The 50,626-nt window shown below is 36.6% G+C and overlaps 2 protein-coding genes and 1 pseudogene across 2 annotated transcripts; all 3 read right to left on the bottom strand.

Moving 5' to 3' along the window:
* Positions 1–5,910: 5,910 nt before the first annotated feature.
* On the bottom strand, positions 5,911–6,968 carry LOC100992838 (olfactory receptor 4C3D-like). The gene has a single exon (XM_003811932.2). The coding sequence runs from the start codon at positions 6,844–6,846 to the stop codon at positions 5,911–5,913; it is 936 nt and encodes a 311-aa protein (XP_003811980.2). The 5' UTR covers positions 6,847–6,968.
* Positions 6,969–24,931: 17,963 nt separating this feature from the next.
* Positions 24,932–25,966, bottom strand: LOC100992482 (olfactory receptor 4A15-like; annotated as a pseudogene).
* An 18,141-nt stretch (positions 25,967–44,107) lies between these two features.
* On the bottom strand, positions 44,108–45,094 carry LOC100982053 (olfactory receptor 4A16-like). Its single transcript, XM_003811918.2, has one exon. It carries the CDS (start codon positions 45,092–45,094, stop codon positions 44,108–44,110), a length of 987 nt encoding a protein of 328 aa, XP_003811966.2.
* Positions 45,095–50,626: the final 5,532 nt, after the last annotated feature.

Here is a 50,626-nt window from a genome sequence, read left to right as displayed (position 1 = left end):
ACAGTAACCAAAACAGCATGGTACTGGTACCAAAACAGAGATATAGATCAATGGAACAGAACAGAGCCCTCAGAAATAACGCTGCATATCTACAACTATCTGATCTTTGACAAACCTGAGAAAAACAAGCAATGGGGAAAGATTCCCTATTTAATAAATGGTGCTGGAAAACTGGCTAGCCATATGTGGAAAGCTGAAACTGGACCCCATCCTTACACCTTATACAAAATTTATTCAAGATGGATTAAAGACTTAAACGTTAAACCTAAAACCATAAAAACCCTAGAAGAAAACCTAGGCATTACCATTCAGGACATAGGCATGGGCAAGGACTTCATGTCTAAAACACCAAAAACAATGGCAACAAAAGACAAAATGGATGAATGGGATCTGATTAAACTAAAGAGCTTCTGCACAGCAAAAGAAACTACCATCAGAGTGAACAGGCAACCTACAAAATGGGAGAAAATTTTCACAACCTACTCATCTGACAAAGGGCTAATATCCAGAATCTACAATGAATTCAAGCAAATTTACAAGAAAAAAACAAACAACCCCATCAAAAAGTGGACAAAGGACATGAACAGACACTTCTCAAAAGAAGACATTTATGTAGCCAAAACACACATGAAAAAATGCTCATCATCACTGGCCATCAGAGAAATGCAAATCAAAACCACAATGAGATACCATCTCACACCAGTTAGAATGGCAATCATTAAAAAGTCAGGAAACAACAGGTGCTGGAGAGGATGTGGAGAAATAGGAACACTTTTACACTGTTGGTGGGACTGTAAACTAGTTCAACCATTGTGGAAGTCAGTGTGGCGATTCCTCAGGGATCTGGAACTAGAAATACCATTTGACCCAGCCATCCCATTACTGTGTATATACCCAAAGGACTATAAATCATGCTGCTATAAAGACACATGCACACATATGTTTATTGCAGCATTATTCACAATAGCAAAGACTTGGAACCAACACAAATGTCCACAACGATAGACTGGATTAAGAAAATGTGGCACATATACACCATGGAATACTATGCAGCCATAAAAAATGATGAGTTCATGTCCTTTGTAGGGACATGGATGAAATTGGAAATCATCATTCTCAGTAAACTATAGCAAGAACAAAAAACCAAATACTGCATATTCTCACTCATAGGTGGGAATTGAACAATGAGATCACATGGACACAGGAAGGGGAACATCTCACTCTGGGGACTGTTGTGGGGTGGGGGGAGGGGGGAGGGATAGCACTGGGAGATATACCTAATGCTAGATGACGAGTTAGTGGGTGCAGCGCACCAGCATGGCACATGTGTTCATATGTAACTAACCTGCACAATGTGCACGTGTACCCTAAAACTTAAAGTATGATAATAAAAAAAAGAAAAAAAAAGAAAGAAATATTTAAAATAGTTGTTTTAAGTGTCCAAGAACTTAAATGAAAAACAACTCTTGTGGTTGGCAGAGAAGCTTAAATTTTATCTAAATAGGAAAAGTTACCAACAAAGGTAACCAGCTAAGCTGTCCACAAAATCATTCATGGGACTACGCTTGCCATTTGGCTGCACTTTGAGCTTAATTTTAAACAGCTTCCAATCCACATTTCAGAAGAAACATTATTAATAAGATGTCCACCTTTGGATACTGGGCCTGGGGTACAAGAGGGCAGAGTGCCACTTTGAAATAGCACAGAATTCCACAAGGTGCATACTTGCCTCATTCCAACTGTTTCACTTTGAGGCTGTGTCGCTACTGACTGAGAAGCTAATCACAGTACATTCGACCCTGCAGTGATTGAGTTTTTTCCGTGTGGGAGCTTCACTGGAGCCAAGCCAAGCTGATGCTTCACAAGCACAAAACTAGATCACGGTATTCCCCATTCAATGATTTGCTCCTCAGCTACGTTCTGTCTTTCAGTAACAGAATGGCCACACAGTTACCCTTCTGCCTGACAATACAGATGAAGAAACGCAAGTACTACTTCTCTAGGCCACCTAGCAAGTATCAGGACAGAATTTTTTAATACCTAGTCTGATACTCTCTTCATGTTTTCAGACTTTTCTTGAAATTGTGTTACATCTAACTTCAGGACAGCTGCCATTATTAAGAATTTGAAAATGAATCTCAGCCAGAAAAAAAAAATGGACTAAATTCCTTCTCACTCCATAACAGTTAGTATTCTTAAATAATATGGATTTAATTTTTAAAATATTTGGATTTATAGCCTTCATTCTTTTTGTTTTTCTTTTTTGAGGCAGAGTCCCACTCTGTCACCCAGGCTGAAGCATAGTGGCAGGATCATGGCTCACTGGAGCCTCGACCTCCTGAAGCTCAAGCGATCCTCCTGCCTCAGCCTTCAGAGTAGCTGGGACTACAGGCAGGCACCAACATGCCCGGCTAATTTTTGTGTTTTTAGTAGAGACAGGGTTTTACCGTGTTGCCAGGCTGGTTTAAAACTCTTGGGTTCAAGTGATCTACTCACCTTGGCCTCCCAAAGTGCTGGAATTACACGTGTAAGCCCCACCATGTCTGGCCTATGGCCTTCATTCTTTTTCAACCTTCAATAGTAATAAAATTATTATTCTACATTTGCAATATATTTCACAGGTTACAACTGGTTCACTAACATATTTGACTGAATACCCTAGAAGTATCCTGTGAAGGGAGAGTCTCTCAATTTAACTAGATCTGAGCTCACAGGTGATGGGCCGACCTCTGCACTTGAATTATCTTTTCAGTGCACCACAGTTACTCTGTGTTCTTACCTAACCATGTAGACATGGATAAAAGTAATGATCTTCAACTTTTTTTTCTTCCTTATTTTCCTTCTGAGGAGGCTTTTTAGATGTTTTGTTCTCCTAATGACCCTGCCTCTGAAATTTTAACACCATAGATATACTATCTACCAATTTATGTATTTTATTTTATCAGTATTAGTCCATTCTCACACTACTGTGAAGAAATACCTGAGACTGGGTAATTTATAAAGAAAAGAGACTTACTTGCCTCACAGTTCTGAAGGCTGTACAGGAAGCATAGCAGCTTCTGCTTCTGGGGGAGGGGGTCGGTCTCAGGAAGCTTCCAATCATGGCAGGAGGCAAAGTATGTAAAAAACCTAACTATGTATGCTTCATAATTGGTCTTAACAATAGTAAGCTCACTCCCCTTACCTAAATAATGCATAGTATTTTTACTGAATTGAATGTTTAGATTAAGCCAAAGCATCCTTATACGTGAGAACCAAATATTATTTTTCCGTTTAATTTATAGGGGGAAATGTACATACTTGTTTTTAGATCATTTTATTTTTAAGCACCAGAAATAATCAGATTGAAGTTGGTCCTCATGAGAGACTCTTGATGATGGGTGCAAAGGGATATCTTAATATTCTTCAAAATTCTTTACAAACCAGCAGGATTTCATCCACTGAGAATGCCAGGTTTATTTACATTTCTTCTTTTAGTTTTATACCTTCCAAGTTTGTTGTTGACAATTTATAATTTGTGTCTCACTAATCTTCTTACCCCACCACTGGGAACTTGGTGTAGCCCCTAAGACACAATCATTGGCCCTAGTTTCCATCTTCAAACCTTTCTTTTTGTGTTAGAATAGAAATAACATTTTCTCAACACTTTTCCAATCCCTATCCCTGGCTTACACTCAGCCACTATCTAACAATCATGATACAAAGTGAACCACAAATTATTTCATCTAGATTCTGTTGAAATATTTAAATCTCACCAGCAATTGCAAATTTAATTATTTTTATTAGATTAAGTGCTTATTATATCATCTTTTGGGCCTACATTTTATGAAAAAAAGTTTTATTTCTTATGAATTTTAAACATTCATGCATAAGCTAAAATACACAGTCATCTCCCCACCCAAAAGAACAGAAATTCCATGCTCTGGCATTACTGTGTGCTCAAATTATGGAAGAAATAGGTCAAGATGACCAGTGAGCTTGAGAAAGATAACATTTGTGAAAAGTAACTGTGTTACAGTCAGAGAAACTTTGATTCATGAAAGGTTTTACAGTAACATAGAATGATCTGGTATTTTCCATGCATAAATAGGAACATTACTGATGAAATATATTTCAGTAGTAATATATACTACATGTGATAAAAGGCTACAACAAATTTGGCATCATCTTTCTTGAAGGACAAAGTGAAACATATAAATTTCTTATCTATGGACATAAACTTACCATGAACAACTGTTTTATTTGAAGTACGACTGAGATTTGGAAGACCTAGATTCAAATTTTGTTGCTGAAACTCAGATGTGTGATCTGAAACAAGCAAATTTGTGTACCTGTCCTAGCTTTAATTTGCTTCTCTATAAAATGGGGGCAGTAATCTTGAAACTGGCAATTTAGTGTATGGTTTAAGTCACTTAACTAAAGTGAATGCATTTGATAAATAATAAGACATGCATTTAATATAAATATATATAGCATATTTAATGAGCAATAACTTTGGAAACTTAGCATATGCCTTTTGTTGAGAATAAATAAAAGAATGTTTAATCTTGCTGCTTCAAATTGCTTCTCAAATCTTGGTGAGGAAAACAAAACAAAGTCCTTTATATTCAAGAAAAACTGTGAGCTATGAGGAGATTTAAGAAAATCAGAACAAGTTAAGTGCAATCTCAGCTTATTTTTCACACCGAGGAAAACAATTTTAAGATAGGTTATTAATTATGTCTTTCTTTTTTGTGGGTATCTCTTTGCTTTCAGTAGATTGATGATGAGAAAGAGAGAGAGAAGAAAGAAGCAGGAAGGAAGGGGAGGGGAGGGGAGAAGTGGGGAGGGGAGGGAAGGGAAAGGGAAGGGAAGGGAGAGGAAAGAAAGAAGGAAAGAAAGAAAGGGAGGAAGGAAGAAAAGAAGGGAGGGAGAGAGAGAGACAAAGAGGGAGGGAGGGAGGGAAAGGAAGAAAGAAAGAAAGAAAGAGAGAGAAGAAAGAGAGAGAGAAAGAAAGAAGAAAGAGAGAGAGAAAGAAAAAGAAAGAAAGAATAAAAATAAGAAAAGAGAGGAAGAAGGGAAAGAACAAGAGAAAGAAAGAAGAAAGAAAGGGATAACATTTTATCATGTAGATTACTATAGTACTAAATCCATTATTAGACATTTAAATTGTTTCCAAGTTGAAACCAATAAAAATGCTGTGGTTAAAATCTTAAAAAAAAAAAAGAAGAAGAAGAAAGAAAGAAGAAAAAAAGAAAGAAAAGAAAGAAAGAAGAAAGAGAAAAAGAAAGAAAGAAAGAGAAAGGAAGAAAGGAAGGAAGAAAAGAAAGAAAGAAAGAAAAAGAAAGAGAAATGAAACAGAAAGAAAGAAGGAAAGAGAAAGGAAAGAAAGAAAGAGAGAGAAAGGGAGGGAAGGAACAAATGAACAAAGGAAGTAAATCACCAGTGGTTCTTTCACTCAATTGTCACCCTCCATCTACACATGTCTAAAGATTTCTAGCCTCTTTTTTGCTTTACCATGAGCCAAGCAAAATTTTAAAAGTTCTGAGATCAAGATTCTACTCAAAAGTCAATTTCACGTATGTAACATATGTATGAAGAATTTAGCAAAGTAACAGTGAGACTAGAAAAAAACATACTCTAGAATTATCAAGCTAGGGATTTATGGTTGTTCTTTCCATTGCATATCCAGAATCAATGCACATGAACATAAAATGTTGGTAAAGTATGTTAAAAGCCATCAAAATACCTAGCAAAAAGACCTAGCCAATACTAAGTACTCAATAAATGTTAGTTTCTGGGGACCTTTTTAAATTGTTTGCTTGTTTGTTTAGTTTTTGTCAATGATCTGTAAAATTTGTGAATTCTCTTGCACAATTTACCACAGATATAATCCTCCATGTTTATATATATATCATCACTTTCTTGCCATTATGCACAAACTGTTACTCTTTTCCTCAACAAACTCCTCATGGCATTTTTTACCTCTGTGTTTCTCACAGTGTAAATTATAGGATTTAACATGGGAGTGAGGATTGCAAAGAACACAGTCACCAACTTGTCCACAGAGTAGGTGACCACAGGACGCATGTAGGTGAATATGCAAGGCACAAAAAAGAGTACAACGACAGTAAAGTGGGAGCCACAGGTGGAGAGGGCTTTGCGCTGTCCTTCAGAGCTATAGGATTTCAGGGAGCTCAGGATGACTATGTAGGAGATGAGGAGCAGGGAAAAGATGAGCAAGCACATGGCTCCACTGTTGGCTGCCACCACCATCCCAAGTCTGTAGGTGTCTCTGCAGGCAAGTTTCAACAATGGGAAGAGAACACACATAAAGTGGTCAATGACATTGGGACCACAGAAGGGCAAGTCGGTCATGAAAAGAATCTGCACAGTGGCATGCAGGATGCCTCCAATCCAGGCTATCACCACCAGAAGGTGGCAGATCCCTTGTCGCATAATGGTTGTGTAGTGCAGGGGCTTGCAGATGGCCACGTAGCGGTCATAGGCCATGACAATAAGGAGGATGATCTCTGAGCCTCCCAGCAAGTGCTCCACAAAGAGCTGAGTCAGGCAGCCAGCCAAGGAAATAGTTCTCCTCTGGTAGAGCAGGTCGGTGATCATTTTGGGGGTTGTGACAGAGGTGTAGGAGGCATCTATAAAGGATAAGTAAGTGAGAAAGAAGTACATGGGTGATGAAAGTGTGGGGCTACAGGAGATGGTGATGACAATGAACAGATTGACCAGCACGGTAAATAGAAAAATAAATAAAAATACAATAAAGAGTATTTTCTGCAAGTGTGGATTCTGTGTGAGCCCCAAGAGAATGAATTCAGTCACATTGTTGGGAGGCATGAGGTGATCCATTCAGAGAGTAATACCTTCCAGGTATTAGGGTCTGAATTACCTACAAGAGATAGATAAAGAAAGATTATTATTAATCATTAAAGGATTACAGTCTGAATTTCACAGTATAGAGATAGGGTAGTTAACTGTGGAGCATGTCTTTGGCTTCCCTCACCCCATTAATTATTTAAATTATTCATTTCCACTTCCTCCATGATGCTTTCAGTCTCTTCACGTAAATACATCTAGTATTATCACCTGTAAAACATATATAAGGCAACAGTTTCTGTGTTATTTGCTGAGAACATACTTGACTATATACATGAGATCTGGATTCTTCCTCTTGTTCCAACTCCATTTGACTTTGCTAAGTTACTACAGTGTCCCATGCTTTTGAGCCTTCCTCTACATCTGTGAGTTTACAAACTGTAGTTGTGAGACTGATTTTGTAAACTATAAAGTGCTGTACACAGGTAAGGATTATTCTCTCTTCCCACAGAATTTACATTTGAACCCACAGCTCTAACTGGGAGAAAGACATGGTCAAGAAATATCGATCGTAAGCAGGCAGATTAGGGAAACATAAGTTGTCAGAGACACACTTTCCCTAGAACCCACCATAACAAATATGCTATTCATGTTGCTTTCCTCACTGTAACTATGCAGTGGTTGACAGAGTATTTTCAGTGTCTGGCACCTACCAGGCAATGAATACATGCTTGGTGAATTCCCCTACATCTTCCCTTCCTACATCTCCATGTGTAAGGATGCATGTGTTTCCCCAGCCCATAAACCTAGGAATTTAAGTACTCTTATCCTCCCACTCTGTTTATCCATGCTGTCTACCTTATGAGAACATAAACAAACTTTTGAAAGGAAGATGCATTCCAGTTTAATAGTTTCTAGCATATATCATAGGATGAGGATGGAAGTATCAATTGCCTGCAGGAAAGACTATGTTACTGGGTAATTTGGATCTCAATATAATTATAATGTTCTTTTCTTTTTTTTGACAAAGTCTCACTCTGTTGCCCAGGCTGGAGTGCAGTGGTACAATCTCGGATCACTGCAACCTTCACCTCCCCAGTTCAAGCAATTCTTCTGCCTCGGACTCCTGAGTATCTGGGATTACAGGTGCACACCACAATGCCCAGCTAATTTTTTGTATTTTTAGTAGAGACAGGGTTTCACCATGTTGCCAAGGCTGGTCTCAAACTCCTGACCTCAGGTGATCCACCCACCTCGGCCTCCCAAAGTGTTGGGATTATAGGTGTGAGCCACCATGCCCAGTCATGTTCTTTAATTAATATTGTTTATTCTTCAAAATTACATTCTACATACAATTTAACACAGTCTCAACTCAGTAAATTTAAAACTTCTATAGACAGGTATATATACGTAAAAAAACTCTTGGAGAAGTTTTTCAGTCCATAATCTGTCAAAGCCAAAGAATCCCTTATTTTCAAAGTTTTAAAAATAGAAAATCAATGTATAGAACAGAAATAGACTGCTAGATAAGACAAAGTACTATACAAATATATACACACACGTACACAAACACTAACATATAAAATCTACTAGTTACTATAAGTAAGTATCTATGACTTGCATATTCACTCATTCAGTGAATACTTATTGGACACTACTTATTCATGTATGTTTGCCCATATGAAATCATAAACTTGTTCCTGACAGAGCCCTTTTGTCAGCTCTCCCCTGACATTTTATTACCACATAACAACAATTCACCTACTCACAAGATGAATAATCCCTTCTACTACTTTATTTCTGCTACATACATTCTCATGCCTTTTTCTCCCACTCTTCCCTAACATCCATCGTACATCACTCTTGCTTTGAGAAAACTGCATTATTAATAGAAAAGGAAAAATCATCCCAGTTTGGAGACAAACATTTCCCAAAAATATGAAAACAAGGCTGAGCACAGTGGCTCACATCTGTAATCCCAACACTTTGAGAAGCCGAGGCGGGTGGCTCATGAGGTTAAGAGCTTGAGACCAGCCTGGCCAACATGGTGAAAACCGATCTTTACCAAAATTACAAAAATTAGTCAGGCATGGTGGCGGACGCCTATAATCCCAGCTCGTTGAGGCTGAGTCAGGAGAATCGCTTAAACCTGGGAAGCAGAGGTTGCAGTGAGCCAAGATCACGCCATTGCACTCCAGCCTCGGCAAGAGTGCGAGACTCCATCTCAAAAAAAAAAAAAAAAGAATACAGAAAACATAAATATAACAAAATGTATTCTGTGAAAAGTATTTTTCTTTTGAAAAATAAGTCTATAAAGGGGTTTATTTTTTAATTGTCCAGGATAAAAATTGTGTATATATGTGAAAACAAGGTGCAGCCGCTTCATTGTTTTCTCTTATTCTGAGGTCAACCAAGCAGATCTGATAGAGTATGGTGTGCATAAAGTAAGAGAAGACATAATAAACGTGATCTAAAAATAAACATGGATAAATTAAAGTCAGCTTGTCTTTTTACTTGGACTTCACAATATTTTTTTCTAAGAATAAATCCTAAAAGAAAATACTTTAAAAAGAGAAAAATCATTCAGTACTAATATGTTCAACAAAATTATTGAAAGCTGCAGAAAATTAGAAACTACACGGAATGTCTCACATTAGAGAAGCAGGGAAGTAAAATATAGTAAGCCTCTCAGAATTATGTGTAGTTTTTAACAATGTTCTTAAAATTTGCGTAATATCAAATGAAAATTTTTATGTTGTAGTGTTAAGTGGGGAAAATGTGGAAACAAATTTGAATACATAATATGATCCTAATTAATTTAAATATATATCAATAGAAAAAAAGACCTTAAAATATTTTTACTTCTAAAGTGGTGGGATTATATTACAGTTGATTCTATCTTTCTTGATATTTTAAATGCAGAAGAAGAGAATTAAACCTTAGATTGATGGGGAAGAAGGGTGATTTTTAAGGTCCATTTAATCCTGAGGTTCTATGTTTATATGATTTCTTAAAAAACAAATCTCACCTATTAACTTGTCTGGCATAGCTCCATGGCCAGAGCCCCAGGCAGCTGTTAGTTTATCAAGAAGTGCAGCTGTAAGATAAAAAATGCCAACTAGCTCAGCTCCAGTAGGTCTTTGTGGATTTATAAATGGCATCTTTGGATGGTACCTTTCTCTTGAGTATTAGAAGTGCTACCACATATCCTCTTTGCAGGCAAATTCTGCAAAGTTTCTTAGTTGTGGTTAATTAGACCTCACGGGTATTTCACTATTATTAGCAGACCTTGCCTACAGCCCAATTAGTTTCACGTTACTTAACTGAACATGAGAAGAGAATGTTTGCAGCATTTATCTTTAATTTTAACTGCTTGCTTAGGTCTGCATGAAGATTAATCATTGTGTCAAAAATAAAGTTGACTACTTATAAATTTGGACATTTGATAATGTATCAAATAAACTTAGTAGGGAGTCTGGATATTTGGTATTGTATAAATTAAACATTTGGGTGGTTAACTGACTTTTAAATTTTTCATTATAATATTTACTTATTAACCTATATTTCATAATTTTAATCTGTTATAATTTTAATTTCAGATGTAAATTAAGTGATAGTAATGACTCCTATTATAATAGCGGCACTTCACTTCAGTTGTAGCTTACAGTACTTCAAAGCAGTTGTTTCTCATGCTAATTCTGGAATTAGATTAACATGACAATGATGAAAATAATTACATTCTTAAATTATATTCAGAGTAGTAAAATTCATTTATTTCAGTCATTTAAATTTAATCTAACAATATCCCTATGGCTTGGGAAAGATATAGGCATCAGTATTCCTTCTTTACTACATGGAAAACCAAATCAAGGAATTAGAACCTCATCTGGCAAGGCAAAATTAGAAGCCAAGCCTTCTAAATTCTGGGCCAGGATTCTTATTCTTAAATTATTGCTTTACAACTAATGTGTCATGAAATTGTTATGTTGTTGCCAATTGTGAAGCATGTTAGAATTATCATCTACTAGTAGAAACATTTACCTAGTGTAGTGCCATGATAATATTTACGATGGTAGGTGACAAAGTTTGAATGAGGGTTTCAAACTATCTAAAGAACTATAATAAACATGGATTTTGCTAAGTTGTCATCTGTGAAAATGTCTTGAACTGTCTTTCAAGTCTGGAGTGAAAGCACAGAGCCAGATGAGAGAATTTGCATGTACTTGCAAGGTCATCATGCCCAATCTAATAAAATATTAAACTCCATTCATGATGGCCCATTAGGTAGCCATCCAGTCTCTACTTGAATAGCTAAGAGTGGTGATAGATAGAGTTCTTTGGAATCCCTACACCTGTCTAGTCAAGCTCCCAGGATCCCGGAGTAGAGTAGCATGGAGTGAAGAAAGGACAGTCTACAGAGTTAGGTCCCAGTCAAAGAGGGTTGAACATAAAGGTAACTTTTCAAAAGAGGAGTTCCTGGAGCTATAAGAAAAAGTCTGTTTCCAGAATACAAATCCAAAAAGTGAGTGGGAAAAACGGAAGAGAAAGCAACACAGATTTTTCCAACTAAAAAGGTAAGCCAGAATAAGCAAAAAAATTACCTGTGGATCAGATCACAGTTGGTAAGAAACCAGTGGAGTGTACATTTAACATTTGACAGAACCAAGTCAGGAGCTAATTAAACAAAAATAAGGTGTCTGACAGTGTTCTTATGGGCAGTTTAATGCACTTCAATAGACTCAAGAACACATTCTCAAAGTAACAAAACACTCAAGAGCAGAGCTCATATTTTCTTAGTCCAATATATAATCCCTTTTATTCCAGGAGGACATCTCATAAGTTGTTTATTAAAAATTGAAAAGTTTAGAGTTGTATTCAGCTGCTGGCCTCCAGAGACACAATCACTAAAAACCCTTCCAACTTTCCCTCTTCTAGTTGTAGAATAAAATATAGCAATATTTATCGTAATAAATATCTTAGTATGGACATAATCACAGAACTTGTAAACACCTTCTAAATGTTCTAAGTAAACTACTTGTAGAAATAGGGAGAGCTATTTAAGGTCATGGAATGAATACAGTGGAACAGTAAGAAATAAACCCATGTCTTCTGATCCTGAAGCTAGTGTTTCCATCTTGTTTCCACAATCATGATATGCTTGCTAAATATTGTCATATAAAAGAGTCTACTGATTTTTTAAATAAAACATATAACCATCAGTTAGAAGGCTGGATCTTTCTGTCAAAAGAGGTAGCTATAAACATATCTATGAGATATGTATTTGTATTTGGTAATAGGCTACATTTTTTAAAAGATCCAAAAGTTATTCATAACAAAATCTTGTAAGTAAGGTAAGCTGTTTAACTGAGAAATATTTTTCTTGGTCAACCATGAATGACTCCTGTTTTCTTTCCATATAATTCACGAATCGTCTCCTAAAGCATTTTTTCAGAAAGGATTTCCTATTCTAGGAACTAAGCTGAAGGCCAGCTTTTTAATAGTGAAATTGTTTTATGGTTATATTTTACTATGTACTGCTGAAAAAAAATTTATTGACACTAATAATTTTTAATCTAATAATTTTTCACTTTTTATGATATGTATCAAAAAATACTTTTATATACCACACCATAATCAAATAGTAGTCCCGAGGAATTCTGCCTAATGAAAATATCACAGGATACAGAGTAAGAATATTTGGGCTCAAAGACAATGTGTATGTTCTATAATTTAGTTTTTTAATCTTGCTGATCCTCTATTTCTTCCGTAAAATAAGAAAATTAGATTTCAATTTTACATGGCTATTGTGACCAAGTAGGGACACTAAAAAGTTTTCAGAGGTTTAAATGCAATTCATTTTTTGTTGAATTTTATTTAGTTTCTAGAATTGGACAGCCAACAATGTCCTCTTTGCTGCATTAAGGTGACTACAGCGTGTGGCACCCGAACTATTAACTTCTGACTTAGGGCTAGCTTGTTGGCGTCTTCCATGAGCATTGTGGTAGCTGCCAATGCCCTGAGGCAGCGGGGCCAACCTAAGGCCACCAAGTCCAGTCTTTTGGATAAGTATGCTACTGGCCGATGCCAAGAGGCCAACAATTGAGTTAAGACACCGACTGCCATTTTGTTTATCCACATACAAAAAGAAGAGCTTTTTTATATCTGGCAACCCTAGTGACAGGGCCTGGATGAGAACTTCCTTTATATCCTTGAAGGCCTTTTCCTGTTCCTTTTCCCATAGGAGGGGCTCTCTTTTCCCACCTTTGGTAGACTCATGTAAGGGCCTTGCTATAGGGTAGAAGTTTGGAATCCAGATTCGGCAGAATCCCGCCGCGCCTAGAAATTCCCGGACCTGCTGCCTTTAACTGGGGTGGGCAATGCACATACAGCCTCCTAGCGTGCACTATCAAGCCTGCCCTGGCCTTGGGATACCATGAATCCTAGATATCTAACTTCCCGAAAACAGACTTGTTTTGCCTTGTCCTTGGACACTTTGTAACCAGCTTCACACAGCAGGTGACGAAGCCTCTTTCTTCCTTGGAGGCATTCCTCCCTCCTGAGGGCAGCGAATAACAAAATCAGCAATGTATTGTAATAGCACACAATTGTCACTAGGTTGCGCAAAGCCTCAAGATCTGTAGCCAAAGCCTCCTCAAAAATGATAGGAGAATTCTTAAACCCTTGTGGCAGCCTTGTCCAGGTATATTGTGATTGCCCCCACTGGAAGGCAAATATAGGCTGACTTTGGGGAGAAAGCCTCAAACAAAAGAAGGCATTCTTTAAGTCCAGACATGTGAACCAAGTGTCATCAGCAGGAATCTGTCCCAGCATTTTGTATGGGTTGGTTACTATGGCATGGATAGTGACAGTGGCCTTGTTTACCACCCGGAGGTCCTGCCTTGGCCTGTATTCCCCATTTGGTTTGCACACAGACAGCAGAGGAGTATTCCATGAGGACTTGCATTTTACTATAATCTCATGCATATAAAGCCAATTTATGTGCTTTGTTATTCCATCAATTGCCTCTCTGGGTAGTGGGTATTGACAGACTCACACTGGGGCAGCATGAGGGTTAAACTCTACTACCACCGGGGGTCTATTTGCAGCAAGTCCAGGGGGGTTGTCCTCGGCGCATACACCCAGTACCTTGAAAAGCATCCCCCACATATTGTGTAGGTCTGGCTCTGGTGGCCTTCTGGCACACATTCATATAGCCGCCATTCCTCAACTCTTGGGACAGTCAGGGTCAATACCATCGCCTTAGATTTTCCAAACTCCAGAGTCATATTCCCTTTAGGTGTAAAGGAAATTTGTGCCTGCAGTTTCTGGAGTAAGTCTCTCCCCAACAAGGGCATTGAACAACGTGGCATATATAGAAACTCATGCTGCACTTCTTGTCCCCCGATAACACAACTCCTGGATTTTCAAAAAGGTCTCTTTTCTTTGGCCCCAGGAGCCCCTATGATAGTAGCACAGTTTTTTGTAGGGGGGCTAATTGCGTGAGTTACCACAGAGAAATCAGCACCAGTATTGACCAAAAAATCCATTAATCGCCCCCCTACTTCCATAGAGACCATAGGCTCCCCGGGCCTAAAAAGATGGAGCCCGGTCTATCTCAGTCCTCAAAATTCTCAGCCCCTGCTAAGCCAATCAAATCAGGATCTGCCTTTGAGGCGCCATGACTAGCAACCAAACATCTCACTCAGGTGTCAGACCATTGACCATCATTTTCATCCTTTTCCTTTTCAGAGCACTCATCTTTCCAGTAGCCCATTTGCCTGCACCTTGCACATTGGTTTCTGTCCAATCAGGACTGGCTTTCCTCTCCCGGTCTTGTCTGCCCCCTTCCTCAGCCTCTGACTCGGCCACGCCTTCTAGCAAATCCAGGATTACTTTCTGCTAGTGTAGCAGCTATAAATTGAGCCATCTTTTTGTTCCTATTTCTGTTTTTTCTTTCTTCCTTTGATTGGGCTGCCTGAGCCACTAATGCCTTGTAAAATCCCTCTAGGCAGGCCTGTAGCCACTTGGGGCGAGTTTGTGCCACATTGAGCCTAGAGTCTATATAGGAGAACTGGTCTGGGTATCCTGGTTGTCCTCCAGCTCCAGTGACCACATTAAACACACGGCCAATTATTTCCATGTCTATTGTACCTTCAGAGGGCCAACCCACATTGAAAGCAGGCCAATCTATCTCACAGTATGTCCTTAACTTTTGAGCATCCAGTTTCATCCCATAATCACCTCTAAATCCTTTTTTAAAATTCTTTATCACGCACTCCAAAGGAGTTGGTTTCGATGCTTTCCCTCCCATTTCCTCCCTTGCGGCACACTTTCACTCTCATTTTCACTCTCGGGTCCACCAGAATGGGTCCTATTACAGGAGTTTCGGATGCTGCTTAGGCAGGAACGTGCCTTCCCCATCACAGCCTGCTGCAGCTGCGAAGGTGGTCCTAAGGTCAGCCATATGCAGTGTCCTAGGTCTGATTTCTCCCTCAGTCGCCTCGGAGCACACAGCCCGTGCTAAGGGATCTGTGCCTCCCCATCTCATTCCCTGCATTGGCCTCTCCTGAGACTGTCTCTCTTTCACACACTTTCATACTCCTTCTCTGCCCCAGCACTCCTCATCACACAAAATGAGCCTCTCTCATGTCCCCGGTGGGCCTAGTTAGGCTCCCACATTCACACACATACACACACCACTCGTACCCCAGGGCACCTCATCAGACTAAACGAGCCTCTCTCATGTCCTGGGCAGGTTCATATGCACCGACACACTACTAGTTCCTGTCTCCAGATCCAGTGAACCACTTTCACTTTATTAGTGGGGACATGAGGTTCATCCAAGTTGACAAGCCCCTCCTGCCACCCCCAGCCGCGTCTGGGTTGGATTAGTGGCTGTTCCCCAGGAGGTGATCAAGCTCCCCTTCATCCTTATGGGACGGGCTTCCTTGCCTTGGGCCCTTGCTCCTTACCATGGTTCCTGAAGTGCTGGTATCATCCTGCAACCCCAGCCCCAGTTCCATTACGCTGCTGGGCCGGCCACTGGGACGCGGGAAGAGCCGGTCTCCATTCAGGCGAATCTTCCCCGCAGTGTGCCTTGGATGCTGGGTCTCCCCCCGCCCCGGGGCTGTATTCTCACAGGCAAAGGAGACAGCAAATCTGTCGTCTCCAATCCCAGGCAAGCTCCCAGAAATGTTGCGGGATTTTTAAGGAATCAGAGAGACCAGTGGGGTTCAGATGGATATTTATTATTTAGGTGCACTGGTCCAATTGGATTAACATCCAAAGGACTGAGCCCTGAACAAAGAGTTAAGTTACCTTTTAAGTATTTTGTGGGGTTGGGGGAGATCTGTCTAGGGGGAAGCATACTACAGAAGCGAGAAACAAAGGCAGTTATTCAATCAATTGAGACATGCATTACATCTTTTCTTACTTTTCAAGGAAAAACATGTTTTGTGACTTGAGTTTATCTGTGACCTTGCAGCTTCACATCTAGGGAAATAGGGTCTTCACAATACCTGGGAAAGGAGGAGAGATAAGGCTCACTAGCCACAGAAAAACAGGCAGTTAAATTTTGAAGGACTCCAGCTCTTTCTCTTCTCAGGGGAATTGGTTTTTTTTACATACAGCTGAGTTTCTGCTTACACACTCTTTAATTTCTTTATTTTATTTTATTATTATTATGCTTTAAGTTTTAAGGTACATGTGCACAATGTGCAGGTTAGTTACATATGTATACATGTGCCATGCTGGTGTGCTGCAACAATTAACTCGTCATTTAGCATTAGGTATATCTCCTAATGTTTTCCCTCCCCCCTACCCCACCCCACAACAGTCCCTGGAGTGTGATGTTCCCCTTCCTGTGTCCATGTGTTCTCATTGTTCAATTCCCACCTATGAGTGAGAACATGCAGTGTTTGTTTTTTTGTCCTTGTGATAGTTTGCTGAGAATGATGGTTTCCAGTTTCATCCATGTCCCTACAAAGGACATGAATTCTTCATTTTTTATGGCTGCATAGTATTCCATGGTGTATATGTGCCACATTTTCTTAATCCAGTCTATCATTGTTGGACATTTGGGTTGCTTCCAAGTCTTTGCTATTGTGAATAGTGCTGCAATAAACATACGTGTGCATGCGTCTTTATAGCAGCATGATTTATAATCCTTTGGGTATATACCCAGTAATGGTATGGCTGGGTCAAATGGTATTTCTAGTTCTAGATCCCTGAGGAATCGCCACCCTGACTTCCACAATGGTTGAACTAGTTTACAGTCCCACCAACAGTGTAAAAGTGTTCCTATTTCTCCACATCCTCTCCAGCACCTGTTGTTTCCTGACTTTTTAATGATTGCCATTCTAACTGGTGTGAGATGTTATCTCATTGTGGTTTTTATTAATTCCTGTTCCAATAAGAAATAAAATAAATCATTGTATTAAAGAGACATCTACATCCCCATTTTTATTGCAGCACTATTCACAATAGCCAAGATATGGAATCAACCTAATTTTCCAACAACAGATTGATGGATAAAGGAAATGTATATATACAACATGGAATGCTATTCAGCCATTAAAAAAAAAAGAAATTTTGTCATTCATTACAACATAGATGGAACTGGAGGAAATTAAGTGAAATAAGCCAGGAACAGAAAGTTAAACTCCACATATTCTCACTCATAGGTACAAGCTAAAAAGAGCTGATCTCATAGGTGTCAAAGGTAGAACAGAGAATACTAGAGGCTGGGAAGCGTAGGGGGAAGGGAGGGATAGCAAGAGATTCATTAAAGGCTATAAAATTACAGATGGACAGGAGGAATAAATTCTAGTGTTCTATGCCACTGTAGGATGACTATAGTTAACAACAGTATATTATAGTTAACAACAGTATATATATTATATATTAATATGTATTATATAGTACAATATATATTATACTACATAGTTCAAAATAGCTAGAAGGAGAATATTGACTGTTCCCAATACAAAGAAATGATAAATGTTTGAGATGATGGATATGTTAATTACCCTGATCTAATCACCATACATTATATGTATGGAAATGATACTTTGTACCCCATGAATATGTACAATTATTATTTGACAATTAAAAAAATAAATTTTTAAAAAAAGAATTAGTTTCCTGAGTTCCAATCTGTTAGAATAATTCAAACCACCCAAAGGATTATAAATTATCGTGCTATAAAGACACATGCACACATATGTTTATTGTGGCACTATTCACAATAGCAAAGACTTGGAACCAACACAAATGTCCAACAATGATAGACTGGATTAAGAAAATGTGGCACATATACACCACGGAATACTATGCAGCCATAAAAAATGATGCATTCATGTCCTTTGTAGGGACATGGATGAAGCTGGAAACCATCATTCTCAGCAAACTATCACAAAGACAAAAAAACAGACACTGCATGTTCTCACTCATAGGTGGGAATTGAACAATGAGAACACATGGACACAGGAGGGGGAACATCACACACCGGGGACTGTTGTGGGGTAGGGGGAAGAGGGAGGGATAGCATTAGGAGATATACCTAATGCTAAATGATGAGTTAATGGGTGCAGCACACCAACATGGCACATGTATACATATGTAACAAACCTGCACGTTGTGCACATATACCCTAAAACTTAAAGTATAATAACAATAAAATTTAAAAAAAAGAATAATTCAAACCAAAGGTATTGTTCTGTTTGCTTAATTGATCTGTATAATTGCTTCAATTAGCCCCATTGCTTTTCAAGTGAGAGATGCCATTTTGGAAATGAAGATGCTGAGAGATTATAACCAAATACATCCTTTGACTCTGTCCTCTAGCTTCTTAATATATACAGTAGACCTCTCTTATCTGAGGTTTTTGTTTTGGTTTCTTTGATTTGTTTTAGTTTTTTAGGTTAGGTTTTGCTTTTTGATTTTGTGTTGTTTTGAGACAGTGTCTCACTCTGTCTCCTGAGCTGGAGTGCAATGGCATGATCTCAGCTCACTGCAGTCTCTACCAACCAGGCTCAGGTAATCCTCCCATCTCAGCCTCCCAAGTAGCTGAGACTACAGGCATGCACCACCATGCCTGGCTAATTTTTGTATTTTTTGTAGAGATGAGATTTTGCCATGTTGCCCAGGCTGATCTTCTGGGCTGAAGCAATCCACCTGCCTTGGCCTCCCAAAGTGCCACAATTACAGGCATGAGCCACTGTGCCCAGACTTATCTGAGGATTTGCTTTCCACAGTTTCAGTTATCTGTGGTCAACCATGGTCCAAAATATTAAATGAAATATTCCAGAAATTAACAATTTGTAAGTTTTAAATTGCAGGCCAATCTGAGTATTATGTTACGATCATAAGCCACCCTGCTCTCTCCTGCCCATGAAGTGAATCATCCCTTTGTCCAGCGCTGTAGATGCCCCCTGCAGATTAGTCCTGTAGTAGCCATCTGAGTTATTAGATTGACAGTTGCAAAATCACACTGCTTTTGTTCAAGTAACTCTTATTTTACTTAATAATGGGCACAAATAGTGCAAGAGTATGATGCTGGCAATTTGGATATGCCAAAGAGAAGACATAAAGTGCTTCCTTTAAGTGAAAAGAAGTTCTCAACTTAATAATAAAAGAAAAAAAATACTCTGCTGAAGTTGCTAAGATCTATGGTAAAAACAAATCTTATGTTTGTAAAATTGTGATAGAGGAAAAAGAAATTCATGCTAGTTTTGCTGTCACACATCATATTACAAAAGTTATGGCCATAGTGTGTGATAATGAGATGGGATAGTTCCCTTGACCTCCTTCATGTGCAGGAACTGGAGTGGCTCATTTCACTCAGTTCACTGCTAGCCATTCGTGGGAGGGAGCATGCAAGTGAGCAAGTGTGGGAACCAGAGGGAACAAACACTGGAACTGGCTGGTCACTCCTCTCTGGCAGGAGCAGGCTCTTTGTGGGCCCCGCAGCAGCATCCAAGTGTGTTACAACCAATGCTCTTTCAGCTCTGCCACCCAGGGATGGCCAAGTGCCAACCAGCTCAGTGGAAGGTCAGGGTGGTAGCCCCTGCCATCTTGGCACCTAGGTTCCTGTCCAATCCAGGAAGAATCAGGTCACATGAACTGTTTGAAAGGAGATGCATAAGGACGACTTTATTGAGTGGTGGGTGGCTTTCATCAGAAAGAGAGGCTGGAAAGGGGATGGGAAGGTGATCTTTCCCTGAAGCCATACTGTCTGAAGTTAGCCACAACTATCCATAGTCTCTGATGCTCAGTTGCTTCTCTGCTCTCCACTCAGCCTCTTGTATCTTCCACACTCAGCTGCTTGTGTTGCCCTGTCAGCTGAAGTCTTTTATGGGCACAGGATAGGGGTGGGGCAATCCAAAAAGGCAATGTTTGGGTGGAAAACCAGGGTCAGTTGTTTTCACTTAGGGCTGCAGATCCAGGTTTAAAGGTGGAGTTTACTCAGGAGCCCAGCTCTTCTGTATGTATAAGTGCTTAGTTAAGATGGAAAAGACATTAAATTTGTAGGTAAAAGACGTGAACATTATCATATTCTGATTTACAGCAATCGAGTTCATTACTATCCTCAGTTTCAGGTATCCACTGGGGGTCTTGGAATGTATCCCCTGCTTATAACAGGGGACTACTATAAAGGCAAATCACAAAAATTAAAGATTAATGATACAAGGTTTTTAAACTTCCACTTCCACACAGATTAAGCCTGTCTCTCCATCTTATTCCTAAGATAAACAAGTAAATTAAATGGAAATGTGGTAAGAATCACTATCTGCATCTATCAAATTTCTTGTTAGCACTAATTTTTCCAAGTATCCCAAGGATGTGGTGCTGCTTTTTGCTTACTATTTGGGTAAAATAAAGGTTCATTCCAAATAGCTCTACTTGGTCCCTCATACCAAAGTAACTTTACTTCAGATATCAGGTACCCTATATAGGTACCCTTTATAGACATTTATACATCCATCAAGAATTACGGTTTGAAAACCTCCACCTAGATTTCAGAGGATGTCCAAGCAGAAGTTTGCTACATGGGTGGAGCCCTCATGGAGAACATCTGCTAGGGCAGTGTCGAATGGAAATATGAGGTGGGAGCCCCCACACAGAGTTCCCACTTGGGCAGGGCCTAGTGGAGCTGTGAGAAGAGTGCCACCATCCTCCAGACCCTAGAATGGTAGATCCACTAACAGCTTGCACTATGCACCTCGAAAAGCCACAGACACTCAATGCCAGCCATGAAAGCAGCTTGGAGGGAGCTGTACCATTCAAAGCCAAGGGGGAAGATCTGCTCAAGGCTGTGGTAGCCCACCTCTTGCATCAGTGTGACCTGGATGTGAGACGTGAAGTCAAATGAGGACATTTTGGAACTTTAAGCTTTAATGACTGCCCTATTGGATTTTGGAGTTGCATGGGTCCTGTAGCCCCTTTGTTTTGACCAATTTCCCCCATTTGGAATGGGTGTATTTACCCAATGCCTGTACTCCCATTGTATCTAGGAAGTAACTAACTATGTTTTTGATTTTGCAGGCTAATAGATGGAAGGGACTTGCCTTGTCTTAGATAAGACTTTGGACTTGGACATTTGGGTTAATGTTGGAATGAGTTAAGGCTTTAGGGAACTGTTGGGAAGGCATGATTGTGTTTTAAACTGTGAGGACATGAGATTTTGGAGGGGCCAGAGGAGGAATGATATGGTTTGGCTGTGTTCTCACCCAAATCTCATCTTTAATTGTAGTTCCTATAATCCCCATGTGTTGTGGAAGGAGCCTGGTGGGAGATAATTGAATCATGGGGACAGTTACCCCCATGCTGCTGTTCTCATGATAGTGAGTGAGTTCCACAAGATCTGATGGTTTTATAAGGGGCTTTTCCCCGTTTTGCTCCTGCCACCATGTGAAGAAGGGTATGCTTACTTTCCCTTCTGCCATGATTGTAAGTGTCCTGAGGCCTCCTCAACCATGTTGAATGGTGAGTCAATTAAACCTCTTTCCTTTATGAATTACCTAGTCTCAGGCATGTATTTATTAGCAGTGTGGACAAAGAGGGACAGTTTACAATGAAGTGATAAAATAACTTTGGACCTCCGAACTTCTATGGATACGAAGCAGGAGGAGAAAACTACTAATCTACAAACAAAGGTTTTTTATGGAACACAGGTTTATTATGGAAAAGAACAGATAGCTGAGAAGACCGAATCCAAAGCCCAAGAGAAGAAATAAGAGTCATGTAAAGTCACTGCCCTAAGTAGGCTGGACAATAATCAAAGAACTGAAAAGATATGTAACTAGATGAGTTTCAGAATTGCTATGGAACAGCCACTGTATTTTTTTTCCTCTCCTTTCTGAATGTATCTATAGGAGTTATGTCTTACCTGTCATACCATCGTACGTTGGCAGGGTGGGAAGGGGCAGATAACCTGTTTCTTTAGTTCAAAGGTCTTCCAATTGAAAATTTCAATGGAAAGGAATAATACTCAAGGAACCACACTGCAGGAGGAACAACACCACAGGAGCCTCCTCAGCCACAGCTGGACATGATTTAGATGATGAGGTCCTGGATCTCAAACTGAGCCTGATGCTGTGAGTGAATGAAACTTGGGAAGGGGGCCTGGAGAAAAGGAAGGGGAGTGTACAATGTTTATTGGAGGATGTGTGCTTTGTAAGCAGGGGCATACTGTGGCAGATTGTATTTCTGCAACTGTATGTCTTGTTGCATATGGTCTTCCAAAGCATTGCCATTTTCCCATCAGGAAGTGGACTCTATCCTCTTTGCTTGCATGTGGGAGTTTATGGTGTCTTGACTAATAGAATATGGCAGAATCATTCTACGTGACTTTTAAGGTTAGGTCAAAGAAACACCACCGCTTCCACCTGGCTCACTCTCTTGGGACACATGGTTTTTAGAGCTCTGAGCTACCATGTGAAATACCTGCAGTATCCTCAATCCAGCATGCTTGAGAGCCCATATGGGAAAATTACATACACAAAAGGGAAGATGCCCAAGAAGCAACAACTATTTTAGCCCTCACCGTTCAAGACTTTCAAGCTTACATACCAGACATGTGACTGAAGAAACGTTTTATATGACTTAAGCACCAGCCAATTTCTGACTGCAATCTCGAGATACCCTGAGCTAGAAGTATCTAGCTGAGCTGCTGCTCGCAAGTTCCTGACCCACAGAACTATCTGACATAATTAAGTGATGGTCAGTGTTTCAAACCACTAAATGTTGAGGTAATTCATCATACAGCAATAGTATCTGAAACACTCAGTAAATTACATACTGTAGTACTGGCTTCTTGAATAAATGATTAGACTAATTGAACAAAATTGAAAAGTAGGAAATGGAACAATTTTTATATTTGCATTTTATATATAAAAGTACTTGTATTGCAAGGTAGTAGACAATTACATGATTATTCAATAATGCGATGGGAAAATTATTTTCATGATAAGAAAGTGAAGTGCATTTCCACCTCACACTATTCCTGAAAATTCAAACCTTATGTGGTGTAAAGAGACCAGACAAGTTAGTGTGAAAGGCAAAACTTTAAACTTTCAGAGAAAATTATCTTGATATAAAACTCAGGGCAAGAGAGGACTTTGAGAAGCATGTGCAGAAGACAAGAGAACTTTCTTCCTGAGTTTAGCTTCCTCATCTCTGCATCATGGTTTGGGTGGAAAATCCCTGATCCTAACTATGCTCACTCCAGTAACCAGATGCCAGAGTCCCCAATTCCAATGATTATGAAGTTCTAATTCCTGCTATTAGATTCCTTTCTTACTAAATAATCTACATCAATTTTTATTTTCTTCACTAAAGAATAAATAAGATTTCATGGCTTATTTTTTGTTCAATATGTGTTGAAAAACTGGAAGCATTAATATTGCAAAGTGCATTAAGTAAATCTATTATAAACTGAGGAAAGGAAAATGAAAAAAAGATACCAACTTTTTACCTTAACATGGATGCTGTAGGTTGACTTCATCAAGGAAATATGTAATGCCAGAGCCCTTAAAAATTATCTTTGTAATACAGTATTAGCTCTCTAAACCTACTCTAGAGCAACTCTAAACAGAGAAGACACCTTCGATGTATCACTTCAGTCAGTGAGAACATATAGTTCACAGAGATTCTGAAAGCCATTTATTGTGTAAAACAAAGCAATCCGTAACAAAAATGTTTAATATTCATTGTGTTTTTTTTAAGCCCACCCAGAGAGTTTAATGTAGGTAGATTCTGTGGGCTCTACTGTTACACGAGTGACTTAAGCATGTATTTCAACTATTGGAGGAGGCCAATTGATCTAGAGATACAGAATGGGATTGAACAATTTTCCTATTCAAAAGTTAATTGAAATATACAAAAACAACTATATGCTATCTGGACATCTTAACTCCATCACAGTATAAAATTAACAAAGTTTACTTCTTTATAACAAAGTAGATTTGGCCTCAGCTATGAACATATCTATGAAACTTTGAATTCATTGATTTGACATTTATTTTTACTGTTAGATTAATAATCTTCTAACAATCTGAATTTTCGAGTTTAAAATATCAGTCCCTCGGACTAGAGTTAACAAATTTTTTAGGTCACATTTACATGTGCCAGAAAGATATCATAGCCCATAAACAAGAATAGATTTCTGATGTTTTCACCACAAAAAAAATTCAAAAAACGATGTTGGGGAGGTGATAGATATATTCATTAGATTGAGTAAATATTTCTATAATGTATACATAAATCAGAACATCACATTGTACTCCATAAATATACCAAATTATTGTCAATTTAAACTAAATACAAAAGAAAAATAAATGATTTTTAAAATTAAAAAGAGCTTGAAATAAAACTAACTATTGTTATCTACTAAAGAATCTTAACACAGTAAGATTAAAAAAACACTATACACTGTTAAACCTATGCAATTATCTTGGTCTGTAATGGGCTTAACATATTGTACTTAGATAAATATTAATGTATATGATTGCTTCAGAATAAGTAAGCTAAATAACTAAAGGCGAATGATAACAGAAACGTAATCCGATAGGATAGTGAAATTATTCCTTGCTTCTGTGAAAGAATGAATGTCATATTCTCATGAGGGATACAGCCCTTTTCCAGCTAAGCTTACTTTTTTGCTCCAAAGTTTCCTCATGGCACTTTTCATTTCTGCATTCCTCAGGGTATAGATTAGTGGGTTCAACATGGGAGTTATACAAGTTAAAACCACAGTCATGGATTTATCAATGGGAAAGGTGGAGTTGGGCCTTGCAAACAGGAAGATGCAGGGGACAAAGAATAAAGTGATCACAGTGATGTGGGACACACAGGTGTAGAAAGCTTTGCATTTCCCTTCCAAACTCTGAGTCTTAAGAGAGGGTAATATGACCCCATAGGAAAGCAGGAGAGGGAAGAAGGTGACAGTACAAATCGCTCCTCCATTAGCTATCATAGAAAGTCCAATGACATAGGTATTGGTGCAAGCAAGTTTCAATAAGGGATACAAATCACACAGGAAGTTGTCAATGACATTGGGGCCACAGAAAGGGAGCTGATAAATAAAGAGAAATTGAACCAATGAGTGAAGAAAGCCTCCAATCCAGGCCACCAACAGCATGAGAACACAGACTCGACGATTCATGATGATCAAATAATGAAGAGGCTTACAGATGGCCACATATTGATCATAGGCCATTACCACCAGAAGAATGACTTCAGCACCAGCAAATAAATGATCCATAAAAAGTTGAGCTATACAACCCTGAAAGGAAATGGTCTTTTTCTCAGGGAGCAGGTCAACAATCATTTTGGGAGCAATGGCAGTAGAGTAGACGGTATCTATAAATGATAAAGAAGCCAGAAAAAAGTACATGGGGGAACCCGGGACTGGCTGGCCATGATGGTCACCATGATAAGGAGGTTGCCCATTATCATCACAATGTAGATGAGTAAGAATGTGACAAATAAAACTTTTTGGCCCTCAGGGTTCTGTGTGAGCCCCAAGAGGATGAATTCAGTCACATTTTTCCTATTTTCCATGTGTTCTTCTGAAGGTATTGGACTAAGGTGTCAGAACCTGTAAAACAAAAGGGTCAATGATAAATTTGAGATTATTTGTCAGAAGCTCCATGTCAAAAATGTGATGCCTTACTCAACCATGTTTCCCCTGGCGACACAGAGCAGCTCATTGGAAAAGGAGTGTTTAGAATCTCCTCCCACAATTATCCTTTTCATTTTTACAAAATTTATTGCTTTAATTACAATGATGAGGCTTCAGTGTTCTAACTGGAAGGTATGTGTGAGTGGATATATATGTGAGATAATCTTCTACACCTCAAAATAGAGATATTTCTAGAGAATGTCTCTTAAAAAGACTGGATTTTTGACCTTTATATAGTATTTCCCTTTTTTTTCCCTGAATGGATTTTTCCTTCCATGATCTATCAAGAAAACAATCTCATATGTGTTGACTTTACTTATATGTTTACGTAAATTAGTACCCAGTATATGGAGCATAAAATTACAGGCTAATGTTTAGATATTTGCCATTCTGAAACACTCTACTGTGAGCTCCTAGAATCCAGGAATAACTCACTCAAAGAACAAGACACATTGTGAGTGCTCACTAAATGTTTATTAAATTTTATTTAATTAAACTGAATTTCAAAGCTGAGATCAAGTGCATGGAAATAAATGTATTAAAATCTTCCCAGCCATGAAAGTCCAATGAAAGCAATGTTTTATTTGAAAACACACCACACACACACACACACACACACACACACACACACACTGAATTTTGATCTATTGCAACCTAGGTCATTAGAGGAAAAAATAAACAGGTAATACAAATCAAAGTGCAGGGGCACTGCATTGACATTTTCCCCACTTTTCACATTTGTTTAAGACTGATGATGCCTAATTATGGATTAATTCACAATGTAAAAATAAAGACTCCAGGCAAATTCATGGTGTAGTAGAAATAATTCTATATGAAAAATCTGAAAATTTTAGTTGATTTTTAGTTTAGTCATCTCGGGAAAATCACATCCCACCGTATAATTCCTTATTGCAAATCTAATGATCCTTCCAGATAAATGAGTTTCTGGATTCTTATCATTGACACATGTATCCCAAACAACATGATGACATTTTTGCTGGTAGACCATTTTTATATAAATCAGGCTTAGTATGTGCTAAAGATTATTTGATGATTAAAGTAATCAATACATAAGGGTTTTTTCATATTATTAGTTTGTGGCTATTTGAAATTATGCCAAATATAAAATATTCATTCTCACTTGAGTAAAATAAATCAAATCATCTGTTGGGCCTTTCAGATGTGATCCAGGCCCAATTTTATGTGTCATACACACAAGTTTGTATTAGCAGTATTATTTTAAATATGCTCTGTGTTAGTGATGATCATTTGTGATGGTCAGGAGATTATTCTATCCTTTATGCATCAAGGCAAGCCAAGACATACTCAAACATCAGAGAAAGAGTAAAAGCGCAGACATAAATAAAATAAGAGATAACTTAGCCAAGGCAGATGGAAATAAGTAAAGGCCATAAGCTGAATGAAATATTGGTAAGCATTTTGATTGAGGGACCTGAATGAGTTGAGAATAGAAGAATATCAGATTCCAAGATTCCTGTCACTCAGGAGGTGTCAGCATCAGTGTCAGCACTTGCTTCTAGGAATCTTTATACATTTGGGCCAAAGAAAAGTGAAAAAATCAGATTTTAAACTTCAGAGATAACTTCCAGTAGGACAATCTCTCCTGTTGACCTTTTTGTACTTATAATACTTATTTGTTTATAGCATTTCAAGTACTCAATAAATATTTCAATTATTAGAATGTTCTTAGGAGCATTACTATTATTCTATTGAAAATTATCACCTCGAATGATTCCAAATTCTGTATTTTATCAATATTATATATTATGAAAAATATATATCTGATTCAAACATTTGTAAGATTCTTCAAATTTATTAACATATTCAATGAGAAAGAGTGAATCATTTAAGAAATACTCAAAAAATGTGAATCCATGTTAGGTATCCCACAATAACAATTTTTACAAAATATGAAAACTTGTGTTCTGAAAAGTCTGGTGACTAGGTAAATTTATGGACCTACACATATACCTCATTGAAAGGGTCATTTAGTGTCTATGGAAAAAGAAGTTATGAATTCCATTAGGTACAAGATCTACAGAAACTTAGGGAAAATGCCAACATCAATTTCTGCCTGTGAGTTAATTACATTAATATGCCCTAATTTTCAGGGTTTTAAAAATGTAGTGAGTAAAACTGGACACATATTGTTATGTACCCAGTTGATCCTCTAATCTACAAAAAGGTATTTCAGATTAAATTAGTTTTAATGATACATGTCAAAGAGCTACGGAGAAAGACATATGGTGAATTTTCACTTGGTAATGTGAATGTTACTTGGGGCATATGCATGAAAGAATAGAAATCACAGACTGAAACAAATATTTGGACACTGATGTTCATAGCAGAATTATTCACAATAGCCAACAGATGGAAACAACTTAAATGCCCATCAATTAAAGAATGAATAAACATATTGTAGTATATACATACAAGGGGATATTATTCAACCTTAAAAAGCAATGAAATTGTGATAATGCTAGAACATGGTTGAACCTTGAAGACATGCTAAGCCAGACACAAAACGACAAATATGTTATGATCTCACTTTTATAAGACACCACAACAGTGGTTACCAGGGGCTAAGGGGAAGGGATAAGGAAAAATTATTGTCTGATGGGTATGGAGTTTCAGTTTAGGATGATGAAAAGGTTTGGAGATGAGCAGTGATGATGGTTACACAACAATGTGTTATGTGTATTTTACCATAATAAAAAATACCAACACAAATAAAACATCAGGACTTTTTAAAATACTATATACAAGATAAAAATATAAAGAACTGTGGCAATACTTATTATTATTATCAGTGTATTAAGATGTAAGATAATGATTGTTGTATTCTCTAAATTATATAAGGCAATCTAAATGAAGTCATTATAAATACAAAATATAGTCATGTTATGTTGTGCTATGCATTTTCTGTATTTTAATATGTAATTAAACAATTCTAATTAAAAATTTGGGGAAAATTATTGCCATTGTACTTATTCTAATAATATTCTATAAAATGAAGAAAATGTGTATGCTCTCTTATTCTTGGAGGTTCTGGCATAAAACACTTGAGATTAAATGATAAAGCCTACTTTTTAGGAAAGATACATAACTCATTCAAATAAAGTCAATTTTGCCCCTATCATAATAGCAGTAAAATTTTTTTTGTAAATGTGTTACTTGGGTTTTCTATTTCCTCCTTGGTCACTTGTTCCAAATCCAGGCTTCTGCAGTTTTTCGTTTGTTCCTAGAAGATTACTGCCTAGTTTGAAGAAGATAGTCAGGATTGACACCCTTTTATTACAGGCATGACTGCAAAGAAAGGAAGAGGCCACATGGTCACTAAAGGTGCAAATGTTTCGTCACACAGGGATGTATCTCCTTTTGCCTGAACAAAGCATGATCATCTTCAACTTTTGTAAACATTTTCATTTGGATTATGGGATTATCCAGAGTTGGTTTCAGGAATAAGCAGTTGATATGACTGATGAATCACCATATTGGAAACTTGTCATTGAGAATATATATATTAAAATTAAAAACATTTAAAACCCCATTATTATGTTTACTGATCTTATGGGTTGAACAAATCTTTTATAGCATTCTTAGTCAATAGATACAAGATCTACAGAAACTTAGCATTCTTAGTCATTCTTCGTCAATAGGGCATTCTTAGTCAATAGTTCACAAAGATAATCTAAAAACTGGTCTTTGTTTTGAATATTTTAAAAGCACTCATATGTTCATATGGCTGCTTTAGTATGTTTCATGTCTAGTAAGGTAATGGCTTTTATTTTATATTTGACAGTAACATTAATACCTGAGGAGAACTCTTCTCCCAGGTAAGAGAAGATATGACTTAATCAACAATGAACAACAAAATATTTCACTGAGTTGTTCAAACTGTTTGTCCCCAAGGCTGCTTGTTCCAAATTAATTCATGAGGAATCATGCCCCAGAGAACAGAACCCTCTCACATGATCTTTCCAGGGATCTATATTTTTCCATATTTTTAGAAGTTTCTCCTGGACAATTATTTTAGGATAATCAAGTGCAAAATAATAGCACTGCAACATCAAAGAGAAAGTCCCTTATTAAAAACAAAGACATAAAGTTGTATGAATAAGATTCCTTTGCTTCTGATTAATCAGTATATTTTTGAAATTCTCAACTCTAAGAAGGCACTGGAGTAAAATGGAAAGCTTAAGGCTTTGTGTATGGCAAACATACCTAATGAGAATAGCACAAGACTGTTGCTAATCAATTTACTAAAAGTTTCAATCTAACTCAGATGAGATAACATCCACATGTCAAACCCAACTCAGAAATTTTGTCCAGAGGGGGAAACATCTTTCTTAAAAGGAACTACAGAAACAAGTATTTAAGACCTATAATTTTAAAATTATTATTATGAAGTAAGACAAGAAAAAATAAAATTAAATACAGAAATATTTGACACTTAATATTCAGGTGTCTCTTACATAACGATGGCAGCTCCTGAAGTCAGAATATCTCTACATATCCTCCAAAAAAAATTCAATAAATACAACACAGCAAGTACATAATGTCACACATTGCTAGGACATGCAGCATAACTGACACTGAGAATACTATGAATCTCAAGTAACCTCTAAATAGAAAAATTAACATCAAATCCCAGCAGAGAGATCTCTGCAGCTCTAAACAGAGAGGAAGGTGAGGGAACCCTGAAGAGACTGTAGAGAACAGGAGAGGGAAGTAGGAAGCACAAAGGAGATGGAGCACAGCCAGAATCACCCACAACATTGTAAGCCACACTAATTTCAAAATCATTAATGAAAGCGGTCTGATGTCTGATAAAGCAGGATGTTGAGCAGAGGGAAATAATGAAAATATGCAGCACTTACGATGATATTCTCCAAAAGGCATCACTTCTCGGGGAGATGATGATGAGTAGCAAGGAAAGGTACTTTTGGGTGACCTCCTGGTAAAGGAAAGTACAGGACTTATAAGAGGAAATTAAAGTCCTGAGGAAACAAAGAAGGATGACAAAATCTAAAGGTATTCTAATTCATCCTTCCTCACTTAAATGTTGTACTATGCTAAAAAAATTATAAAGAAGCCACCTATGAACTAAAAATCTTAGAAGACAGCCAAAAACCATAACTCTTCCTCTATCTGTACAGAGCCTTACTTCAGCACTTCAAAATGAACAGAAGACAAAAATCATTGTAACTCCATAGAAAGCTCTGGTAAGGAGAAACCAAAAAAGGAGAATCAACAATTCAATTCATGACCCCCTCTGAGAGAACCAAGAGCAAAGAACATTTACAAAATTGTGTAGGTTGGGTTCCCAAAAATGTCGTTTCTGCTAGATTAGTATGCAGGATTTGTTGGCGCGTGCTCTAGGGAATAACAACTGTAACAAAGCAATGGATAGAGAGAGATATTAACATGAACATAATTGAATCAAAGGCCAGTATTATAGAAAATTTTGAGGTAGGGGTGGCCTAAAAGATGTCGTAATCAAGGTAAACAGGTTGAAACTTTGTACCCTTAATTCAATCAGTAATTTGATGCAGGCAAAGATAAGCTGGGATGTAGCATGCCTGACAGGTATGGATAAGTTTGGTCTCAAAATAAGGAAATTATTAGATTCAGATTGAAAGATATTCTGCAAAGCAAATGGGAGATGTTCCTCAAAATGTTAATGTAATAAAAAGTTAAAGAAGTACTAGAAAGCTGTTCACGTTAAAATAAAGCAAAATATCAACTAAATTTAATGTATAACTCTAGATTTGATGCTGAACTCCCCAAAAAATTTCTATAGAAAACATTATTGGGCGCAGGGTGGAGTCACATACCTATAGTCCCAGCTTCTCTGGAGGTTAAGGCAGGAAAATTGTGAGTTGAAGCTCAGGCTGGGCAAAATGGTGAGACCTTGTCTCCAAATGGAACAAAAAGTAAAAGAAAACATTATTGAAATAGTTGGTGCTATTTGAATACCGACATATAATGGGTAATAGTGTTGTATGGATTTTATTTAATTTGATAATTCTCTGTTTATGCAAGTCAATGTCTTTGTTCTTACAGGATATACATGTTGAAATATTTAGGAGTAAAAGGTCATGTTGTATAATGTCCAAAATATCCAAAACAATCTTGAAAAAGAACTTCCTGGTTTCCCTACTACTGTAAACCACAGTCATCAAGACAGTATGATATTAGCTTAGATGCATGGATCAGTGGAACAGAACTCACTGTTGGAACAAACCTTGGCATTTATTGTCAACTCATTTTTTATAAGGGTGTCAAGGCAAACTGAAGGGGGAAACTAGTCTTTTCAAGAAATGATGATGAAACAATTGAATATCCACACATAAAAGAAGGAAGCTGGATTCTTACCTCACAATATATACAAAATTAACTCCAAATGAATAAAAGACCTAAATGTAAAAGCTAAAAATATCTAATATCTGGATAAAATAGTGTAAATCATAATGACTTCATGTTAGGCACGATTTTTAAGAAATGCCCAAAGGCATAAATAATAAAAAAATAAGTAGACAAGTAGCACATTATCAAAATTAAAAATTGTTGAATTTTAAAACATACCATCAAAAAGTACAACTCAAAAAATGGGAGAAAGTATTTGCAAACCATATATATGATAAGGGAGGTCCTACAACTCAATTATTTTTTAAAGGTTGACGAAAGTTTAGAATAGATATTTCCCCAAGAAAAATATACAAATGACTGACAAGCACATGAAAAAATGCTTAACATCATTATACATTAGAAAATTGCAAATCAAAATCATATTAAATTACTGCTTCACACGCACACTGAGATGTCTAAAATGAAAAAGACAATAACAGGTGTCTCAGGATATGGAAATATTGAATACTCATACATTGCAGGTAAGATTGTACAAGGGTGCAGCCACTTTGAAAAACAGTTGGACAGTTCCTCAAAAAGTTAAATGTAAACCAAAAATTTCCGTTAAATAAGAGGAATAAGTTTCAGATATCTATTGTACAACATAATGACTATAGTTAATAACAATGTATTATATACTTAAAATGCTAAGAGAATAGTAAATTCTCAACACACAAAGAAAAGTATGACTTTGTGAGATAAGGCATATTAATTCATTGTATTTATCCATTCCATAGTGTATACATATATCAAAATGTTATGTTGTAGACCATTAATATATTTGTCAATTTTAAAAATGAATAAATAATTAAAAATTTAAACACAGAGGTAATATATCATCCAGAAATTCCATTGCTGGGTATACATACAAGATAAATAAAAATATATGCCAGATAAACTGTAAACAAAAGTTTATTATGGTATTATTCACAATAGCTAAAAAATAGAAATAACCCAAATGCCTATCAGCTGATGAATAGATAAATAAAATGTGTCATATCCATACAATGTCTTGTTACTCAGCCATAAAAAAGAAAGTATTGACTCTTGCAAAAACACTGATGAACCTTAAAAACATTACGCCAAGTGAAAGAAACCAAGTACAAGTACATATGTTGTACATATTGTATAATTCTATTTATATGAAACAGTTGCAGTAAGTAAATCCACAGAGAAAGAAAATAGATTAGTGGTTGCCAGGGCATGAGGGTGAAATGCAGTGACTGTTAATTGCTAATAACCTTTTTTACGGGATAAAGAAATGTTCCAGAATTAGATAGTAGAGATAGTTGCAGAACTTTTGAACACACTAAAAATCATTGAGTTATCTACTTTAAAATGTTTAATTTTATGGTGTGTCAGTTATATCTCAATAAATAAAATTTGTGCTTTTATAAAGTTCCATTCCCTTTCCTCTTCTTTTGTGCTGTTATTGTCATACAAATTATATTTGTATACATTATAAGAGCATTAAATATATTTCTACTTATCGTTAATGCAGTTAAATCAGATAGAAGAAAAAGGTTTAAAAGAAAAAGTACATTTATACTGTATTTTATGTTTGCCTATGTAGTTATCTTTATCAGTGAACTTTATTTCTTTATTGGGATTTAGGATACTCTCTAGTGCCTTTTCATTTCACCCTAAAAGACAACCTTTTGTATCTTATAGAGCAAGTCTACTAGTTATAATTATTCTCAATTTTTGTTTACCTGGAAATATATTATTATTTTCTTCATTTTTAAAGTATGATTTTACATAATGCATAATTTTTGAAGATTTTTTTTTCTTTCAGCACTTTCATATGTCACCCCATTGCTATGTGCCATCCATCATTTCTGATAAGATATTGGCTGTTAATTTTATTGATAATATCTTGTAGGTGATAAGTTGCTTCTTTCTTTCTACATTAAGATTCTCAGATGAGTGTGGTGACTCACATCTGTAATCCCAGCATTTTGGGAAACTAAGGTAGGTGGATCCCTTGATCTCAGGAGTTCCAGACTAGCCTGGGCAACATGGCAAAACTTTTGTCTCTACAGAATATACAAAAACTATCCAGGCATGGTGGCAGTCATCTTTAGTCCCAGCTACTCTGGAAACTAAATCAGGGGGATCACTTGAGCCTAGAAGGTTGAGACTGCAGTGAGCCATGATTACACCACTACTCCCCAGGCTGAGTGACAGAATGAGATCCTGTCTCAAAAATATATATTTTTTTCTCTTTGTCTTTGGTCTTCACAGTTTATGATGTATTAGCAGCTGTGTGATCTCTTTAAGTTTATTCCACTTAGAGTTTGGTGAGCTTCCTGGATGTGTACATAAATGCTTTTCATCAATTTTTAAAGTTTAGTCATTATTTTTTCAAGTATTTTTAACTCATATCTTTTATCTTCTTACTTTCTGGCTTTTGTTATGTGTATGTTGATATGCTTAGGATTGGCCCATAGGTTTCTTGGCATCTGTCAATTTTTCCATATTATTTTTCTTTCTGTCCCTTAACTGGATAATTTCAATGACCTATAATGAACCACACTGACTCTTTTTTCTACTTGCTCAAATCTGCTTTGAGCACTTTTAGTACATTTTTAATTTCAGATAGTGTACTTTCAACTGTAGGTTTTGTTTTTATATCTTTATTGACATAAATAATTCAGTTTTGTTTCACAGTTCTACAGTTCTTTCTTTTAGGTCTTTTACATACACTTATTTTTAGTTCTTTGAATATATTTAAAATAATTTACTTAAAGCCTTTTTCCAATAAATCCAATGTCTGAAGCAAAGTATTTATTGACTTATTTTTTTTACCCTGTGTATTAGCCATACTGTCTTTCTTCTCAGCAAGTCTCTTAATTATTTTTTATTATGACTTTTATTTTAGGTTCAGGGGTATATGTGCAGGCTTGTTATATGGGTAAACTCGGTGCCACGGGGGTTTGAAGTACAGATTATTTCATCACCCAGGTAATATGCATATTATTCAAAAGGTATTTTTTCCTCATCTTTTCTCTCCTCCCAATCTCCACTCTCAAGTAAGCCTCAGTGTCTGTAGTTCTCCTTTTTGTATGTATGTTTTCTCATTGTTTAGCTCCCAATTATAAGGGAGGAAATGCAGTATTCTGATTTCTGTTCCTGCTTAGAATAATAACTTCCAGCTCCATCCATGTCGCTAGAAAGGTCATGTTCTCATTCCTTTTTATGGCTGCATCATATTCCATGGTGTACATGTACCACATTTTCTTTTTCTTTCCTGCAGTACATCATATTTGCTACCAAAATTATTAACAAATATACCACATTTTCTTTATCCAGTCTACCATTGGTGTGCATCTAGGTTGATTCCATGTCTTGGCTATTGTGAATAGTGCTGTGATGAACACAGGCATGCATGTGTCTTTATGGCAGAATCATTTATATTCCTTTGGGCATATACCCAGTAGTGGGATTGCTGGGTTGAATGGTAATTCTATTTATAGTTACTTCAAATAATACCATTGGTGGTTCATATTTCAATTTGGTTTGAGGTGGGAGTATGTGTAATTTGAAATCAATTCATGATAGGGAAGCTGAAAGGATTTAGTATGTTCCTTGTGTTGGGGACGGAGTTTTACTTCCTGGCCAAAAGCCAAAAGTGGATGGTAGGAGCAAAAAAGGATGAACTGCTGTGAATATACTACATTTTCTTCTACAGATCCACTTCTAATGTTTCCGCTGAGTTTTCAGCTCTAGGAAGCTAACTCATACAAAGCACTTTTCCTTGTGGGGCATGGTTTGGAAATTTCCAGTCTCTTTAACCAAGTCATATCTCCTTGCCAGTGATCTGTCTTCCTCTGCTATAGCTATCACCAAGTTCTGGAAAAATCTCCCCTCTTGCCCTTTCAGAGCCAGTGATGATCATGACTTCCCACTGTTGCTAGTCCTGGGTATTTCACCATTTTTAAAAAAAAGTTATTAACTCTGTAAACTCTTCATAAATAGCCTTCTGCTGTCCTCTGAAGAGTGGTGTCTGTTCCTGTCAGGATACTGAAATATAGGTGGGGGTGACAATTTTTAATGAGCACATTTTTAAAGGAAATACCACAGGCATCCCATTGAAGCTAAAAATAAATCAAGTTTTCCTCTTTCCAATTATTATCTCATTTTTATCTCAATTAACACACACTAATATAATGAGAAATATGATATAAAGTATTTGAAAGAAAAATTCTTAAGACGATGTTTTATTTAGCAAATCCAAAAGTGTTAAATAAAAATCTATTATATTAAATGAGAGTTCAGTACAGTGCCTGAATTCAAGATTAAACTTTCTTGAATGTAAGACATAATAATTGTCTAGAAATATGATGTGGAAAGGATACCTTTCATTTATGTAACCCAAATTACAAAATATAATCAGAAATAAAAAATGTGAAATGCTAATATGATAAAAACAAAAAAAGAATTAGCAAGGTATCTCAACAACCTAAATAAATAAACAGAGGCACTTTTCATGTTGCCAGATAGAATGATTCAATGCATTCAGATGTCAATTATTTTTCAAATTAATTATATATTTATATATTGTCAGTCAAAAGCCTCATAGGTTTCTGCAATGTTGTAAAATTATTCAAATATTAATGTTAAAATGTTGCTTAATAAAAATATTCAGTGACAGGCCTATTATCAAATATAAAAATCTATTTACATGAACTAAAATAGTGGGGTACTGGCTTAGGAATAATCAGTTAATCAAAAGAGATACTTTAGACATAGATATATAAATATTTAGACATTAAGTATGACAAACAGATCATACTAGATTAGAGAAGTTTGGACTTTTTAGCACATGTGTTTTAAAAATTGGTTTTAGGGCAAGAGAAAACCATTTGAAAAATAGTTTTAAATCTTTATACATATGTACACATACAAAAACACACATTATCTTTTTCTCTAAAATCTCCCCCCACACATAAATATATGTACAGTCCAAATTTTCAATATTAAAAAATTAAGTGAACTAGAAGAAAATATTTATGAATTGTTAAGTAATCTTGAATTACAAAAACTCTAATAAAATAAGATTGACAAATATCATTGATATAAAAAGTATAACCCTTTGAAACTATAAAAACTAGAAAAAAATTTGTGTTTAATTTCCAAATTTTTCTCAATAGAAAGATTTTGAACATGCCAATGAAATTAAAGTATATGAAAATTAAATTTATAAAAGGAGTATCAATGGTAAATCAATTAACAAAATGAATGCAAATTGTTAATTTAAAGTGATACCAGTTTGCTTACATAATGCAGCTCACAAATATTAGTAAAATCTATGTTCAGTAAGGCTGTTGCAAGGAGCAACAAAAAGAACTTTTATAAAATTTTTCAAAATTTAAGACCGTTAAAAAAGACTGATCTGAATACAAACTTGTATTTATAAGTAGAAAGGTTCAATATTACAAAGATGTCATTTCTTCCCAGATTTATTGATAGCATCAATGCAATTTCAAGAAAAATCCCAACAGCTATTTTTTAACATGACAAGTTGTATATAACATGAACCAGATGTATATGGAGAAACAAAGGACCAAGAAACCTAAATCACTTAATGTTTTAAAAAAGACAAATGTTATGAGTTGCCCTCTCAGACTCAAACAGTTATTATACTGTTATAGCAATAAACAAGGTTAGAAATAAATGAATTAGTTGGCCAGGATAAACTAGAACTAGACTCAGACATATATGAAAACTTGTTATGTGAAAGGATTGACAAATAAATGATGCTTAGACAGCAAAGTATCTACATTAAGAGAATAATAAAACTGAACATGTACTTCACAGTGTACACAAAAAATATTCTGTGAATTAAAATTGAAAATTAAAAATTGCACAATTTTACAATCTTTAGAAAACAATATAAAATGGTATTTTCCTGGCCATATGACAGAGAAGAACTTCTTAAGTAAGATATAGAAGTGCTAACTATACATATAAAGACCGAGAAATTTTACTACATTAAGAAGTTTCTATTCTCAAAATATGCTATAAAGGTATAGTAATCAAAACAGCAAGTTTCCATAGACCAGTGGAACAAAGCAGAGAGCCCAGAAATAAATCAGCCATATAGTCAATTGGTTTTTGATAAAGGTGCCAAGAACACAAAATAGAAAAAAGACAGTGCCTTTAATAACTGGCATTGGGACACCTAGTTAGCCACACGCAGAGGAATGAAATTAGACCCTTATCTCATATCATGTACAAAAGTCAACTCAAAATGTAATAAAGACAATAAAGACTTAACTGTAAGACCAGAAACTATAAAACTATTAGAAGAAAATAGGGGGGAATCTCCATGACACTGCTGAGGACAATGATTTTTTGGATATGAACCTAAAAGCACAGGCAACCAAAAGCAATGAATAGATAAATGGGATTACATTGAACTGAAAACCTTCTGTAAAGAAAGGGAACAATCAACAGTGTGAAAAGACAACCTACAGAATAGAAGAAAAATATTTGCAAACCATATATCCGAAAAAAGCTTAATATCCAAAATATATAAGGATCTCAAACAAATCAGTAGAAAGAAAAATAACACAAATAAAAAATAGGCAAAGGATCTTGTATTTGTTGTCATGCTGCTGATAAAGACATACCTGAGACTGGGCAATTTAAAAAAGAAAAGGGTTTAATGGACTTACAGTTCCACATGGCTGTGGAGGCATCATGATCATGGTGGAAGACAGGGAGGAGCAAGTCATGTCTTACATGAATGGCAGCATGCAAAGAGAGAGCTTGTGCAGGGGAACTCCTATGTATAAGGCCATCAGATCTCGTGAGACTTATTCACTCTCATGAGAACACCACAGGAGAGACTTGCCACCATGATTCAATTACCTCCCACTGGGTCCTTCCCACAATACATGGTAATTCAAGATGAGATTTGAATGGGGACACATCTAAACCATATCATTCCACCCAAGGCCCATCCCAAATCTCATGTCCTCACATTTCAAAATCAATCGTGCCTTCCCAAAAGTCTCCCAAAGCCTTAACTCATTTCAGCATCAAGTCAAAGTTCACAGTCCAAATTTCATCTGAGACAAGGCAAGTCCCTTCCACCCATGAGCCTGTAAAATCAAAAGCAAATTAGTTACTTCTGAGATACAGTGGGGGTACAGGCCTTGGGTAAATACATCCATTCCAAACAGAAGAAATTGGCCAAAACAAAGGGGCTACAAGCCCCATGCAAGTCCGAAATCCAGAAAAGCAGTGAACTCTTAAGTCTCCAAAATGATCACCTTTGAATCCTTGTTTCATATCTACATCATGCTGATGCAAGAGGTGGGTTCCCATGGTCTTGGGCAGCTCTGCCCCTGTGGCTTTGCAGGGTACAGCCTCCCTCCTGGCTGTCTTTACTAGCTGGTGTTGAGAGTCTGCAGGTTTTCCAGGCACATGGTGCAAGCTGTCAGTGGATCTACCATTCTGGGGTCTGGAGGACAGTGGCCCTCTTTCTCACATTTCCGCAGCTCCCCCAAGTGGCGACTCTGAGTCAAGGCTCCAACCCCATACTTTCCTTCTACCCTGCTCTAACAGAGGTACTCCATGAGCCGCCCTGCCCTGCAACAAACTTCTGCCTGGACATTTAGGCATTTCCGTATATTCTCTGAAATCTAGGCAGAGGTTCCCAAACCCAATTTCTTGACTTCTGTGCACCTGCAGGCTCAAAACCATGGGGAAGCTGCCAAGGCTTGGGGCTTGCCCCCTTTGAAAACATGGCCCAAGCTGTACCTTGGCCCCTTTTAGTCATGGCTGGAGCAGTTGACACACAGGGCACCAAGTCCCTAGACTGCACACAGCAGAAGGACCCTGGGCCAGACCCATGAAACCTTTTTTTTTTTTTTTTCTAGGCCTCCAGGCTTGTGTTAGGAGCGGCTCCTGCAAAGGTCTCTGAGATGTCCAGGAGACATTTTCCACATTGGCTTGGGGATTAACATTCAGCTTCTCATTATTTATGCAAATTTCAGCAGCCGGTTTAAATTTCTCCTCAGAAAATGGGATTTTCTTTTCTGTCACATTGTAAGTCTGAAAATTTTCCAAACCTTTATGCTCTGTTTCCCTTATAAAACTAATGCCTTTAACAGCATCCAAGTCACCCCTTGAATGCTTTGCTGCTTAAAAATTTCCTCTGCCAGATACCCTAAATCATTTCTCCCAAGTTCAAAGTTCAGCAAATCTCTAGGGCAGGGGCAAAATGCCACCAGTGTCTTTGCTAAAACATAACAAGAGTCACCTTTGCTCCAGTTCCCAACAAATTCCTCATCTCCATCTGAGACCACCACAGCCTGGATTTCACTGTCTATACCACCATTATCAGCATTTTGGTCTAAGCCATCCAACAAATCTCTAGGGAGTTTCAACCTTTCCCATGTTTTTCTGTCTTCTTCTGAGCCCTCCAAACTGTTCCAACCTCTGCCAGTTACTCAGTTCCAAAGTCACTTCCACATTTTTGGGTATCTATTCAGCAGGGCCCCACTCCTGGTACCAATTTACTCTATTAGTCTGTTTTTACACTGCTGATAAAGATATACCCAAGACTGGGTAATTTACAAAAGAAAGAGGTTTAATGGACTTACAGTTCCATATAGCTGTGGAAGCATCACAATCATGGTGGAAGGCAAGGAGGAACAAGTCACATCTTACATAAATGGCAGCAGACAAGGTTTCTGAGAGCTTGTGCAGGGAAATTCCTCTTTATAAAACCATCAGATCTGATGAGACTTATTCACTATCCTGAGAACAGCAGGAGAAAGACTTGTCCCCGTGATTCAATTAACTTCCACCAGGTCCATCCCACATCATGTGTGAATTCAAGATGAGACTTGAGTAGGGACATAGCCAAACCATATCAGATCTGAGTAAGCATTTCTCTAAACAAGACATAAAAATGACCAATATGTATATTTAAAAATCTCAAAATCATTAATCGTCAGAGGAATGTAAATTAAAACCACAATTAAATATTGTCTCACACATGTTAGACTGGCTATTATCAAAAAGACAAAAGACAATAAGTGTTGGTGAGGATGTGGAGAACAGGGAACCCTTGCACACTGTTGCTAGTAATGCAAATTAGTACAGCTATTATGGAAAACAGTATGAAGGGTTCTCAAAAATTAAAACTATCATATGACCCAGCAATCCCATTACTAGGTATATATTTTTTAGAAAGAAAATCAGTATGTCAGGTACAGTGGCTCACACCTGTAATCCCAGCACTTTGGGAGGGCATGGCAGGTGGATCACTTGAGGTCAGGTGTTCAGGATGAACCTGGCAACTTGGCAAAACCCCATCTTTAATAAAAATACAAAAAAAAAATTAGCTGGGCATACTGGCGCATGCCTGTAATCCCAGCTACTTTGGAGGCTATAGCAGGATAATTGCTTGAACCCAGGAGGCGGAGGCTGCAGTGAGCTGAGATCATGCCATTGCACTCCAGCCTGGGTGACAAGAGTATAAGTTTCAAAAAAAAAAAAAAAAAAAAAACAGGAAAAAACATCAGTATGTCAAAGAGATATCTGCACAACTACATTCATTGCAGCATTATTCACAATAGCCAAGATACAGAATCAACTTCAGTGTCCATCAATGCATAAATGGATAAAGAAAATGTGGTGTATATATACTCAATGAATACTCTTTAGCCTTTAAAAGGAAGGAAATCCTGTCATTTGTGACAATGTGGATGAACCTGGAGGACGTTGTGTTAAGCGAAATAATCCAGGCATGGAAAGACAAATACCACACACTCTCACTTATATATGAAATCCAAAAAAGTTGAACTCATAATGGTAGGAAGTAGAATAATGGTTACCAGGGTGTTTGGGGAGATTTTGGTCAAAGAATACAACATTTCAATTGTATAGGTGGAATAAATTCAAGAGATTTATTGTACAACATGGTGACTATAGTTAGTAACAATGTATTGTATTCTTGGAAATTGCTAAGAGAGCAGATTTTAAGAGTTTTCATCACAAAAAATGCTAACTAGATAAGGTAATGCATATGTTAAATAGCTCAATTTAGCCATCCCCTAATGTATACTTTTTTTTTTTTTTTTTTTTTTTTGAGACGGAGTCTTGCTCTGTCACCCAGGCTGGGGTGCAGTGGTGTGATCCTGGCTCACTGCAACCTCTGCCTCTTGGGTTCAAGTGATTCTCCAGTTTTAATAAATGAAAGGAATATGAAAATCTAAACAATACCTTTTAGGGAAAAGTACATATGTAGTTAAACTATTTTAACTATGATTAACAAAAAGTTTATTGTTGAGTTTATCTCTGGGGAGAAGCAAAGGAATGGCATCAGGGTGCTATACACAGGTAGTTTCAATTACATTGACAATATTCTGAATTTCACATACAATTTGGTATGCATACAAATTATAAAATTTTAAAGTAATAGACGTTGTAAAGTATTTTTTCACTTAGGTAAATTCTTGTACATTATATCTCTAGACTTGTTCATCCTTCATTTCTGCTTCTGTTACTTTATATCCTCCGGCTAATGTACAACGTGAGGACTATAGATAATAAAATTGTACTCTATCGGTATTCATGCTAAATGAATAGATGTTATTTGCTTTTCCACAAAAAGTGAGTATTTTAGTTGATGCATATATTAATTTGCTTCACAATAGTAACCTTTCTATTCTCTACATGTATCCCATAACATCATCTTCTGTATTTCCGACATACATAATAAAATTTATTTCAAAAAATTAACTTTTGCAAAGCATAGACAATGTTCTATATCTCAGTGAAAGCAATTCAATCTTCTTCTTGTTTTCTGATGTCCTTAGGTGGCTGCACCTTGAGAAAAACTTGTTTTTTAACATGAAATTGAAAACCTAACTTTTGCTTATACCACAACAAATCATGTTTAAGTAGTATCTTTACAATCTTGGCTCACTGCAACCTCCACCTCCCGGGTTCAAGCAATTCTTTGCCTCAGCCTCCCAAGTAGCTGGGATTACAGGCACCCACCACCATGCTCAGCTGATTTTTGTATTTTTAGTAGAGTCGGGGTTTTACCATCTTGGCCAGGCTGGTCTTGAACTCCTGACCTCGTGATCCACCTGTGTAGGCCTCTCAAAGTGCTGGGATACAGGCGTGAGCCACCGCACCTAGCCAATAGTGTAATTAAAGACAATATCATCTGTCATCCAAATACCCTGAACTGGAAATGCATAGACATGACCTGAGGAATGGAAGTAATCTTAAAACAAAAATAATAATACAGAAAGCTGCTTTTCAGATAGAATAATAAACAATAAGATTTAAAAACCACCCTCTTGGCCCCAGAAATTTGTTCTAAGTATTAACCAAATTGCTTTCTCATGAATTTGGGTAAAAATATATCTACAGAGGTGACTTGTGTTTTCTCTTTTGAAAATAATATATCAGTTTCTTCTAAGTCCTATTTCAGTATAAACTGCGAAAAATAAAGTTACAAGATGAGCTTGGTTTTATTTTTACTTATACCAAGACAAGTACCTGTGACTTATTCATTCCCCAGAATTTCTCTATAGATTGATTCTAGTCTCAGAGGATAATTTATTCTACTTTTCTGATGGCTTTATGTAGATAGAGAGAAGCAGCCCTACAGAATCTGTTGAATTGACTGCATTATCCAGATAGAATTTACTGCCTATTTGTTGCCTTAGAACTAGTAGCAAACATGTTCAGTATGGGAGATAATCTTATTCTAACTATACTTACGTTTTTACACCAGAGGTTTTTCATAGCATTTTTCATCTCTGAATTTCTCAATGTATATATTAAAGGATTCAACATGGGTGTGATAATTGTATAAAACACAGTCATGAATTTATCAAAGGGAAAGTTGGAAACAGGTCTAACATACATGAAAATACAGGGAACAAAAAAGAGTACAACCATGATGATGTGGGAGATGCAGGTAGACAGGGCTTTATGCCTCCCTTCCTGACTATAAGTTTTAAGGGAGTTTAGGATGATTCCATAGGAGATTAACAGAAAGGTAAAGACGACTGTACAAATTGTTCCACCATTGGCAACCACAGTGAGGCCTATAAAGTAGGTGTCAGTGCATGCCAGTTCTAATAATGGGTACATGTCACAGACAAAGCGGTCAATGACATTGGGGCCACAGAATGGTAGATTGTACAGAAAGACAATTTGAACCACAGAGTGCACAAAACCTCCAACCACGGCCACCACCAACAGAAGGAGGCAAACCTGTCGATTCATGATGGTCAAATGGTGCAGTGGCTTAGAGATGGCCACATAGCAATCATAGGCCATCACCACCGGAAGGAAGACCTCTGCACCACCAAGTAAGTGTTCTATGAAGAGCTGACCCATGCAAGCTGACAAGGAAATAGTGATTTTATCACATAGTAAGTCTGTCATCAATTTGGGTGACATGGCAGTGGAATATATGGCATCTATAAGTGACAAGCAGGCAAGGAAGAAGTACATTGGGGAGCCCAAGGAGGGGCTGCCAATGGTAGTCACCCCAATGAGGAGGTTCCCCACCATTGTCACAATGTATATGAGTAAAACCATGACAAATAATGCTTTTTGTACATCAGGATCCTGAGTGAGGCCTAGGAGGACAAATTCTGTAACATTGTTACTCGGTCTCATTTACTCTACTTTCAAGCTTATATCAGAATTGAGAGCTTAGGAGAACAGGGGCTGTAATGAAATAGTGAACAGGAATATAAATACATCCATTATGTCACAGAGCACATCTACATCATTATATCTTCAACAGTCATTTATACTCAGTAAACATTTAATAAGTCTTTATTGAGTTCCTCATCCAAACAATCCAATAGACCTTCCATTGAAAATTCTATATCCCTCAGAAGATTTTGTTTTCATCCAACAGATAAATGATCTATCTCTAAGTCTTAGTGGGTGTTCTGAACAGTGAAGTAGTTAAAGGTGAAACTATCATTCATACTTTAATAACTTCTTATTTAAAATATGTTACTTTTTTGCACCCCAATCAGCTTTGATGGACAGGGAATGGTTTCCTGATCTCAAGAAACTTACTCTTATAAACTTGTTATAAGTTATAAACTTGAAATAACTAAATTAACATATACTCAGTCCATCACATTTGTAGTAGTTGTAATATGTTTACAATATAAGCTGTGTAGCAACAAAATTAACCTCTTCTGAAATATCTCACAGAGTACTATGACATTCCAATGTTAAACATTCAGACCTCTGTGTCTCAAAGAATAATCAGTTTTCTTTAATCTCTCATTAAATTTCAAGAGACTGGACTTTCACCAGTATAAATAACCACAAAATCTCTGACTGTTCGAGTTCTAGGGAGCTGTAATTCTCTCCATTATATCCTTGCCTATACCACAATTCCTAACACATTTACTATTCTAATTTTCAGCATAGTTTTAAACTGAACTAAACTAAGTCATCCCTATCACCAGCTAGTACAACAGCAACTAGTGGGGTATTTTGTTTGCTTTTTTGGCAGAACTCATGGGGTGAGCTAGATATTGAGAGAGGAGAAAATATACAGTGAAAAGAGAGGTAAAGAATGGTGAAATGTGGTTTTATTTATAATGTTGTTCAGGTACTAAGAGTGTTCAAAAATACAACCTCAGCATCCAGATTAAAAAAAAATACTGAAGGAGAAATTCCAAGTTCATTGTAAGAAGGCATGGGTTTGAGTCATTTTATTTTTACTTTTTATTTATTTATTTATTTAAGATGGAGTCTCACTCTCTCACCCAGGCTGGAGTGCAGTGGCACTATCTCGGCTCACTGCAACCTCCACCTCCTGGGTTCAAGGTATTCTCCTGCCTCAGCCTCCTGAGTAGCTGGGACTGCAGGTGCGAACCACCATACCCAGCTAATTTTTGTATCTTTAGTAGAGATGGGGTTTCACCATGTTGGCCAGAATGGTCTCGATCGCCTGACCTCATGATCCACCTGCCTCCACCTCCCAAAGGGCTTGAGTCATTTTCTAAATGTAATTACACTCACACATCTGTCTCAATTTGCTCACTGGAAAAGACAATGGGATTGAACTAGATGAACTCAGAATCCTTTCCAGTCAAACTACCTATGATAGTGCAGCTCTACCTTATACTTATTAAGTATAATATGTGTGTATATATATATATATATATATATATATAAAATTCTCTACTTATTAGTGCAGCCCTACCTTATACTATTCTGCTGACAATTTTTTATTTTTCATGTTTTTATAATTAAGTAATTACCAAGCATACTACACCTACTTGAAAAATGTTAGCCTGTGGGTACATGGGATTTCATAAATACAGTGAGCAAATAATGTCTATAAATTTTCTACTCAGTGTGTCCGTATTTAAGAACCAAGACTTATTTGGAGAGAGGGTGCAGCACTGTGGTTAATAATGTGGACCCTGGAGCCACACTGCCTCTGCTGCAATCCCAGCTTCACCACTACCGCTTACCATGTGACTTTGGGGGCACTTACTAAAACTCTCTGTGCCTCAGTTTTATGATTTTTATAATGGAGATAACAATAGTACTTACCTCTTAGAGTTATTGTTTTATTACAACAAAGCAAAGTGCCAAGAACACTGGCTGGCACCTGGTTACGGCTCAATAAATGATAGCTATTATTAGTGTTCTTCAATGATTCACTGTGAACACAGAATCAGAACAAATCATGCAGATCTTTGTCAACTTGAGAAGATTTATACACATAGTCCAGGAAGAAAATGATAGAATACCTTTAATTCAGGAAAGCCTTTTGGGGGCACACAATAAAATTATATGTCTTATAAAATAATGATTTAATTATGTGAGTAGTAATTTTACCTGTGATGGAATGTAGCTTGATGAGAAACAAGCAAAATTACAGTAAAAAAATTAATTGGACCCACCATTTGGGAGAGTTCATGAAATGAAAAGAAGGCTAAAATCAGAAAACAGAGAAATTGTAGTTAACAAATGAGTATCCACAAGCAACAAGAAGATTAATGGGATAGTTAAGTGAGGCTAGTATTTTAAAAAATCTTCTTCAAAAAGATTCTTTTACTGTGGAAATACTGGAAGTGCAACCTCCGGTGGGTCCCTGGGGTGACTCAGGAGGCTTCTGGGGTAGAGATAGCAAAAACAGACCACATCTAAAAAAAAAAAAAAAAGAAAAGAAAAAGAAAGAAGAAAGAAAGAAACAAAGAAACAAAGAAAGAGAAAACTCAAAAGAATACAAAACACATTGTTTCTCAAAGTCCCTAGATCTGATGTTTAAGAACAAACCAATTACAGAAAACAATGGGACAAGTAGAGATAAATTCCCAGACTTTCTGATTATTCGCTGCTGAGGAAAACTGCAGAATTACTAAACTTCAAATGTAGACAGGATGATTCCATTTACATAGATCTGGCAGTGTAAGAGGACATGTGCAGAGACAGAGCTGTCTCTAGAAGCCAGCTGTGATGCACATTTCAATTCACGTTACCACTTCCAGCTGATAGCAAAGTTCTGTGACTGTTGAAGCTATAGACTAATAAAGACAGACCTGCTGAAGAACACAAGGGAATAATGTAGTCTATAGCCAATTCTGTTGTTTATTCACACCTTACTTGCTGCAAGGTTTAGTGCCTTTTCCCTCTTCCATCATCAAAACTACATTTCAACACGATAATTATTTTGGCAATTTAAATGTTTACTTGTAAAAAATAGGGTATGTAAACTATCCTCTATAGTTTAAGTAATTAAAAATGGAATACTTTAGAAACTGAAAGATACCATTACTAGGCTTTCAATGTAAATTGCTAAATGCTAAATGTAAACTGCTAAGTTAACATTTTTCTAGAAAAACAATAATTGAACACAGATTTCTAACAACATTTCCAAAAGATGAAATTCTGTAATAATAAAAAACTCTATAATATTAGATTTTACAGCCACAGTTTTATAAATCTATTTAAATGACAGTAGACTAGATACTTTCCTGAGCATATGTATCTACTAGTATATTTTCTGGTATTATTGTTAGATTCATAAGTAAAAACCTATATTATGCTTCCAGAACATAACAGGCATTGGTTCCTTCACACTCTAACACACTTGACATGATCTACAATTTTAAACTCTCTAATCAATATATTTGAGTAATTGTACACTTTTATTAACATATCATTTAAGTTATAACATCCCATAAACTAAGATTATGATTATAAATCTATTGGTTTATTACATATGTAATATAAATCATGCTTTTCTTCTTATTTGGCAAGTAGAAAAGGAAAACAAATTAGGCTATATATTATAAAACCAAATATACATTGCATATTCTGAAAAATGTTCATGTTTGCTAGCTTTACTTTCCCAATTAGAATTCCTTCAACAAAATCATATGGTATTTAAGACATTAGCTACATTTCAACATATCAGGAATTTTCAATGAATATCTCTTGTCAGTTATTTCAAATACTCACATTTTGGTCCAGAAAAACAATGCTTCTTTCAATGAACGTTATTGTCGATACCTCATGCATCTATGTGTGATCATAAAATACATGAATATGAATGGCTGATCCATGGATATAGAATTAGTTCTTAGTGGCTACAGTTTCCACAGTTCCATGCAGGCTTCTCATTATCTCAGTTGTTAGAGAAGTATGGCACTATCCAAAGCAGAAGATGAAAATGTAAAGTTGCTTAAACATAATGTACAAAGGTAGTTGAATACTCTCACCTGCTGGAAAATTTCTTCGTAGAAAAACAAAGCTATTATCTTTCCATGACTATGTAAAACTTGACCTAATTAGTGGAAAATAACCTGGACAAGCCCCTTATTTTGTGACACAACTAAACAAACATGTACCAACACTAAAACTTGCTACATGAAAGTTTCCTCAATTATGGCAAAGCAACCGTAAGTACTTTACTGTGATTGAAGACTTATGATGACATTCATGTCCCCAGCTATTACGCTTTGTACCTAACAAAGAAAATGCTGAAATTTAACTTCATGGAAAAATCAGCGACAGAGCATTCTCACAGGCAGAAGCCAAACTCTTCAGTCTCTCAGTCATTCAAATGTCATTCAAACAGCGTACCCCTAAGTCCACATCTTTCCTAACTAAAAACATGTCCCTATATCTCCCCCACCTCATCCAAGTAAATTGAGAACTTTCACAAATTTTTACAAAAAATGGAGGATATGACAAGAAAACATCACACTTAGAGGACTAGATACCAATAAAGACGTACTCTGCCTTGGGAAGAAATTTAACTGTTCAGATATCTCCTGGGTTATTCTATCAGGAAAATAATTATTCTATTTATAAGTAGGCTTTTGATCAAGCCCTGAATCTATGTCAGATATAACCATAATGATCTGTAGGATTCACTCAATCCTTTAATTTTATTCCAATATCAATTCAATAACTGTTTCTACAATAAAGAAATTTGTATTTGCCAACAAAGGTGCAGTGCTTAAGGGCTTCCATTGCGATTTCTGTGACTTAGCTTACCATTGGTTCCATTGAACAACTTCATCTCATCACATGATTAGTTAAATATTGGATCTTCTGTGTCTTAAGAGCTTTAGATAGAGTCCCATAAATACTTATCTGAACCCACTAAGGTATTTATCATGTAACATGCTCCACTAAAATTGGTCATTTTCAACTAACCTAAAAAATGGATTAAATTCATCCACCCCAAATGTATTATGTATCACTTCTAAAATTTGAAAAACATGTCTATAAACATTGTGCTCTCTTACTGGTAAGTGGTAAAGGTTGCACAAACATATCCTTAATTCTAAAGAACAATCAGACATAATCAAAAGTACTGTGGATTAAATTGTGACTCCAAGATGGAGAACTTATATAAAAATAAGCCATAATTCTCTATGTCCCTTCTAGCTGAATTCAAATAACTGCTAACGCTTTCCACTTCTCTGAGTGACACAAAAGTGTTTGTTAGATCAGATGATGCCTACAATAGCCCAGAATCTGAATTTATTTGATCCAATTATAAAAATTACATAAAAATATTAACTAATGTAGAAATTGCCAAAAATATGCCGTAGTCCATAGTAATTCTCTGCAATCCATATACATATTACCAAACTAGAAAGTTAAATATGGATACAATACATATTTATTTATTTAAAAGGAAAAATACATGTT

Source organism: Pan paniscus, chromosome 9, assembly GCF_029289425.2.
Source record: "Pan paniscus chromosome 9, NHGRI_mPanPan1-v2.0_pri, whole genome shotgun sequence".
NCBI lineage: Eukaryota > Metazoa > Chordata > Mammalia > Primates > Hominidae > Pan > Pan paniscus.
The sequence above is the reverse complement of the archived record's forward strand: the minus strand, read 5'-3'. Positions and strand labels throughout refer to the sequence as shown.

What these genes read in the sequence shown, in the direction of transcription:
- LOC100992838 (XM_003811932.2), bottom strand. Translation starts at nt 6,846, where the DNA reads ATGGATCACCTCATGCCTCCCAACAATGTGACTGAATTCATTCTCTTG.
- LOC100982053 (XM_003811918.2), bottom strand. Translation starts at nt 45,094, where the DNA reads ATGAGACCGAGTAACAATGTTACAGAATTTGTCCTCCTAGGCCTCACT.